General features: G+C 41.8%; 5 protein-coding genes and 1 long non-coding RNA gene across 7 annotated transcripts; 2 read left to right on the top strand and 4 right to left on the bottom strand.

The window, feature by feature from the left end:
* Positions 1 to 8,628: 8,628 nt before the first annotated feature.
* Positions 8,629 to 10,985, top strand: LOC117736986 (natterin-3-like). Its single transcript, XM_034542683.1, has 3 exons — positions 8,629 to 8,688; positions 8,768 to 8,858; positions 9,564 to 10,985. The coding sequence occupies exons 1-3, from the start codon at positions 8,680 to 8,682 to the stop codon at positions 10,658 to 10,660; spliced, it is 1,197 nt and encodes a 398-aa protein (XP_034398574.1). The 5' UTR covers positions 8,629 to 8,679; the 3' UTR covers positions 10,661 to 10,985.
* A 5,325-nt stretch (positions 10,986 to 16,310) lies between these two features.
* LOC117736987 (natterin-3-like) lies at positions 16,311 to 17,728 on the bottom strand. Its single transcript, XM_034542685.1, has one exon. It carries the CDS (start codon positions 17,669 to 17,671, stop codon positions 16,643 to 16,645), a length of 1,029 nt encoding a protein of 342 aa, XP_034398576.1. The 5' UTR covers positions 17,672 to 17,728; the 3' UTR covers positions 16,311 to 16,642.
* A 14,238-nt stretch (positions 17,729 to 31,966) lies between these two features.
* On the bottom strand, positions 31,967 to 32,990 carry LOC117735833 (natterin-3-like; the record flags this gene model as incomplete). Its single annotated transcript, XM_034540720.1, has 1 exon — positions 31,967 to 32,990. A coding segment is annotated over one exon (984 nt), but the record flags the coding sequence as incomplete, so codon positions are not given.
* On the bottom strand, positions 32,991 to 35,486 carry LOC117736620. The gene is made up of 3 exons (XR_004609984.1): positions 35,420 to 35,486; positions 35,253 to 35,307; positions 32,991 to 33,112 (listed from the first exon to the last, which is right to left on the bottom strand). It is a non-coding gene; the product is annotated as an uncharacterized LOC117736620 (long non-coding RNA).
* A 14,663-nt stretch (positions 35,487 to 50,149) lies between these two features.
* Positions 50,150 to 51,173, top strand: LOC117735832 (natterin-3-like; the record flags this gene model as incomplete). The annotated part of the gene is made up of 1 exon (XM_034540719.1): positions 50,150 to 51,173. A coding segment is annotated over one exon (984 nt), but the record flags the coding sequence as incomplete, so codon positions are not given.
* A 2,907-nt stretch (positions 51,174 to 54,080) lies between these two features.
* On the bottom strand, positions 54,081 to 57,447 carry LOC117736445 (natterin-3-like). Of its 2 annotated transcripts, XM_034541794.1 has the most exons (4): positions 57,182 to 57,447; positions 56,792 to 56,945; positions 56,609 to 56,690; positions 54,081 to 55,903 (listed from the first exon to the last, which is right to left on the bottom strand). In XM_034541794.1, the coding sequence occupies exons 3-4, from the start codon at positions 56,688 to 56,690 to the stop codon at positions 54,795 to 54,797; spliced, it is 1,191 nt and encodes a 396-aa protein (XP_034397685.1). In that variant the 5' UTR covers positions 56,792 to 56,945; positions 57,182 to 57,447; the 3' UTR covers positions 54,081 to 54,794. The 2 variants fall into 2 exon arrangements, with proteins under 2 accessions (XP_034397685.1, XP_034397684.1); XM_034541793.1 differs by lacking the exon at positions 56,792 to 56,945.
* Positions 57,448 to 72,089: the final 14,642 nt, after the last annotated feature.

Below are 72,089 nucleotides of genomic sequence, written 5' to 3'. Positions count from 1 at the left end.
GGCATTATCCTTTTTATTATTATCTAAACATTGGATAAAGCCAGCTTCAAAATTATTCTTTCAATTTGTTGAACAGCTACACAAATACACAACAATTCTCCATGTTTTGAGTCATAAAATGTTCATAATATACTGTGAGAACAAACCTGTAAAAACCTTCAGAAAAAAGATATGAATGAACACCTAAATGTGTATTTTGGATGTTTTCTTTCCTCTTGCCTGAAAAGTAGACCAAAATAATTATGATTTTGCCTTTTAGCGTCTTGCTTTAACAAGATAAAGTTGATGAAAATAAAATTTGAAGAAGTCTATCTATTATTTACAGCCATTTCAATTCAATTCAGTTTAGTTTGTATAGCCCAATATCACAAATTACAAATTATCCTCAGAGGGCTTTACAATCTGTACACATACGACATCCCTGACCTTTGACCTCACATCGGATCAGGAAAAACTCCCCAAAAATAACCTTTGACAGGGAAAAAAGGGAAGAAACCTTCAGGAGAGCAACAGAGGAGGATCCCTCTCCCCGGATGGACAGATGCAATAGATGTAATGTGTACAGAATGAACAGCGTTACAAAGTTACATACACACATTACATGAATATGACAATGTATGAATGGAACTCCAATCCATGAAACAGAAGGAGGTAGAGAGGAGGGGGGGCGGGGCATCAGCAGGGCCAATGCGGGAGGCCGGCTCACCAGGCATCAGACACCTCCAGGTCCAATGGACCCTATAAGATGTGAAGTCACAAAGACTCCAGGGAGGAAGCAGAGTTAATAAGGTGCAATGGAGAGATGTAAATTCATTCCATTTGGTTTACACTTAAGCTTTGTTCCTATCTGCCTGTTTCCTTTCTTTTACACAGTCCTGTTGCTGGACCCGCGTCTGGAGGACAGGGTTCCTAATATCACTGACAACGGAACGCCAACTCAGGCTCTTCCAACTCATCTATCGGTTGGACAAAGTTTGGACTGTGATTCCTCGTTCAACATTGATCAAACCAACCTGGAATGGCAGACATTTAATGGCTTTCTACCCCACGGATCAATCTCAATCTACAACAGATATGTTGGACGCACCGACTACGTTTGCCAATTCTGGTCCAACGCTGGCTTCTACAACCCTGACATGGATCCAACTCCTTACTGCCACTACGCCTCTAGGGGATATTCGTATATTGGATCACCATTTCAAATCCTGGTGAACAAAGATGACTGAGTTTATGGAATGGAAGGAAGGCTCATATGGTTCAGTACCTCAGGATTCAGTCAAGACCGTCTCCAACAAAGAAGTGTATGTTGGGAAGAACAAGTTTGTGACGGACGTGATGCGGACTTTCCCGTTGGCGTAGGTGCGTCTGAGGCTCGCCGTGAACGGGACTGCAAATGGATGTCTTCAGGGGCAGTGTGTCATGACACATGAGAAATATGGAGCCGATTACATAATGTATGGCCGAGTTAAAAAAACTTCCATTGTCATGGCGAATGGTGTTTTTGCCGTCGCGCCCTACGCACATAGTTTTATATATTTAAAATCCTTTGATAACTTTTGACTACTAAGGTCTCAAGATCACACTGCCCGACTTAGGAATGAATCGGGTTTAAGCTCTAGGAGGAGTACACTGTTTTACAACTCCCCAAAGCGTGAGGAAAAGTTTAAAAATGTGCCACTAGATGGCGCTATGACGTGAATTCAAAATTATTATATGGATGTCTTCAGGGTCAGTATGTAATGCCATATGAATATTTTGGAGCAGATTAGATTATGTATGGCCGAGTTATAACAACTTACATTTTTATGGCGAATGGCGAAACTTTGAAATATGTCCGGACGCACAAAGTTTTATATTTTTTAAATCCTTTGATAACTTTTCATGGCTAAGGTCTCTAGTACACATAGCCAGATTTTGGAATGAATCTGGTTTAAGCTCTAGGAGGAGTTCGCAGTTTAAGGGACTCAACGTGGACACATGCTAGCAATTTGGAATGGATAGGCCAAGTCATTTGGAAGTTATGTGTCTCTAAATATGAGGCCGCACCCCTTAAAAGCTAATTGGACCATATCTTCTGAACGCAATGAGATATCAACAATCTTTTTACAACATTTGATGACATTGAACCAATAATGACCCATATCAATTTTAGTATCAATCGGACCCAGCGTTTAGGAGAAAATTGAAAAAACGTGTTTTTCACAAAATTCAAAATGGCGGAAAATCTAAGTTGGCGCATTTCTTAACGACCAATTAGTGTTTTGTAGAGGAGGTCCAAGTGGACATGTGTACCAAATTTCAAGTCAATCGGACATTGTTAGCAAAAACGTGGGCTTTTTGACACAAGGGGGCGCTACAGAGAAAATTATTCATACTAAAATGCGAGACCTCCAAATTATCAAATTTTTCGCCAGGCCTGATATGCATGTGAAATTTAAGTACGTTTGGGATATGATAAAGGCCCCAAAAACGACTTTGTTGCTAGAGAATAATAATCATTCGAAAAACAATAGGTTCCTCTACGACGAAGTCGTCACAAGGACCCTAATAATTTCATGTTTGAGCATTACTGCACTCCTGTGTGGTGAGCAATTAGTGATCCTTCACTGCCACCTGCTGGATATCTGAGATATTTCCCAGAATTGGTTCTTCAGCCGTGTCAAAATGATTTTAATTAAGAGATTTGAAGAATTTTAATAATAACCCTAACCCAACTTTTTAGCTTTGAGGCCGAATTACCTCCTGTGCCTAAAGACAATGGTGCTCCATTATAAATATATGTTGAGTGTAGTAGTAGATAATAATAATCCATCCATTTCTTTTGTCCTTGTTGAGTAACTGCAGGCTTTTCTTGCCTCAGATCAAACTTCTCTGGAAATTACAGCTGCTGCCATCACTGTATTTGTGACAAGTGATTTTAAAATCATATAAATGGAAGCATTTAGTTTTTCACTCTTCATTGACCAGGTTGTGTTTTGCCCTATAAAGAATTATTCAAAAGTTATCTTTAAAAATGATTATTTCCATTTACTACTGATGTAATTTGGTTTACACTTAAGCTTTGTTCCTATCTGCCTGTTTCCTTTCTTTTACACAGTCCTGTTGCTGGACCCGAGTCTGGAGGACAGGGTTCCTAATATCACTGACAACGGAACGCCAACTCAGGCAAAGTTTGGACTGTGATTCCTCGTTCAACATTGGTCAAACCAACCTGGAATGGCAGACATTTAATGGCTTTCTACCCCACGGATCAATCTCAATCTACAACGGATATGTTGGACGCACCGACTACGTTTGCCAATTCTGGTCCAACGCTGGCTTCTACAACCCTGACATGGATCCAACTCCTTACTGACTACGCCTCTAGGGGATATTCGTATATTGGATCACCATTTCAAATCCTGGTGAACAAAGATGACTGAGTTTATGGAATGGAAGGAAGGCTCATATGGTTCAGTACCTCAGGATTCAGTCAAGACCGTCTCCAACAAAGAAGTGTATGTTGGGAAGAACAAGTTTGGTCTTGGAAAGGTGGATGTTAAAGATAAGGTCTTCTACCTTCCCTGGAAAGGTTCTGAGTATTGGTACAATTACTACCAGGTCCTGATCTTTAGCAAAGATTGAATTCAATTCAGTTTATTTTGTACAGCCCATCAGCAGGGCCAAGGCAGGAGGCCGGGCCACCAGGCCGAAGTCTCAAATCTACTCTTAAATGCGGTGGTTCAACTCTTGGTCCACTTATTTTTTCCATTTTTATTTATGACCTCACCTCCATTTGTACCGAGTGTTGTGTTCAGCTTTATGCGGACGATACAGTATTATATACATACACAAAATAATTATAACAGATTCAATTAGCTCTGCAGATGGATTTCAAAACTCTACGACACCAATGAATTACTAATTTCTATGAAATCTCTTTCTATGATATTTGGTACTTGCCAAAGCATTACATCCAAATCTAAACCATATTTCTTGCTATTGCCTGTGTTGATGGTACACCACTTCAGAGAGTTGAACATAACAAATACCTCAGAACTTTCATTTAAATGCCATATTAACTGTATCGGGAATAAAATGCATGCTCTGTTTGAGTGACTTTCTGATGTCGAGACAATATTTTGTCTAATTGCGCTTGTATTGTGTAATTGTTGAGGACCCCCTTGAAAATGGGATGGTACATCTCAATGGGTTATTACTAATAAAGCCTTTCCATATCTCTTTTTTTATGAGCGCTTGCTGTGTCCTTTAAAACAAATAAACTTTGAACGTGATGTTTATCAGTCTTCTTCTTTGAAATGTGTGATTCTGTAAATGAGTGGCATCACAACTAATAATCAGTTGGAGTTATTGGGAATTCATTTCTTACAATGTGTTTTGTGTTTAAACATTTTGTAAAGCATTAAAAAAAACAGATCTAGGATCTTTTAGAGGTATTAAAATCAATTATAGCCAAGCTGGTAATATCACTGTAAAACATAATGACAGAGTTAACAAAGTTATTGCCAAAGCCAAAAGCTTTCAGAGACTACAACACAACAAACATGTTTATGACTTCCTAAAGCACTGATAGCAACCAAAGATGTGTCCCAGTCAACGCTGCCAGACGGGAAAAGTTAAACTATGGCACCAGAGCCTTAAAATGATGCTATTTTAAGGAAGATTAACAGAAAAACAAGTCTTACCACAAGAACAAATTGTTTAAAAATCACTTTCTTTTGCTACTTTGATAATACATGAATAAGGATTTTCTTGATGAAGGTTTATACCAATGTATAAACTCCTTAATCAACAGAAAGTGATATAATGACTTTTATGGGTATCCTTCTGTCTTCCTTCACCAGTGCATTCTGGGATAGGCTCCGGTCCCTCTAAGTCATCAAGATATGCAGGTGCTGGTTTGATGAACAGTCAAAACAGACTTTTCATAAGTGAACTACTCTTTATATTATTTTCATGCCTTTGGATCGTTGAGTTCTTTAATAACCGAGTTGAAGGTAAAACGCTCAAGTTTCCTCCTTCATTTGTAAGTTGCATTTCCTGCTGAAAATGCTTTGAAATGTTGAAATATTTGAAAGAATAGCTGAAAATACTGAAAGTAGCTAACAATACAAAAAAAGAAAAAACAACCTGCTAAAAAGTGTTTAAGCCCAAAAGCATTGAACTGAACGGCTGAAAATCATTGTAGTTGTAGTATAACTGGAAAGGTTGGAAGCAAAACTGCATCATCTAAATAATCCAAGAGCTGAATTACAATCCAGGAAAAACTGGAAACCAAACAATTTCACAGTAATAGTAGTAAAAGTGACTCTGCCCTATATATAGAAACCTGCATGTGACAGCCTAGAACGTGCAACACGTTCTAGGCTGTCACATGCAGGTTTCTCCACCCCAGCACCAAAGGATGAGCATACAACCGGATATGTTTAGTAATATTCTTCATTATCCAGACTGAGCCTCTGCTCCCCTCTCTCGTGCCTCCACCTGTATGCTCCATATATAGGGCAGTCACTCAGGCCTTGATTCCCTGCAGCTGAGGCCAATTCCCTGAACCACTCCCCCACACCTCTCCGCAGCTGAGCCTAACCACGCCCCAGCCACCACAGGGTACATTATATATATACCAACATTACCAGTTGTAAAATGTGTTATATTGAAATGTCATTTCCACAAATATATGTGTTATTTGAGTTCAGATATAAATGAAAAGATAATTATTCCATTTTCTTTTTCAAATACTGGCCGTTCTATGACCACATTTGGATGAAAAAGAAAAAACTCAGCGAGATGGAACGAGAGGGTTAGATTAAGGAAGTGGAAAGGTGTCCGAGGGATGAGTGGATGTAGGGCAGCAGGAACAAGGGTAGAGGGGGTAATGGAAAGGAGGCGCAATGAGAGACTGCTGGTGGGGGAGACTTGTGAGTGTGAGCCACCTCCCTGAGAGGACGTCTCACACCTCCCTCTACCTCAGTGTCAATGAGCATTGGAGTGAGTAACGCCAGCATTGTCTCACTCAAGCTAAAGGATGCCGAGGGGCCGTACCAAGATGCACCATTTGAGTGACAACCGATTGTTCAGCCATGTCAACATGATTTTAACTAAGCGAGTGGTTGTTCATTATTTTGAACTAATTAACTTCATACTACTTACCGACAAGGAAAAGCACAATAACAAGTGGATAAAAGGTCCTTTAGAGGAGCTCTGTGTTAATGTGTTATCAGATATTAGGTGTTGTGTGTGGGATGATGACGCTGAACCGGGTTAGTTCTTCTCCATACCACCAGTGTTGTATGGAGTTTGGTTTCTTCAGACTTGTTCCCGTCTCCATGCACTCCAGTGAGGTGAAGTCATGTGACAAATAAATACCCTGGAGGGTTTGTTACCTTATTGAATAAAGCAGAGCAAGGAAATAAAGAGAAGCTTCCTCCTATCTAGCAAACCAATGATTGATGTTGAATGAACCGGTTTTCCATAGTTAATGTCTAACTTCATGGTGTTAGAGGAAGTGATGGCAGAATAAAGACTCAAAACAAAAGCCCACTTCATGAGGCCAAAAGCAACCGTAAAAACACAAGTTGTCCTTTATGAGGACAAGACCAGGTAGTCACGTAGTTGATGGTTAACCTATTAAAGAAAGCAGAGACACATGAAGTATCAGACCCTGAGGTACTAATGACTCACTTCATCTCTCCACAGACACACTGACTACCGCCTGTTTCTTCACAAGCATTCAGTTTGGCTCATTCATTGTTAAATATCTCATTTGACACAAGTTGATCTATTGCAGTTATGTTTCACACCTTTTCAATTTAGTTTCTAATAAACATATTTCATCACCACAAAGTAGGCAAACAAATACAAACGGTCCAATCCAGTGCATCCCTGAGGACGGGCAGCAGCACCCTGATTAACAAAGCTGCTCACAGGTGTACTACACAGGTACAACATCAGCATCCCTGATGTTTAATGTCACCAGTGTGGTGCTGGGCTTGGTTACTTGCATTTAAAAAAAGAAAACTCCATTGTTGTGTAACTCTATATTGAAGGGAGATGTTAACGTCTTAAGATGATGCATGTGTGCACTAGAACCTTCATATGTTTGGTCTTCAAAGGTCAAACTACTGGTCACAAGGTTTTTATTATATATAAAACCATTCATTTAGACAGGAATAAAAAGTGGATTACAATAGTTTAGATCAAATTCATGAAGAGACAGATTTCATCAAAGGTTGGAAGTGCAAAGAAAAAAGCCTGAAACATTCAGCTGCGTGATGTCAGACTCTCCGGGATGACCGATGAAACCAATGACAGATTATGTTGGGAGGAAACCGTTGGTGTTAGTTTACAGCTGGAAACATCCAATGCACTCTGATTGTTGAAGTTAGACATCTTCCAACCAATAACCAACGTGTTTGGACTAAAAACTATAAACTGTGTTGGACCTTTTATATTTCAAGGCAAGGCTTGGAGTCCTCTAGACGTTCACATCGGTCCGCCACGGCCCGGACTTCTCCAACTTGAATGCTGTCGTACGTCCCGGTGACGGACGTGATGCGGACCTCCCCGTTGGCGTAGGTGCGTCTGAGGCTCGCCGTGAACGGGATGTCCAGTTTATACTTGTACTCCACCATCTTAACCATGCAGGAGCTGTTTGGCGGAGCGGTGATCTGCACAGAAACAGATCAGTTCTGTCACGACCAAACAAAGTACTAGAACCCATACGCACGACTCAAGGCAAAGTAACAACAAAAAACAAACAAAAATAAATTTAAAAAATAAATCGCAGTTTTAATTAACTGGAACAAACAAACAGAAAATCTACATGAACAAAGTAACAAAATATCATGACCTGGTGACTGGTGAATTTCATAGAAATGGCTGGTTCTCTGGCACAAAAAACATGACGAACTGGCCTAGGACAAAGGGAGACGCAGACAATATATACACAGGGTGAGGGCACAGGTGTAAACAAGCTGGGACGGGGAGCTTGAGTCGGGACACGGGGAGCTTGAGTCGGGACACGGGGAGCTGGGATCGGGACACGGGGAGCTGGGATCGGGACACGGGGAGCTGGGATCGGGACACGGGGAGCTGGGATCGGGACACGGGGAGCTGGGATCGGTCGGGACGCCGACAGGACACGGGGAGCTGGGATCGGTCGGCGGGCCGACAGGACACGGGTAATCAGAACTGGCATGGACTGCGGCACGGAGGCGGCAGCGGGAACAGGCATGAGGTGCTAGAGGGTTTCTGTAAGACTTGTTAAGACCTTTATTTTAGCACATGAAACCTGCTTTGCTTTCATACTGGCCAAAGCATGATGGAAAACCAGCAGGTATACAATCTGGCCTAGAATCAGTTAGGAATTATCAATTTTCTCCATCAGCATATAACAATCCTAATTTTATAATTGATTAAATTGATGAAACCTAAGTGCAAACTTATTAACAGATATCGCTTTTCTTCTTTCTCATTACCAATTTAAAATGACCAAACCATCTCCTCTTGACAGTAGAAGAACTGCTACCTGTAAAGACGAATAAAGGACTATCTTTTCTCTTATCTCAATAAAAAACATGAGATAACAGAAGGGGAAGTATGTCCAGTGTTAGTTCAATGACGCAGCCACCGAGCGGCTGCGTATATAAACCTGAAGGAGGAAGGAAGGTGCAACAAGTGATGGACATGGTGAGGACTTGTGTGTTTTCACCTCCACTGTAACGTATGGACATTAATGTTGGCGTAATGCTCTTTTAAACTTCTCCAGATGAAGCCGTCGGTGTTGTTGCTGCTGCTCCTGTTGGCTCGATCCTCAGCCGGTCCTCTGGACATCGGGACCGACCCGGAGCCGGCGAATGGTAAACCACAACAGGCCTGTTGGGATATGTTTACCGACAGCAGATTTAAAAAGAATGATTATGGAGCCAGTAATATTCTGCCAATATTTGGTATTTGAACAAAACTTCTGAGTTTAGAGTCGTAAATTTAGGAAAGATATTCTTTATGAGGAAAATGGCAAATTTACAACAAAAACACTCAAAAATAGATGTTATTGCAAAGTCATGAATATGAAAAGAAAAAATAATTGATATTTGCAGTTTGAAGTGGAACATTTAGGAGAAACAAGCCACACATTGGCAACATTTTAAAGATTTTAGAAAATAATTGGGTGCAAACCCAACTATAAGATATAAATAGCTTATAGAGCAACAAAGAATATTGAAAAAGATCTCTTTGGTGTATTGGTATTGCAACTCTGCCCTTTTTTGTTTAAGGATCACTTATTTATTGTTGGGTATTTTATTTTATTTTTGTCAGATTTTATTTGTCTCATTGCAATCCTGAAATGTTAAATCCTGGTTGTAAAGCACTTTTGAACTTTGTATTGAAAAGTGCTGTATAATCAAAGTTTATTAAAATTGTTATTGCTTAAGTCACAAACCAAATGGGTTTTCACCGCTTACCTTTGTCCGTACTGTCTAGCTAACGCATATATTTGAGCTTTGGTTTCAGTTTTTGCTCTTTTTCTGGCATTAAAACCATCTTTGTTCTGGTTTTTCCAGTCTCCTCCAGGAACTCGGATGTAAAAGGAGATCCTGAAGCCGCCGCTGACAGATCAATGCCAACAGATGGGCCTCCGGTGCCTGTTGCTAAGCTAAGGCTGAAGAGGCAGGTTCAGTCCTCCTTCATGTCTGGCTCTGAACTGGAGTGGGTGACCTGGAACAACTCTCTCCCAAACGACGCAGTTTCAATTTACAATGATAAATTTGATCGCAATGATTATGTCTGCAAATACAGGTGTGAGGCGGGCTTTTACACCCCCAGCATGGGTTCTTATTGTCAGTATCCAAATGCAAAAAAAAAATTAAGTTCTGGTTCCCCGTTTGAGATCCTGGTGAATAAAAACAACTTTGAGATCCTGGAGTGGAAAGAGGGTTCGTCCGGTTCAGTGCCCCAGAATTCAGTCAGAACCTGCTCAAAGGGGAATATATATGTAGGGAAGAACAAATATGGACTTGGGAAGGTTGCTACTAAAGAGAAGCACTTCTACCTGCCATGGAAGGGTTCTGTTTATTCGTACAGCTCCTACCAGGTCCTGACCACCAACGATGATATAATCAATCAGCAGGTCTACGATGTCAGGTACATCACTGATGAGTCTCAAATCTTCCTCTATCCTCCAGAGACCATGCGGAAAACCTCCGTCAGTAACTATGAATGCCGCTTACTGGTGAAAACGGACTCCCTTTCAAAAACGTATCAGGTGGAGCACAAGTGGGACATCTCCGTTTCGCTCAAAGTTGGTATTGAAATGACCTTCACAGTCAGCCTCCCATTCATCGTCTCCGAAAGTTTTAGGTTCAGCAGCGAGATGACGTTCCAGTACTCCATGGGAAAGATGGTGACTGAGGCCATGACCAGTACAGCTTCTGTGCAGATCACCGCTCCGCCAAACAGCTCCTGCATGGTTAAGATGGTGGAGTACAAGTATAAACTGGACATCCCGTTCACGGCGAGCCTCAGACGCACCTACGCCAACGGGGAGGTCCGCATCACGTCCGTTACCGGGAAGTACGACAGCGTTCAGGTTGGAGAAGTCCGGGCCGTGGCGGACCGATGTGAACGTCTAGAGGACTCCAAGCCTTGCCTTGAAATATAAAAGGTCCAACACAGTTTATAGTTTTTAGTCCAAACACGTTGGTTATTGGTTGGAAGATGTCTAACTTCAACAATCAGAGTGCATTGGATGTTTCCAGCTGTAAACTAACACCAACGGTTTCCTCCCAACATAATCTGTCATTGGTTTCATCGGTCATCCCGGAGAGTCTGACATCACGCAGCTGAATGTTTCAGGCTTTTTTCTTTGCACTTCCAACCTTTGATGAAATCTGTCTCTTCATGAATTTGATCTAAACTATTGTAATCCACTTTTTATTCCTGTCTAAATGAATGGTTTTATATATAATAAAAACCTTGTGACCAGTAGTTTGACCTTTGAAGACCAAACATATGAAGGTTCTAGTGCACACATGCATCATCTTAAGACGTTAACATCTCCCTTCAATATAGAGTTACACAACAATGGAGTTTTCTTTTTTTAAATGCAAGTAACCAAGCCCAGCACCACACTGGTGACATTAAACATCAGGGATGCTGATGTTGTACCTGTGTAGTACACCTGTGAGCAGCTTTGTTAATCAGGGTGCTGCTGCCCGTCCTCAGGGATGCACTGGATTGGACCGTTTGTATTTGTTTGCCTACTTTGTGGTGATGAAATATGTTTATTAGAAACTAAATTGAAAAGGTGTGAAACATAACTGCAATAGATCAACTTGTGTCAAATGAGATATTTAACAATGAATGAGCCAAACTGAATGCTTGTGAAGAAACAGGCGGTAGTCAGTGTGTCTGTGGAGAGATGAAGTGAGTCATTAGTACCTCAGGGTCTGATACTTCATGTGTCTCTGCTTTCTTTAATAGGTTAACCATCAACTACGTGACTACCTGGTCTTGTCCTCATAAAGGACAACTTGTGTTTTTACGGTTGCTTTTGGCCTCATGAAGTGGGCTTTTGTTTTGAGTCTTTATTCTGCCATCACTTCCTCTAACACCATGAAGTTAGACATTAACTATGGAAAACCGGTTCATTCAACATCAATCATTGGTTTGCTAGATAGGAGGAAGCTTCTCTTTATTTCCTTGCTCTGCTTTATTCAATAAGGTAACAAACCCTCCAGGGTATTTATTTGTCACATGACTTCACCTCACTGGAGTGCATGGAGACGGGAACAAGTCTGAAGAAACCAAACTCCATACAACACTGGTGGTATGGAGAAGAACTAACCCGGTTCAGCGTCATCATCCCACACACAACACCTAATATCTGATAACACATTAACACAGAGCTCCTCTAAAGGACCTTTTATCCACTTGTTATTGTGCTTTTTTTTTTTCTGTTTCATCCAAATCTGAGGCCATGGTGCTCTGCCGGAAACCGGCGGATTGCTCCCTCCAGGTGGGGGCAAACTGCCTACCCCAAGCGAAGGAGTTCAAGTATCTCGGGGTCTTGTTCACGAGTGAGGGTAAGGTGGAGCGGGAGATCGATAGGCGGATCGGTGCGGCTGCAGCAGTAAAACAGGCGCTGTACCGGTCCGTCTTAGTGAAGAGGGAGCTGAGCCGGAAGGCAAAGCTCTCCATTTACTGGTCGGTCTACGTTCCAACCCTCACCTATGGTCACGAACTCTGGGTCGTGACCGAAAGAACGAGATCTCGGATACAAGCGGCCGAAATGAGCTTCCTCCGTAGGGTGGCCGGGCTCAGCCTTAGAGATAGGGTAAGGAGCTCGGACATCAGGGGGGAGCTTGGAGTCGAGTCGCTGCTCCTTCGTGTCGAAAGGAGTCAGCTGAGGTGGTTCGGGCATCTAGTTAGGATGCCTCCTGGACGCCTCCCATTAGAGGTTTTCCGGGCACGTCTAACTGGTAGGAGGCCCCGGGGAAGACCGAGGACACGCTGGAGGGATTATATCTCCCGGCTGGCCTTGGAACGCCTCGGGATCCCCCAGAATGAGCTGGAAAGTGCTGCGGGTGAGAGGGAAGCCTGGGTCGGCCTGCTGAACCTGCTGCCACCGCGACCCGACCCCGGATAAGCGGGTGATAATGGATGGATGGATGGATGGTTTCATCGGTCATCCCGGAGAGTCTGACATCACGCAGCTGAATGTTTCAGGCTTTTTTCTTTGCACTTCCAACCTTTGATGAAATCTGTTTCTTCATGAATTTGATCTAAACTATTGTAATCCACATTTTATTCATGTCTAAATAAATGGTTTCATATATATAATAAAAATCACAGCATTTTAAAGTCCCCCATCTCTCCAACGTGCGTCCTCGTTGTTACTTCAACTTCATGTTTCCACAGAGTAGAAACTGGAAAGTTTCCCTGAGCTCAGCTTAAACCTCACCATTGAGGTTTTGTGACCTCACGACTCCTCTGAAAGCCCATCGTGGTGCAGAGACTTTACGTAGAGACATCCTTGCACATCAAACTCATCATGGCATTTGAATTCAACTCACTATCAGGAAACGTCTGCTGAGTGTCATGTGTGAAGGTTACATTTAAATACTCGGTGGGCAGATGATCATTGTTGTTATTTACATTATTTATTGCTTTTCCACAAAAGTAATAACGATAATTGTCTAATTATGCAGTAGTAGAAGAACTAGTTCCATACCTTTCCCTAAAAGCTGATCCTCTTTGTGATTTTTTAATTTTAGTTTCAATGAAGTAGTAGTTGTAGTTTTGTATTATTCCCATGCTATTGTTCATGACTGTAACATCCATGCTGATTGTTTGTATTGATTTACATTTTAAACATAACAATGATATCTTAAATCCAAATTTCTCAGGATTGAAAAACCAAAGAAACAGTTAAATGCAAAGTATTTTTATTGTCTTGTAAAATATATGAAGGCAAATAAAATTAAAGCAGGTTAATTTTCAAGTACCAATGTTTTGAAGCGGATGCGGGCGGGTCGCGGTCTAAGTAGAAATCATTATAGTCTAAAACTTGTCATTTAAGTTTTTTAGTAGGTGTTCCTATGATAATTTTGAATGTTTCTTCTTGTAAATGTGTTCAAGCCTTGACTGGCACCATGCATGATTATTTTTTTTAAAGATTGGAGCAGTTAAAGCATGTTTATGTATGATTCAGACCCAGCGTGTAGGAGAAATGGCCAATTATGTGTTTTTCACAAAATTCAAAATGGCGGAAAATCTAAGTAGGCGGACCTTAGGGGTCTGAGATGCTTTTTTGTAGAGAAGGTGGATATGGACATGTGTGAAAAATTTCAAGTAAATTGGACTTTCTGGGTGAGGGGTAAATCGGACTTTCTGGGTGAGGGGTGTCGCCGGTCAAACTTTGAGGGGGCGCTAGAGAGCAATTTAGAAATAAAAGAATTTGACTCCTTTATTATCATACGTCTATTTTCACTAAGCATGACAAGCGTGCCAAATTTGGTGACTTTTCCAGCCTGATAAGTACCCCCAATATGCGCCCAATGTTCTAAAATAAAAAGCGGAATAATAATACCCCTAGCAATTTCGTCAGTCGCTCGGACCCTATTGAAATACATAATACACTGGTGCTTGATCACAGATTGAGATGAGTGCTACTGCTTTGTACATTTGTAGTGAAATGTGTTTTTTCTGTTTAAAGGTTCTTCACCTCTCTGCTTAATGGAGCTTTGCTTCATTAGATGGGATGATTTAAATGGCTTGGGTGCTAAACCTACCTGAATAAAAGGAGGAAAAAAGGAACAAGTTGTTTGTCATTTGAGTGAAATCCAGTTTAAATCTGTGGTAGATGGATCAATCCCTATCAAGTGGGGAAACTGCAATGGTCACACGCTCAAGTTTCCTCCTTGATTTGTAAGTTTCTAAACCCTGTCGTCAAAAGTCAAGATCAAACTAGAAAAATGCATTTCCTGCTGAAAATGCTGAAATATTTGAAAGAATAGCTGAAAATACTGAAAGTAGCTAAAAATAAAAACAAAAATAAAAAACAACCTGCTGAAAAGTGTTTAAGCCCAAAAGCATTGAACTGAACGGCTGAAAATCATTGTAGTTGAAATGTATAACTGGATAGGTTGGAAGCAAAACTGCATCATCTAAATAATCCAAGAGCTGAATTACAATCCAGGAAAAACTGGAAAATAAACGATTTCACAGCGACCGAACACAGGGAGCCGGAGTCGGCCGGGGCGACAACGGGACACGGAGAACCGAAGACGGCTAGGGCGGCGACGGGACAGGAGGAAACGGAGTCTGCCGGGGCGGTGACGGGACCCGGGATCTGCCGGGGTGCCGACGGGACACGGGGACCCGGGATCGGCCGGGGCACCGACGGGACACGGGGAGCCGGAGTCATCCAGGGCGGCGACGGGACCTGGGAAGCCGGCAACGGCCGGGGCGCGACGGGACACGGGGAGCCGGGATCGGCCGGGGAGCCGACGGGACACAAAACTGCGGCATGGACGGCGGGGCAGCATCAGCAGGAACCGGCGTGGACTACGGCCCCGTTGAAGGGGTCTGGTGCCGAGACCCTATGGGGGCTGTAGTTCCCCTTCTGGAGGCTACGAGGGCTCCCATAGGCCAAGCGGGTCCCTTCGAAGTTGTTGTAGGCTGGGTCCATCCTTGGTCGGTTCGTTCTGTTATGTGTGCAGCTCGAAACACTGGACCCAAACGCCGTCAACGTGGGAAAAGCAACTTTATTGCTCAACAGGATACAAAAACAGGATTCAAAAACAGGATACAAAACAGTCTCACACACAAGATCTTCCACGATCTAGACAAGACGAACCAACCAAGGGGAATGACACAAACAGGACTTAAATACAGAGGGCTGGTGCAGGTGATTGGACACAGGAGGAAACAATCAGGGACAAGGCAGACAATCACAGGGACAGGAAGTGCAGAGAAACAGAGAGACAAGGACTTCAAAATAAAACAGGAAACACGACACAACACTACAGATCCTGACAACGGCAATATTACCATAAGTAAGATGTTTTATTAGGTTACATTATATATACGCCAACATTACCAGTAGTAAGGTGAATTATTGAGGTACATTATACAGTATATATATATATATATATATATATATATATACGCCCACATTACCAGTAGTAAGATGTGTTATTGAGATGATTGAGGTACATTGAGGTGAAAAAGCCCACTTCATGAGGCCAAAAGCAACCGTAACAACACAAGTTAAATATCTCATTTGACACGAGTTGATCTATTGCAGTTATGTTTCACACCTTTTCAATTTAGTTTCTAATAAACATATTTCATCACCACAAAGTAGGCAAACAAATACAAACGGTCCAATCCCGTTCATCCCTGAGGACGGGCAGCAGCACCCTGATTAACAAAGCTGCTCACAGGTGTACTACACAGGTACAACATCAGCATCCCTGATGTTTAATGTCACCAGTGTGGTGCTGGGATTGGTTACTTGCATTTAAAAAAGAAAACTCCATTGTTGTGCAACTCTATATTGAAGGGAGATGTTAACATCTTAAGATGATGCATGTGTGCACTAGAACCTTCATATGTTTAGCCCTCAAAGGTCAAACTACTGGTCACAAGGTGTCTCCAGCTTCACTAAAATGTCTCTACGTAAAGTCTCTGCACCACGATGGGCTTCCAGAGGAGTTGTGAGGTCACAAAAAACCTCAATGGTGAGGTTTACTCTGTGGAAACATGAAGTTGAAGTAACAACGAGGACGCACGTTGGAGAGATGGGGGACTTTAAAATGCTGTGATTTTTATTATATATATGAAACCATTTATTTAGACAAGAATAAAAAGTTGATTACAATAGTTTAGATCAAATTCATGAAGAGACAGATTTCATCAAAGGTTGGAAGTGCAAAGAAAAAAGCCTGAAACATTCAGCTGCGTGATGTCAGACTCTCCGGGATGACCGATGAAACCAATGACAGATTATGTTGGGAGGAAACCGTTGGTGTTAGTTTACAGCTGGAAACATCCAATGCACTCTGATTGTTGAAGTTAGACATCTTCCAACCAATAACCAACGTGTTTGGACTAAAAACTATAAACTGTGTTGGACCTTTTATATTTCAAGGCAAGGCTTGGAGTCCTCTAGACGTTCACATCGGTCCGCCACGGCCCGGACTTCTGCAACTTGAATGCTTTCGTACGTCCCGGTGACGGACCTGGTGCGGATTTCCCCGTTGGCGTAGGTGCGTCTGAGGCTCGCCGTGAACGGGATGTCCAGTTTATACTTGTACTCCACCATCTTAACCATGCAGGAGCTGTTTGGCGGAGCGGTGATCTTCACAGAAGCTGTACTGGTCATGGCCTCAGTCACCATATTTCCCATGGAGTACTTGAACGTCATCTCGCTGCTGAACTTAAAACTTTCGGAGACGATGAATGGGACGCCGACTGTGAAGGTCATTTCAATACCAACTTTGAGCGAAACGGAGATGTCCCACTTGTGCCTCACCCGATACGTTTTTGAAAGGGAGTCCGTTTTCACCAGTAAGCGGCATTCATAGTTACTGACGGAGGTTTTCCGCACAGTCTCTGGAGGATACGGGAAGATTTGAGACTCATCAGTGATGTACCTGACATCGTAGACCTGCTGATTGATTATATCATTGTTGGTGGTCAGGACCTGGTAGGAGCTGTACGAATAAACAGAACCCTTCCATGGCAGGTAGAAGTGCTTCTCTTTAGTAGCAACCTTCCCAAGTCCATATTTGTTCTTCCCTACATATATATTCCCCTTTGAGCAGGTTCTGACTGAATTCTGGGGCACTGAACCGGACGAACCCTCTTTCCACTCCAGGATCTCAAAGTTGTTTTTATTCACCAGGATCTCAAACGGGGAACCAGAACTTTCATTGAGATACTGACAATAAGAACCCATGCTGGGGGTGTAAAAGCCCGCCTCACACTTGTATTTGCAGACATAATCATTGCGATCAAATTTATCATTGTAAATTGAAACTGCGTCGTTTGGGAGAGAGTTGTTCCAGGTCACCCACTCCAGTTCAGAGCCAGACATGAAGGAGGACTGAACCTGCCTCTTCAGCCTTAGCTTAGCAACAGGCACCGGAGGCCCATCTGTTGGCATTGATCTGTCAGCGGCGGCTTCAGGATCTCCTTTTACATCCGAGTTTCTGGAGGAGACTGGAAAAACCAGAACAAAGATGGCTTTAATGCCAGAAAAAGAGCAAAAACTGAAACCAAAGCTCAAATATATGCTAGACAGTACGGACAAAGGTAAGCGGTGAAAACCCATTTGGTTTGTGACTTAAGCAATAACAATTTTAATAAACTTTGATTATACAGCACTTTTCAATACAAAGTTCAAAAGTGCTTTACAACCAGGATTTAACATTTCAGGATTGCAATGAGACAAATAAAATCTGACAAAAATAAAATACCCAACAATAAATAAGTGATCCTTAAACAAAAAAGGGTTGCAATACCAACACACCAAAGAGATCTTTTTCAATATTCTTTGTTGCTCTATAAGCTATTTATATCTTATAGTTGGGTTTGCACCCAATTATTTTCTAAAATCTTTAAAATGTTGCAAATGTGTGGCTTGTTTCTCCTAAATGTTCCACTTCAAACTGCAAATATTAATTATTTTTTCTTTTCATATTCATGGCTTTGCAATAACATGTATTTTTTTGTGTTTTTGTTGTAAATTTGCCATTTTCCTCATAAAGAATATCTTTCTTGAATTTACTAAACTCAGAAGTTTTGTTCAAATAACAAATATTGGCAGAATATTACTGGCTCCATAATCATTCTTTTTTAAATCTGCTGTCGGTAAACATATCCCAACAGGCCTGTTGTCCTTTACCATTCGCCGGCTCCGGGTCGGTCCCGATGTCCAGAGGACCGGCTGAGGATCGAGCCAACAGGAGCAGCAGCAACAACACCGACGGCTTCATCTGGAGAAGTTTAAAAGAGCATAACGCCAACATTAATGTCCATATGTTACTGTGGAGGTGAAAACACACAAGTCCTCACCATGTCCATCACTTGTTGCACCTTCCTTCCTCCTTCAGGTTTATATACGCAGCCGCTCGGTGGCTGCGTCATTGAACTAACACTGGACATACTTCCCCTTCTCTTATCTCATGTTTTTTATTGAGATAAGAGAAAAGATAGTCCTTTATTCGTTCGGAGTGATAACAGTATTTCACATCTACAAAAGAAACGTAATTATTGTGAGAAGTCAGATCAAGAAGTGTTGTTTATCAACACGGCTGTGCAAATAATACTCTGCAAATAAATATAGTATTTGGACCTGTGGAGATGAGAGAAAGTGTACTTTTTCACTAATGATAATTGAGCTACGCTAGCAGTTTCCCTCCGCTTCCAGTCTTTGTGCTAAGCTAAACTAAATGCGGGAGATGGAACTGATCTGTTTCTGTGCAGATCACCGCTCCGCCAAACAGCTCATGCATGGTTAAGATGGTGGAGTACAAGTATAAACTGGACATCCCGTTCACGGCGATCCATCAGACACCTCCAGGTCCATTGGACGTTGGCCCTGCCTTGGCCCCGCCCCCCCTCCTCTCTACCTCCTTCTGTTTCATGGATTGGAGTTCCATTCATACATTGTCATATTCATGTAATGTGTTTATGTAACTTTGTAATGCTGTTCATTCTGTACACATGACATCTATTCTTCTGTCCATCCGGGGAGAGGGATCCTCCTCTGTTGCTCTACAGAAGGTTTCTTCCCTTTTTTCCCTGTCAAAGGTTATTTTTGGGGAGTTTTTCCTGATCTGATGTGAGGTCAAAGGTCAGGGATGTCGTATGTGTACAGATTGTAAAGCCCTCTGAGGATAATTTGTAATTTGTGATATTGGGCTATAGGGTGTATCTCTGCAACCACAATTTCGCCTAGCACTTTCATGATGATTATCTCTTGGAAGGATGCACAGAAACAGCAGAGATCATAACACAATATGGGACCAGTCCCTCTGAAAAGTTTGAATAATAAAAAACCTCCCTCATCGTATTACATTAACATAAACAACCTTGTTCAATTACTTTATTAACGAGGTTGGAATAAAAAAAGTGAAACCAAGGGATTGTTACAGAGAGAACAAAGCTACTAAACTGTCTCATTGTTCAGTTTCTTCTCATATCACTCTTTGTTACGGTTTATATGCAGATTATAATCTGATAAGAATATGCAGACAATAGTTTCTGAAACACTTTATTCACATGATCTTCGTTTATCTTCATGACCGTTTATTCTCGTCACTTCAAATGTTGCCGCCGCAAGGAATTGTGGGGCATTATCTCCTTTCCTTAAGGAAGGTCCAGTGTTTCCTATGCTAAGGGAGCTAAGTAAGGAAGCACTGAAGCTCCTTTCCTTTGCATTTACAGAATTCGACCAGTGCATATAATGGCAGCCACTTCCGGGTCATTTCACTCCGTTAGAACCTTCCTGACCAAAAGGGACTACTGGACCTCAGCCCATGGTGACGGCCAAATGGCCAAAAGCAAGGCTTTAGTCCACAAACCATCGGTTGATGTCACGATGACTACGCCCACTTCTCATATAGTCCATGCATGAAGCACATGACAACCTGTCAGTACCTGGGTTGAAATGTTTGTACTGCACGCCTGATAAAGGAATGAGCTTGAGGTCTGGGGAAATCTAAGGTGAAGCACATATTTACTTTATCAATCGTTCTGTTTCCTCCATTCATGCATCCTGATGTTGGATTAGATTAAGATGTTCCACATTGACTGAGCAGTGCGTGACGGCTGACTCGCTGAACTGGGTTTATCACATGAGTGCCAGCCCTTCTTTCTACATAGCTTTGTCTTTCACAACGGCCAGATTGTATCATTTAATTATATTATATTTCACTTGTATAATACTTATGGTGTTCAATACATCCAAATATAGCAGTCTTTGTTGATTAGAAGAAGAAAAATGATTTCTTTTTTTTTAAAGCCAAAGATAAGCAACATTTGTGACTGTAAGCGCTAAATCGATTCATGTTGCTGTGTTCTTTGGCTCTTTTTGTTTTCACTTTGAAAAGACATTTAGAATCTGTGTGGAGTCCTCTTGCTCTTTACTATCTGTCTTTTTCTGATAGCATCGAGCTACGGGATGCTAGCTCCGGAAACGTGCTGAGTGGGCTAACTCCTGACAAAATGATGATTATGATATTTTCATAATTCTTTCAGTTGGTGTTTGAGTTGTGTGGAAATGGCTGACTGATTCTTGTAGCCCAAGTTCTCTTGTTTAATTTGATGTATAACATCAATATATGTGCTCATGTTTATTGTAAGGTTTTACACAGTCTAACTATAATGTGTAAATGGGCCCCCAATTGGGCGCCATGGGGCTTAAAAGGAAAAGAAAGTGTAATGACCTTTTGAGTTATTACATCATATATTTTGATTTGAATGATTTGGTAAATCTTTTGCAAGCATTTTCGCTAAACATTTATCGGAATTTCTTCACCTGTGAATGACGACTGTGTTGTGACCATCAGCTGGTAACTTCATTGCTAGGCAACAACAGCTCAGCAATTATAACTATGCATGGAGGTCTGTCAGTGTTTTTTCCAGCCTTACCAAAAACCACAATATGTGTGGAATGGATTCAACTGTGTATCTAATTGAAACACTATCAAATTAAATCAATTAAAGTTAAATCATTTCAAAAAATTGTGTTTTCTTACAACATTAAAATTATCGGTTTTTAATCCCTACATTTTATGTGAAAGCAATTTCTCTTCTTCCATTTGAAGTGATGCATAAATGAGGACAAAAGAAAAGGCAACATGGAAGATTCATCCTGTAAAGCAGTGGTTCTTAAACTGTATGACAGGTGGGGCGCAGGAGGAAATGCATATCCTGTTTATTTCAAGAACTTTGAGAACTTCACATATAACAAAAGTACAAAGTACAAAGACCTAGCTGGATGAACAGTGTTCAATGTTTAAATGCAATAAGTGAAACGGCGCCCCCATTTAAAGCTCAGTACTGTGTCAAATATCACTAGACCTGAATCAGAGAGAAACATTTATTATACTATTGTTATCATGGAAGTATGTGATGGACATGCTCTGTTATTCCTTGTGATTGGTTGCAGCAATTTGTGGGCCGATACCACCTCTGGCCAGATCCCCTGTGGACTAATTTAAATGTTTCACTGTACACATTCATATTTACATTTATGTTGATTTACACTTCATATACACTACACATACTTTGCATTTTGCACACTCTGTTTAAACTTAAATTAATGTCCTTAAATACGCACTGCAGTTCTACTGTGTAATATTTTACATATTTTGCACTCTGTTTACATTTAATTTAATTTCCTTAATACACACTGCACAGTTATTTGTATTCTATTGTGAATATATATTTTTTTATTTGTTATATTTTGTATATATCTGTATTATATATTATGTATTATATATATATTATATCTGTATAAATATAAGAATATATATATTCTTATATTTTATTTTGTGTTTAGTTTATTTAGTCTATTCCATTTGGTGTCTGTAAAGTGTTGGGCGCTACTATGACAACAAATTTCCCCTTGAGGATTAATAAAGTATATATCTATCTATCTATTTATTACAAGAATTTGGTGCGAAATTCAAAAAATGTCTTTACCATTCCAGAGTTGGTAAAATACCACGTTAAAACACCAATACATTGAGGGAAACCATAGAAAATTCATGCTGTGAATTGGTATCAAAATCTTTTAACATTTGGAGTTTTCAGTAGGAATTGTTTGAAGAGATTGGCGTGTGCTTCTGTTCTGGTAACTGCTCAGAAACCTCCCTATTGTTAATATACCTTGGAGCCATACGTTCTCTGGATGTCCTCCGTCTCTTGGTTGTGAAGTTTCATGAGGTGGTGAGTTCACACCGTGAGGTCACCATGTGAACTAAGGGACTAACCACAGACTGGACACAAGAAGTGGACGTAGTCGTCATGACGTCACCACTGGTTTGTGGACTGATTTTTGAAGCCTTGAGTTTGGACATTTTGAACAGAAGTGATTATATTTGGAAGGCGGAGGACTGACAGAGGTAGCGACGCTGTTTAAGGAGCGACCTGTCAATCACCTTGTAGCCCCGCCCTAAAGCATACCCTGCTTTATGGTCTGTTTCACTCTAAATGACCATCATTTACTAAATGAACATCATGCTGTATTGAAGACTTTAAAATAAAGATTGAGACCATAAACTCATGTTTAATAAAAAAAACAATGAGAGAAGTCATTTTCTCATACAATCAGATTTATTTTTGCATTGAGACAAATAGACCATGAAGCAGGGTATGCTTTAGGGCGGGCCTACTGTGATTGACAGGTCCCTCCTTTGCATTCTAAATTTGGTAACCTCCGTTAATCGGTTGAAAAAAAGAAAAAAGGCCATGGCTGGGGTCGAATAGTCAAATAATGACCTCCTAACGTCTATTCCTAGCCACTTCTCCTTGACCTCTGTGGAAAACGTCACGGGGTCAAGGAAAGATGGGAAGGAGAATTCATAAGGAGTTAGGAAAAGACAACCACGGGCTGGGGATGAATAGTCAAATTAATTAACATCTATTCCCAACCACTTTTTGTTGCGTCATAAACCTGGTTCATAGTATTACTTTATTAACCACATAAAAAACCTCCCTCATCGTATTACATTAACATAAACAACCTTGTTCAATTACTTTATTAACGAGGTTGGAATAAAAAAAGTGAAACCAAGGGATTGTTACAGAGAGAACAAAGCTACTAAACTGTCTCATTGTTCAGTTTCTTCTCATATCACTCTTTGTTACGGTTTATATGCAGATTATAATCTGATAAGAATATGCAGACAATAGTTTCTGAAACACTTTATTCACATGATCTTCGTTTATCTTCATGACCGTTTATTCTCGTCACTTCAAATGTTGCCGCCGCAAGGAATTGTGGGGCATTATCTCCTTTCCTTAAGGAAGGTCCAGTGTTTCCTATGCTAAGGGAGCTAAGTAAGGAAGCACTGAAGCTCCTTTCCTTTGCATTTACAGAATTCGACCAGTGCATATAATGGCAGCCACTTCCGGGTCATTTCACTCCGTTAGAACCTTCCTGACCAAAAGGGACTACTGGACCTCAGCCCATGGTGACGGCCAAATGGCCAAAAGCAAGGCTTTAGTCCACAAACCATCGGTTGATGTCACGATGACTACGCCCACTTCTCATATAGTCCATGCATGAAGCACATGACAACCTGTCAGTACCTGGGTTGAAATGTTTGTACTGCACGCCTGATAAAGGAATGAGCTTGAGGTCTGGGGAAATCTAAGGTGAAGCACATATTTACTTTATCAATCGTTCTGTTTCCTCCATTCATGCATCCTGATGTTGGATTAGATTAAGATGTTCCACATTGACTGAGCAGTGCGTGACGGCTGACTCGCTGAACTGGGTTTATCACATGAGTGCCAGCCCTTCTTTCTACATAGCTTTGTCTTTCACAACGGCCAGATTGTATCATTTAATTATATTATATTTCACTTGTATAATACTTATGGTGTTCAATACATCCAAATATAGCAGTCTTTGTTGATTAGAAGAAGAAAAATGATTTCTTTTTTTTTAAAGCCAAAGATAAGCAACATTTGTGACTGTAAGCGCTAAATCGATTCATGTTGCTGTGTTCTTTGGCTCTTTTTGTTTTCACTTTGAAAAGACATTTAGAATCTGTGTGGAGTCCTCTTGCTCTTTACTATCTGTCTTTTTCTGATAGCATCGAGCTACGGGATGCTAGCTCCGGAAACGTGCTGAGTGGGCTAACTCCTGACAAAATGATGATTATGATATTTTCATAATTCTTTCAGTTGGTGTTTGAGTTGTGTGGAAATGGCTGACTGATTCTTGTAGCCCAAGTTCTCTTGTTTAATTTGATGTATAACATCAATATATGTGCTCATGTTTATTGTAAGGTTTTACACAGTCTAACTATAATGTGTAAATGGGCCCCCAATTGGGCGCCATGGGGCTTAAAAGGAAAAGAAAGTGTAATGACCTTTTGAGTTATTACATCATATATTTTGATTTGAATGATTTGGTAAATCTTTTGCAAGCATTTTCGCTAAACATTTATCGGAATTTCTTCACCTGTGAATGAGGACTGTGTTGTGACCATCAGCTGGTAACTTCATTGCTAGGCAACAACAGCTCAGCAATTATAACTATGCATGGAGGTCTGTCAGTGTTTTTTCCAGCCTTACCAAAAACCACAATATGTGTGGAATGGATTCAACTGTGTATCTAATTGAAACACTATCAAATTAAATCAATTAAAGTTAAATCATTTCAAAAAATTGTGTTTTCTTACAACATTAAAATTATCGGTTTTTAATCCCTACATTTTATGTGAAAGCAATTTCTCTTCTTCCATTTGAAGTGATGCATAAATGAGGACAAAAGAAAAGGCAACATGGAAGATTCATCCTGTAAAGCAGTGGTTCTTAAACTGTATGACAGGTGGGGCGCAGGAGGAAATGCATATCCTGTTTATTTCAAGAACTTTGAGAACTTCACATATAACAAAAGTACAAAGTACAAAGACCTAGCTGGATGAACAGTGTTCAATGTTTAAATGCAATAAGTGAAACGGCGCCCCCATTTAAAGCTCAGTACTGTGTCAAATATCACTAGACCTGAATCAGAGAGAAACATTTATTATACTATTGTTATCATGGAAGTATGTGATGGACATGCTCTGTTATTCCTTGTGATTGGTTGCAGCAATTTGTGGGCCGATACCACCTCTGGCCAGATCCCCTGTGGACTAATTTAAATGTTTCACTGTACACATTCATATTTACATTTATGTTGATTTACACTTCATATACACTACACATACTTTGCATTTTGCACACTCTGTTTAAACTTAAATTAATGTCCTTAAATACGCACTGCAGTTCTACTGTGTAATATTTTACATATTTTGCACTCTGTTTACATTTAATTTAATTTCCTTAATACACACTGCACAGTTATTTGTATTCTATTGTGAATATATATTTTTTTATTTGTTATATTTTGTATATATCTGTATTATATATTATGTATTATATATATATTATATCTGTATAAATATAAGAATATATATATTCTTATATTTTATTTTGTGTTTAGTTTATTTAGTCTATTCCATTTGGTGTCTGTAAAGTGTTGGGCGCTACTATGACAACAAATTTCCCCTTGAGGATTAATAAAGTATATATCTATCTATCTATTTATTACAAGAATTTGGTGCGAAATTCAAAAAATGTCTTTACCATTCCAGAGTTGGTAAAATACCACGTTAAAACACCAATACATTGAGGGAAACCATAGAAAATTCATGCTGTGAATTGGTATCAAAATCTTTTAACATTTGGAGTTTTCAGTAGGAATTGTTTGAAGAGATTGGCGTGTGCTTCTGTTCTGGTAACTGCTCAGAAACCTCCCTATTGTTAATATACCTTGGAGCCATACGTTCTCTGGATGTCCTCCGTCTCTTGGTTGTGAAGTTTCATGAGGTGGTGAGTTCACACCGTGAGGTCACCATGTGAACTAAGGGACTAACCACAGACTGGACACAAGAAGTGGACGTAGTCGTCATGACGTCACCACTGGTTTGTGGACTGATTTTTGAAGCCTTGAGTTTGGACATTTTGAACAGAAGTGATTATATTTGGAAGGCGGAGGACTGACAGAGGTAGCGACGCTGTTTAAGGAGCGACCTGTCAATCACCTTGTAGCCCCGCCCTAAAGCATACCCTGCTTTATGGTCTGTTTCACTCTAAATGACCATCATTTACTAAATGAACATCATGCTGTATTGAAGACTTTAAAATAAAGATTGAGACCATAAACTCATGTTTAATAAAAAAAACAATGAGAGAAGTCATTTTCTCATACAATCAGATTTATTTTTGCATTGAGACAAATAGACCATGAAGCAGGGTATGCTTTAGGGCGGGCCTACTGTGATTGACAGGTCCCTCCTTTGCATTCTAAATTTGGTAACCTCCGTTAATCGGTTGAAAAAAAGAAAAAAGGCCATGGCTGGGGTCGAATAGTCAAATAATGACCTCCTAACGTCTATTCCTAGCCACTTCTCCTTGACCTCTGTGGAAAACGTCACGGGGTCAAGGAAAGATGGGAAGGAGAATTCATAAGGAGTTAGGAAAAGACAACCACGGGCTGGGGTTGAATAGTCAAATTAATTAACATCTATTCCCAACCACTTTTTGTTGCGTCATAAACCTGGTTCATAGTATTACTTTATTAACCACATAAAAAACCTCCCTCATCGTATTACATTAACATAAACAACCTTGTTCAATTACTTTATTAACGAGGTTGGATTAAAAAAAGTGAAACCAAGGGATTGTTACAGAGAGAACAAAGCTACTAAACTGTCTCATTGTTCAGTTTCTTCTCATATCACTCTTTGTTACGGTTTATGCAGATTATAATCTGATAAGAATATGCAGACAATAGTTTCTGAAACACTTTATTCACATGATCTTCGTTTATCTTCATGACCGTTTATTCTCGTCACTTCAAATGTTGCCGCCGCAAGGAATTGTGGGGCATTATCTCCTTTCCTTAAGGAAGGTCCAGTGTTTCCTATGCTAAGGGAGCTAAGTAAGGAAGCACTGAAGCTCCTTTCCTTTGCATTTACAGAATTCGACCAGTGCATATAATGGCAGCCACTTCCGGGTCATTTCACTCCGTTAGAACCTTCCTGACCAAAAGGGACTACTGGACCTCAGCCCATGGTGACGGCCAAATGGCCAAAAGCAAGGCTTTAGTCCACAAACCATCGGTTGATGTCACGATGACTACGCCCACTTCTCATATAGTCCATGCATGAAGCACATGACAACCTGTCAGTACCTGGGTTGAAATGTTTGTACTGCACGCCTGATAAAGGAATGAGCTTGAGGTCTGGGGAAATCTAAGGTGAAGCACATATTTACTTTATCAATCGTTCTGTTTCCTCCATTCATGCATCCTGATGTTGGATTAGATTAAGATGTTCCACATTGACTGAGCAGTGCGTGACGGCTGACTCGCTGAACTGGGTTTATCACATGAGTGCCAGCCCTTCTTTCTACATAGCTTTGTCTTTCACAACGGCCAGATTGTATCATTTAATTATATTATATTTCACTTGTATAATACTTATGGTGTTCAATACATCCAAATATAGCAGTCTTTGTTGATTAGAAGAAGAAAAATGATTTCTTTTTTTTTAAAGCCAAAGATAAGCAACATTTGTGACTGTAAGCGCTAAATCGATTCATGTTGCTGTGTTCTTTGGCTCTTTTTGTTTTCACTTTGAAAAGACATTTAGAATCTGTGTGGAGTCCTCTTGCTCTTTACTATCTGTCTTTTTCTGATAGCATCGAGCTACGGGATGCTAGCTCCGGAAACGTGCTGAGTGGGCTGACTCCTGACAAAATGATGATGGGGGGGGGGGGGGAGATCAGCACAAACACAATGGATGTAAATAATAGATAGACTTCTTACGATTTTATTTTCATCAACTTTATCTTGTTAAAGCAAGACGCTAAAAGGCAAAATCATAATTATTTTTTCATTTTGGTCTACTTTTCAGTCAAGAGGAAAGAAAACATCCAAAATACACATTTAGGTGTTCATTCATATCTTTTTCCTGAAGGTTTTTACAGGTTTATTCTCACAGTATATTATGAACATTTTATGACTAAAAACATGGAGAATTGTTGTGTATTTGTGTAGCTGTTGATAGTACTTTCTGATTTATAGATGTATGTATCTAAATTTTAAAGACTGTTTGTATGTTCTTCACAAAGAGGGCTTGCAAAGTGTCACCGGAGCCAGACGTTGATGTTGCTGGTGAGAGGCTACAGGTAGTGTCATATTTTAAATATTTAGGTATTTTATTGATTCTAATCTCTCTTTTAAAAAACAGGTAAACCATGTGACAAAGGTCTTGAAATTTAATCTCATGAATTTTAGATATATAAGACACTGTTTAACCATGCGGGCTGCAAAATTGTATTTTAATGCAATGATTGTCCCCCATCTGACCTACTGCTTAACCAGCTGGGCACAAGCCAACAGCACAACATTAAAATCTATTCCCATTCTCCATAAGCAAGCCATCAAAATACTTGATAAAAAACAAAAACACCACCATCACTGCAATATTCTCACAAAACACCACATCCTGAGTTGGGAGAACATCATTAAATTCACTGATGTGTGTCTGGTTTTTAACATTTTAAATGGTATGGCTCCGCCCCCCGCTTAGTGAATTTGTTAAACAAAGCAGTGAAAGCAGCAGACTCACTAGATCTGCTACAAGAGGTGATTGTGTCATTTCATATAGGTCAAGCTCGTCTTAGGTCACTCGATGCTCTGCCACCACACATACGTGCACACAACACGTACAACACGTTCCAGCATAACCTGAAGGAATGGCTTGTTGCCAATCAGGTGTGCAGTCATTGATGTGCTGTCTGTCCTGATGCTTGTTTCTCCTTTATGTGCATTTGTTTTTTATGTGTATGTTGTATTGTAGCTGGGTTTGTTCTGCCTGATTCATGCTGCAGCCCGTTATGTCTCTGGTCTATTGCTGTACCCTTTCTTTTTGCTGTGTATTGGTTTTGTTTATATGTTGTTGTCAGTTTGTCTATGAATTTTATTTCCATTTTTATTTTGAGATTTTGTTATTTTAGGCTGCCATAAAAACATCTGGCCAGGGACAGCAGATGGAAATTAGCCTCTCTGGCTAACTCTGGCTCACTTACAGTCCAACTGTTGATTGGTGTGCATTGTCCCTGCAAAATAAATGAATAAATAAATAAATAAAATAATATGTCAACAAATTGAAAGAATAATTTTGAAGCTGGCTTCATCCAATGTTTAGATAATAATAAAAAGGATAATGCCTAATTTGCATACAGTATATGAACATATTTTTTCAGAAAACCTGTAACTGTAAATAATTAAATTTCATGGTGAGATCTGTGAGTTATATCTTTCCATACCGAACCTCAACCATCTCGCATGAGTTTTGCAACTCGTGGGTCTTCTAAGGATAATTTATCATACGGGTAGATGAAATCAAGCATTCTGATTGGTTGAGAGTGAGTTACGGGGTGTACTGTATTGAGCCAGAATGTCCTGTACACCTGTACATTCATCTGAGCGTTCCATATCAGTGAAACTCAAAATAAAAGGTAGATTTTGCTCGACCGTCATTTCAAGATTTGACAGTTTTGTGTAAACTTTGATATTTTGGGGGGAATGACTTTTGGTGGTTAGCCAAAGAGGATAATTCAGGTCATGCTACCATTACATTACATTACATTACATCACATGTCATTTAGCTGACGCTTTTATCCAAAGCGACTTACAATAAGTGCATTAAACCATGAGTCCAAACTCAGAACAACAAGAATCAAGCAAGTACAATTTCTTCAATAAAGTTAAACTACAAAGTACTATCCGTAAGTGCCATTTAAGTGCTACTAAAGTGCTAAACAACAAAGTGCTATCGGTAAGGGACATTTAAGTGCTACTACGGCGTTTAAGTGCTACCTATTCAAGGTATAGTCGAAAAAGATGTGTTTTTAGTTTGCGACGGAAGATGTAGAGACTTTCTGCTGTCCTGATGTCAATGGGGAGCTCGTTCCACCAATGAGGAGCCAGCACAGCAAACAGTCGTGATTTTGTTGAGTGTTTAGCTCGAAGTGAAGGAGCTACAAGCCGATTGGCAGAAGCCGAGCGAAGTGAACGGGCTGGGGTGTACGGTTTGACCATGTCCTGGATGTAGACCGGACCCGATCTGTTCACAGCGCGGTATGCAAGTACCAATGTTTTGAAGCGGATGCGGGCGGCCACCGGTAACCAGTGAAGGTCGCGGAGGAGCGGAGTAGTGTGGGTAAATTTCGGTAGGTTGAAGACCAGTCGAGCAGCTGCATTCTGGATGAGCTGTAGAGGTCGAATGGCATTAGCAGGTAGACCTGCCAAGAGGGAGTTGCAATAGTCCAGCCGTGAGATGACCAGAGCCTGGACCAGAACCTGTGCCGCCTTCTGAGTGAGAAGAGGTCGTATTCTCCTGATGTTGTACAGCATGTACCTACAGGAGCGTGTTATTGCGGTAATGTTAGCAGTCAGGGAGAGTTGACTGTCGAGCGTCACACCGAGGTTCCTGGCAGTCGGAGTCGGAACCAGCACTGAGTTGTTGAAGTTAATAGTTAGGTTGTGGGTGGGAGAGCCTTTTCCTGGAAGGAGGAGAAGTTCAGTCTTGTCCGGGTTAATTTTCAGGTGGTGAGCGGACATCCACTGAGAGATTTCGGTCAGACAGGCAGAGATTCGTGCTGCTACCTGTGTTTCGGATTGGGGAAACGAGAGGATCAGTTGGGTGTCGTCAGCATAGCTGTGGTAGGTGAAGCCATGCGAGCGAATGACAGAGCCAAGAGAGTTGGTGTACAGAGAGAAGAGAAGAGGACCAAGGACTGAACCCTGAGGGACCCCAGTAGTCAGAGGACAAGGCTCAGACACAGATCCTCTCCAGGTTACCCGGTAAGAGCGGTCGGTGAGGTAGGATGAGAAGAGTGAGAGCGCGGTGCCTGAGATACCCAGGTCCTGGAGGGAGGACATGAGGATCTGGTGGTTCACTGTGTCAAAGGCAGCGGAAAGGTCTAGAAGGATGAGGACAGAGGAGAGAGAGGCTGCTCTAGCAGTGTGAAGCTGCTCAGAGACAGCAAGGAGGGCAGTCTCTGTTGAGTGGCCTGTCTTGAATCCAGACTGGTGGGGGTCTAGAAGGTTGTTACTGTGGAGAAAGGAGGAGACTTGGTTAAAGATAGCTCGCTCTAGAGTTTTGGAAAGGAAGGGGAGGAGAGAGACAGGTCTGTAGTTGTTGACTTCAGATGGGTCGAGAGTGGGTTTCTTCAGGAGAGGGTTGACTCTTGCCTCCTTCAGAGAGTTAGGGAAAGAGCCGGTTGAGAGGGAGGTGTTAATAAGATGGGTGAGAAAGGGAAGAAGGTCCGGAGCAATGGACTGGAGAATGTGAGAAGGGATGGGATCAAGGGGGCAGGTGGTTGGGCGGGCAGAGGTTACCAAGGTAAGAACTTGATTAGGAGACAGGGGGATAAAAGAGGAAAACAAGGGGGAAGAAGGTGAAGTTACTGGAGGTGTAGTTATGGAAATACAAATGTTTCATGAAGTTTCATTTGTTACCTGGTAAATGATTTGTTGAAAAAAAGAAGAAAAAAATCTATGAAAACCAAGTAGTTTTATTGTGATTTAATATATATATCTAGGCATATCAATTATAAAAGAAGGTTTGTTTTTTGCTTAACAATACATCGTTATGGGTTTCCCACATGCAATTGGTCAGGTGTTGTATTTCATCATTATTTCAGGGACAGGGCGTGGGATCAGGTACAGGCTCACAGCGATCCATCACAGCTAGGATTTCTCCCATTTGGACACCTTTGTAGGTCCCGGTGATGGACGTCCATGTGGTCTCCCCGTTGCTGTAGGTGCGGCTGAGGCGTGCGGTGTAAGGGATTTCTGCCCCGTACTGATATCCCACCATACTGACGCCACAGGACTGGTTTGGTGGGACTTTGCACTCAACAGAAACAGTGTGGGTGGTGGACTCAATATAAGTTGTCCCCTTGGTGAACTGGAGGGTCGTCTCCTCGCTAAACCCGATTCCTATGGAGCCAATTATGGGGATTCTAGCAGTGATGCTGGTCTGGACACCCGCTGTGATAGAAAAGCTGGTGTCCCACCTTTGCTCCACTTGGTATGTCTTTGAGAGGGTTGCTGTCCCTGTCACTGTCTGGCACTGGTAGTTGGTGATGGCAGACTTGCGCATGGTCTCTGGAGGATACTCAATGGGTTTAACCCCATCAGTCTTATACTTCACTTCAGACAAGTGCTCACTGTATATTTCTTTGTTTAAGGTCAGGACCTGGTAGTACCTGTACCAATACTCAGAACCTTCCCAGGGAAGGTAGAATACCTTATCGTTAACATCCACCTTTCCAAGACCATACTCGTTCATCCCAACATATACTTCTTTGGAGCAGGTCTTGACGGAATTCGGAGGCACTGAACCGTAAGAGCCATCCTTCCATTCCATAAACTCAAAGTTATCTTTGTTCACAAGAATCTCAAATGGCCATACAAAGCTATTGTACTCTTTCCCTCCATATGAGTAGTGGCAGTAAGGACCTAAGTTTGGGCTGTAGAAGCCGGCGTTGCACCAGAATTGGCAAACGTAGTCGATGCGTCCAACATATTTGTTGTAGATTGAAATTGCTCCATGGGGCACAGAGCGGCTAAAGATCTGCCACTCCAGATTGGTTTGATTGATGTTAAGCGAGGCGTCCCGTTCCAAAACATACCGGTCGAGTGTGTTCTTAATCTTGACAAGAGTTGGAAGAGCTTGACTTGTAGATCTGTTAGCAGTGATATTAGGAACCCTGCCCCCCAGACCTGGGTCCAGCAAGAGGGCTGTGTAAAAGCAGGAAAGAAAGTTTGAGTATAAACTAAATAACATCAGTAAAGTATGTTTTATTCCTACTGCCTTTTGGAATACAGATTTTATAGAGGGGGGGGGGGCACATGTGGCAAACAGTCATCAAATATAACGCAGATCAAATCCAGTGAACCTCCATAGCTCGTAGCAAGCTCAAGTAAAACAGATGCTGAACATGTTTGCTAACCATCTATAGGTGCCAACATCAACTTTCATATTATTAAGTGACTCTCCTATCTAGGTGTATTTTTAGGTGCCTGATGAAGTTTGATGTGGACAACCCAGTACCCTTCATGTTGAAGGTGTTGCATCAAGTGATTCTTTGGTCTGGGCCTTGTGTTATTATAGCCAAAGGTTATGACTAATGGCACAGCAGAATATGCTGGCCATGGTGTTGTTGATGCAGTGGCATGTGCACCAGATGTGTAAGGTTACGCATTATAGTAAAGGGAATAACATTCAGCTCGACAATCATTTTATTCATGTTTTGTACGCCAAACAAATATAGATTATACACAAGTCCCAAGTCTTGTGTCCGAGTCGAGTCTCAAGTCTTTTGAGGACAACTCTCAGGTCAATCGAGTTGCTGTACTGTGCGAATGAGGTGCCAAAAAGGTGAATTTCTTTCGGGGGATCTGGTTCCCTGATTACCATTCATTTAAGGCCGAGTCCCGGTCTCAGTTCTGGTTTAGGGTCCTCTGCTGCTTGTCGTCCCGTCTCTCCCCCGTTTATCCTGTCTATCTCACTCACTATCAAATGCAGAAATGCCCCCCAAATAAGAGTTATTTAAGTTATAGTAAGAAATAAAAAATAGTTTTGCATTGGTTACAAATTAATTTAGCAAAATTAGTCTTCATTTGTTGTCTTTTTGTTTTAAAACTGGAGCATTTATGGCATTTTCACAGATTACGTTCATCACCGCCTTAGAGGGAAGCCTAGGGATTGGATTCCTTTGTGGGGACCTTGAGGTCGATCACGGCCAACCGGACCGAACGCCACAGAGCAGTTGAGTCGAGCTTAAAGAACCCAGCTGTGATCTAAAGCTACGATGTAGCATCCAATCTGCCCCCGGCTAACGTTTGGTCCGACTCTCATGGGACGGGAGGAGGTGGAACCCAATATTTACATCAATGATGCTTTGCAGTCAAACAGTCAAATGTGATGGACAATGTTCCTTCACGTTTAATTTGTTATATTATAATCGGTAATCATTTTGTTGCTGCTGTTTACGTTCCTCCTGATGCAAATAAAAAAATACTTTGCCGTTTAGTTTGTCATGTTTTTCCTGTGAATCAAATGGGGTAAAACTGCATTTTGTTGCATAACAACAATAAATTGTCCTTGAATCCTTGAACTTCAGTTTAATACCAGCTATCATCTCCATTACTTTTTGACTCAAATGACCATTTTAAGATCTTGTACTTACTCAATTCCCATATTATAGACATTTTACATATTGCACAGCCGTCATACAAGGAGGTCAAATCAAATTTTGAAATCATTTTTTTGCACTCATATTTTCATAATTTTTTGTTTCTCCACATTCTGTGTAAACGCCTGCTCTGTCCTCATCCAGTACACATCAATAGGATGTGAACATACCTCTCTTTTGATCAGATTTAGTTTTTGGGAAATGTTCCCCATAACTCATTAAATGAGACGACGTTCACGGTGCCAACGATGGAGAAACCTTGAGGGCGGTAATTGGCAAGAACATCTGAATATACTGTATAAATAAAAATATGAACGCTTTTCACATGACTGTGTTGCATGTCATATTGCATACAATTAGCTGCTGTAAAAGGTGATCTCAGACCTGTGGTTTACATAAACTATAAAAAGAAAAAGGTAAAAGCTGGTGGAGACAGAGGTGATTTCAGTTCACTGACCTTACACAAAACAAACAGCACAGCGGTCATGAGGAGCTTAAATCAATTTAAAAGTTAGAATTTACAATTATATTTGTGTATTCTCATAATATTTAAGTGAATTCCTCTTATTTCCATATTTTCTTGTCCCTCCACATTCTGTGGTAAAGCATGCTTTATCCTCATCCAACACATACATGAGGCCATGTAGAAAAGAAAGATTCTAACTAATGCTTGTTCAGTTTACCTGATGCAGTGCACAAAGCCGGCAGGGCCAACAGCAGCAACACGGACAGCTTCATCTGCAAATGAAACATAACGGAACATAAAACCCACCTTAATATCCTCAATGGTCAGAACATCATCTGTTTACAGCGAGACAGTTAAAAAGAGACTTTTATAAAGAGAACGCACACAGAAAAACAAGACTTTGATCACGTGAAAGAGGAGCATCTGTATCTTGTTTGTTCATGAATATGAGAACATTTTCATTTCAAGCAGTGTGGAAATTACACTTTTTAAATTAGGTGAGTGCTTGTAAAATGTCTTGCATAAATTCCCCTTCTAAAAAAAAAAGACAACTAGTGAAGAACAAATGTGACAAGTGGTTGAAATGTATGAGAAGCACTCACCATCAGATTTAAGAACCAGTCCAACGGCTCCAGGCTTATGTAACCACTGAGTCAACAATATGCACTTTCACCCGGTCCGGGCTTTGACTTTCACCATTACATGTTGGGGTAGAAGGTTAAAACAGAAGTCTGTCTGGATATCCATCTCTCTTTTATATCTCTTTTTGTCAGATCAGAGTTGATATGTTATGCCTAAAATGTATTGGGGTTGATCAGACATAGCTATATTTATAATATATTTGAAAACTATTCACAGAACAGACTCAGGATTGAGCTTCACATCAATGTTATTGATCACAAGAGTTTACAGAACCCAGCTACAGATACCTTTTACACATCATATTGCTCTGCATACTAAACCCGCGTTCACACCAAACGCAGCGCGAATTGTTCGCGCGACCAGATCCCATGCAAAGTCGACGCACAGACGCGTTTGACGCAAATTCACGTCGGGCGATGGAGGACATCGTAGCGGTTTGCGGACCCCCCAAGCTCTTTAATACAGCTACAGGTTAGCCTGAAGTAGCGCTGGAAGCGGCAGTCATCCCGACGCAGTTCCTGGAGAAGACGGTGAAATTCACCGAGCTGTGGCGACGGGTGATGTTATGAACCCAAATACGAGAGCGTCTGGTGTTCCGACGTTTGTGGGATTTCCAGAACAAGTATAGAGTAGAAATAGTGGTTATTTATTTCATGGCGGAAGTTATAACTGTTTACGGAGACAAGCCACAGAGATAAGCCACGCCCCCTTTTCGCGTCTAAACGCGCCTGTGCATTGACTTTGCATGGGATCTGGCCGCGTTTGGTGTGAACGCAGCATAAGAGTTAAGCTCAGTTGCATGTGATGGACCAGATGAATCAGGTGATTGAATACATTCATGTAAACAATGAAGACAAGTCATAACAACTCATACGAGCAAGGACAGAACCTGTCAAAGAGACAAACGTCATACTGATATGGATCTTATTTCATGGTATATTAATGTATTATGAAATATATTGTATTCATATGTTGGTATTAAATACATTCCAATGTGAGGCTAATTTCAAGATTTTAAACTTTTTACAGCGAGGAAGATGTTATCAGGTGGGTAAGATCACAGGTGGACCAGCAAGACTTTTGAGATTTGTGTATCCAGAGACAACATGGTGGAAAAAGGTCTGAAGCTATGGAGGCGTAAAAAAAAGGATCCCATTCCTGGGAGAACCAGGGATTGATACGGGGCCCTGAACAAAGGAGCTTCTGTCAAGTGAGTAGTTGACCATCATAAGTTTATTTGCCCCAGGAGAAAATTAATTGAGGAACCATTCACCCAAACATGCTAACAACATATGTAGAATAATGCACTTGTCAATGTATCAGCTCAATTACTCTTTTGAAAATGCGGCTTATATGCTTGATTGTTTTGTATTTTAGCAATGGTGGCTGGGATCGAGAACCGGCTTTTTGAAAGAGGAAGTGAAAGGGGGAAGATGCCAAAGTATTCCTTGAATGATTTGGATGATGAGTTATTTAGGTACTCCGCCTAATGATTACAAAATTGCCAGATATTGGTTTAGATGGGGAATAAAGATGTACCCCACACAGAAGAGGTGAACCACATTTGAAAGGTCAATGAAGCCATCTTCCTCTAAGGTGTGAAGAAAGTTGTAGTCCTGAGATGTTGCAGCACTCCAAACATCTCTCCAAAGGCTTTCCACTCGGGAAGCACATTTCATGATGAAGTGGCTACATTTTATAGTCTTTTTTTATTTTTATAATGTAAACATTTATAGTAATACATACAATTTGTACCTTTGGTTGTGGACACTTTTGCCAGCAATAAATCTGCCACAACCTTCCATTAATACCTAAAAAGAAATCACTATTTAGTACCTTCAAATTTTCAGAAGATTTGACAATATCAGTCATAAAAAAATCCTTAATTAAAATAAATAGGTATGGTAATTACATTTAAAACAATACCTGATGACCTTGTGATTGGTGTCAATGTAGACCAAAGACAATGGAGCCGGAACAGAGTATGTCCGTCTGGCAATGCATGTCAATTGGACCAGTCTTGAAATAATGCCAGCGGCATAGACAGCTTCAGTCTACTCCATGTGACACAATATCCCAGAGCCAGTAAAGACCCTTTTACAAGCCGATATCCCGCATCTGGCTTTGATAGATCTTACTTTTTGATCAAGTACAATGTCTGATATATCTGAAAACATCCTAAAACTACATTCCGTGACTCGACAACAGTACTAGTTAGGAAAAGTCAACTTTCAGTTGAGTATTTTCTCCTCCGCCATTGTTCCCCGTTGCTGGTGCGAAATGCATTGTGGGATATTGTCTGTCCAGAGTACAAGCAAGTCATCCCTGGTAAAATGGGCGGAGCAAGTCACATCCGGGCATTTGAACAGTGCTTGGCGAGAAGCGGACTTTGAATTGGAACAGTACTTGAGCCGCGACTGATGACGTTTCACGAGTCCACGAGAACAACAAGTACGGACGAGAACGCTATTGATAAACGGCCTGTGTCTTAGTTCTGTGCCAGTTCGTCTGTCTGTCACCAGTGAGCTGACCAGCGATTCCCAGTGTGTTTTCTGCGCGTCTCGACCAGTTTTTGTGTACCACCGAATTCTGCCTGCCGATTCTGATCCTATGCTTGTGTGACCGACTACCCGTGTACCGAACCTTTCTTCAGTAAAAACATTGCATTGTCCCGTGTGTTGTATTGATTCCTGCTCCTTGCGTTTCCCAGTCCGGAAACAGAACACATTTTTATATATGTAAACAATTGGAATCAAAATAAATCTGAATTTAAAAAAATAGAAGAAATTCTAATTAAACATAAACATCCGAGGTGGCTAATTTCTTGGCAAGAAGACCATTCAATTTCATAATTTTTAGACATCTATATTTCTTCACTTGCTAACCAATGACAGGCTTGTTCTGGTCCTGTGGCTGGCTGCTGACGTTTTGCAACTAGCTCATCCTCTTCTTCAAATTTACTGTCAGACTGTCAGATTTTTCCGAATTGTGATCCTCACATTCTGAAACGTCTTCCACTACATCCTGATCAAAAGATTCTTGCCATCTCGATCAGTTGTGATAAGGAACCACACTGGAAAAGCTATATTTATTGGGTCCACACTGTCTTGTTTTTATTCCTTTCCGATTACCAGTTTACACAGTCAGGTTTAAGTTATTGTCGTAACCACTAACACCTTTGACTGGCAAGGTGCTGTGAATCCATGATATCCATCTGCTATAGCGTGGCAATTTGTGTAAAAGTGTAGGTCGTGTTTTTTAATATCAAGGGTATTTTCTATTTTGTGATTTAAATAAACAAAATGAATAGCCATATAAGTCAACCATAGTCTTATCATTGTGATTCGAGCAATAAAATCCTAATCAATCTATAGGGATGCTATTAGTGAATTTGCTACCAGATGAAACCTAGTATTAAAGCAGGAGTTTAGAGGCCACACTGATCAGTCTCACTGTTGCAGGACCATGCGGTGCAGCACGGAATGAGGCTTTTATGTCCTCTTTGTTTTTGAAGGTGCTGCAAACGGTCTCTGCGGTAACGGCCATTGCTTCTTTAAATAAATCCCCATCTGTAAAAGGCTTCTTGTGCTTAGCCACACAAAATGATGCTTCAGTTGTAGCCTTATTTTGAGAAGTGGGTTGTGTAAAAAGCGACTGCTGAGACTTCAATTCCACTTTCAGCTCTTGAACTTTCTTTGCGCGGATTGCGCTCTGGTGGATAGCCGCCTTTGAATTTCTGATGGTTAGTGTTGTGGAGCCGCTCCACATTCCCTCACTTAGACAGCCTGTGACTGGTGGCACAACATACACACACACACTTGTCTTTTACCAAGGTCAAAATAAATTACTCCTCCCATTCTGGATGGAAATGGTAGATTTTCGCCTTCTTTCGTGGCGCCTCCGCCATGCTCGCTAGTGTCACTCCTTGAAGCAGACTGAAAAGAAATGTAAAAATTAACATTAATGTGTATGTCACGTCAAAAAAAAGAAACACTTGATATAAAATAAGCCGGTCCGTGCTATCCGAGAGACTATATAGCTACTGCTACATCAAGAATGCCATACCTTTCGATGTTTGCAGCTTCTTTGGGGTGTCAGGCTGGCGGTTGGTTTTGGTGGTGGCCACTCCTTCCCTGTAAGGCCCCCCAGGGTTTTAGTGCCCCAGATTGACACTGCTAAGTCTTTGAAAAATAAGGAGTCACGGTGGTTCCTGGTAATTCGGACCCAGGCCTCTTTCCTCATACTAATGTCTCCTTCCAAGGTAATCTGAAAAAAATCCTTGCACGATAGTTATTATATTAACCAGTGAATACAGATGCAGAGGTCTTGTTTACTTCTATACACTATGTGTTTCATTGTCTCAAATGGGTACAAATATTGTACCTTGTCTCCAAAAGGAGATTCAGATGGTTCCTCTCCAGTCTCACATCCAGTTTCTGAAACTACTTAAGAGTTTAAGGTAAACACAGTTGCAGTCCCTACTTTGACCCACTTTCATCGGGAACTATAGTTCTCCAATTTCACTTAAACCAGTTTAGTGAATATGGACCTACTTAGTTATTTTTTTATGACTGAACCTTATTATTAAGTGTTAGATAGATAGATATAAACTTTATTCATCCCCAGGGGGAAATTAGTTGGTACCAATTGGATCAACGGCTGCACTTCTGTTTTTCTGATCCTCTAACCTGTAACAGAAGGAAATATGTCATGACCAACTACATTATTAGAAATATTACGAATATGTAATCAAATATATTAAGTGAAGCTATCTGGCTATTTATAGACAAGACAGGTAGCAGTGCACCTGCACAGAGTTCATCAATATTCGTAAATCATTAAAGACCAAATCTGGGTTGTATGTGGTACTTATGTCATCTAGAATATAGCAAATTAAGTAATGAGAACTCGCAGATAAGTGGATGCATATGTCAACGTGTCTGTTTGAAATCAAAGTTAGGTTAAATAAAAAATGGACAAAGATCAACTCCCACTGTTTTCTTGTTTCCTGCAGTTGCAGGGACACTTCCTTGTATTTGTTTTGGTAGATAGATATGTTGTTTTTCTTTTGCCTCCTTCAAAAGTTTCTCTGGAACAACTCCACCAACATTGTTGTCGTCATCACCATCCTCATCTGAGAAACTGTCAGAGGATGCGCTCCCTGACTTTTTTGAAGGGAGTTGGGCAGATTGGAGACTTTCTTTTCAAAATGTTTCTTTCTTGAAAAAGAAAGATGTATTAGTTAATATTGGGGGAGTGAACCGACATGCATTGCTTTGGCATTACTTTTCTCTGGCGGAGGCCGGCGAAGTCTCCTTCAGCAGTCTCACACTGGACCCGCTTGCCAGCTGACAGTTCCTGCTCGATTTCCTCTCTTGACTCTGGAAATGACGCTGGATATAAGTACCTAAAAGCAGCACCTGCTATATGTTTACATATATATAAGTATTACTAGTAGCTTGTATAGCATTTTAACATTAGCAACCCATTTAGAGGCTACAAACAGAAGATATTGGGAGTTAACAGTTAAATGGGATAGTGGCCGTAACTTAACTAACGGTAGCGTTAAATACAGCTAACGGTATACAGGTTTGCTGTTTCGTTTAATGAACTGTTGAACGTTAGTAATTAATGAAATACATGAGCTGGATAACTTACCCTTCAGAAGCAATATCCGAGCCTTGAAGAATTCCTCCTGCCAGCGCACCCAGTAAATCTTCTTAATATCATATAGGCCTACGTTGCTGTCAAAATCCTTGATATTTGAAGAGGGTACAATCTCCTTACACCCATCGTCTATATATTTTGCATAGGCAAACGTGGACTCCAGAGGGTTAAGAACTTTTAGACACTGCTAGCTACTCCTGTTAATCGCAAGACATGATACACGTACCAAATCCTTGCGAAAATGCATGTTTATTTAAATTTTAATAGAAGCTTAGTGTCACGGCCCGTCGGAAACGTAACAGCGTTAAGTGTCATCTTAAAAGCTGCATTTAAATGACATCATATCGACAATCAGTGGACAGAAATAAATCGTAACGTAACTACTGCAGTCATTACTTACCATTTTATTACCGCCAGTAGCCGTGCCTTCATCTGTGTCGGCCATAAACGGTATCACGTTGGTTCTTCTCAGCCGAGGGACAGAATCTTGGTCCAGTTTGGCGACTTCAGCGTCAGAACTTGGAGTCCTTGTCTAGTGTCCAAAAGAAATGTATATAATTTGCTTTAGGAATTTAAGATGAAAAACAATACATGACAAAGCTCAAAGGAGATCTTTAACGTCAAAACGTTAACTGACGTTATTACAAAACAATAACATTAACATGCACTTCCCGACTCCTAGAAACTAGTGGACGGTACCGTTAGAACCGGCCTGGTCGATTTCATATTCATCAAGTTACAAGTCTCTAGCACGTTCACAGACAAGGTTTATACACATGTATCTCTTTGGTCAATTGACCTCTGACCCCATTTGGCGTGATTGTGGGAAGAATTCAGAACTACACTTTGCTTGCTCCTAATCACATGATATTCGTTTTGGCAACTTATTGACCGTCACAAGTAGCTATGACTTTCACAAGTAGACATTTACCTGTTTTGTTCATAACCACATTATTAATCATACAAACAGTACAGCATTGGCAGCATTTGGAATCAGTTTTTATTTATTATTTTCTTTTAAAAAGGTGACTTTACCCTTCCTGAAACCTGTTGGTGTTTTTGCTGGATCTAATTTGTTAGTTGTTCATTAAAATGCATAAAATTACATTTAACACGCAGCACCTATTTAAACTACTGGAGAGTATAGCAGTACTTTTGAGTTCAAACATTTACTTAAACCTTCCTTTTGAAACTTGTACAAAATTCAATGTTGACATTGTGTAAGGGTTACAGGTACTGGAACTCGAGCACAACTCAGAGGCAGATGGACAAGCAAACTCTTTTACTTCGTTTCAGGCAAACAAATCCCAGAAGGGGCAAAATGCAGGGTCGACAGGACAGACGAAACGGGGTCAGAACAGGTGGCGCAGGCATGGGCCAAAGGTACGCTTTGGCACTAACACACAAGACAATCTGGCAGAGGACAAGTGAGGTAGTGAGGGACTAATGAGGAAACGGGCAACAGGTGAAACGGGCAACAGGTGAAACAGGCGTGAGGACCAGGTGAAGGGACTGAGGGATGATCAGGTGTGACGGGCAGGATCTGAAATGACATGAGGGTGAAAACGACTAATAAGACGTTCGTGGCACATTGCTTATATTATATTTTTGCTTTTACTGTTCTCGACAATCCAGTTCTATTTCATGAGCAATTGGAGATCTGATAGGTTGAGACGTTGGTCAGAAAATGTGGAGATGTTTCCATGATATACAAAGAAAAATTAATAACCAACTTGATGACAGACACAAAACCAACATCTCTGATTGTGGCTATTTAAACCAGCAATTTATTTTTTTATTTTCTACAATAGTGGGCATTAGACACTCTGGCTTCATGTGGCATAAAGGTCAAATGCGGCTTGTTGTTCAATAATTCTCTATAATTAATTCTATAAAAGTTTATTTTTTATTTTTATGAAAACTATGACAATTTTAGTTTCTGCTCTCACCAGAAGATTCCAACACCAACCTGCCATATTATATTGGCTGATCACCAGTTTTTTGGAGGAAGTGATAATGCAATTTAATAAGAACTCCAACTGTCCGTAAAGTGTCCCTCCTTCATCTGGCAGACAGAATAGAGAAATGCTGCCAGCTCACGATTGAAATGTTCTGTGTCTGTGTGTGAAGGGAACCCGTCAGAGTGCATACCTGTCGTTTGTTTTTTGTTTGTGATGCAGTGAACCGACCTGTTCCTTGTACAGGTTGCTATGGAGACCTGAGATTGTGAATCCACTTCAAGTGTCTTTCTCCGTCTACTGTATGTTTGGCTTTGACGGGGCTGAAATATCTTCTGTCGCGTTCTAGTGTGAAACCTAGCCTGCCACATCTGAAATGTCGATCGACGTGATCTCTGGCCGATTCTTCGAAAAGAGAAAGTTCACGGAGTACACAACTCCATGTGTACAGTCAAAGTGCAACACACCACCTGGAAAAGCAAGCAACATTTCAATACATTTGTATTTACTCGTATGCTTTTAAACATGTTCCTTCTTTCCCACCTCCCAAAGAGCTTTGGGTAAATCTCCTTGAAATTCAGCATCTCCTCCAGTCGGTTGATGGAACGCTCTGAAGTGACACCAAGTGCTGCACAGGCATCCTGTAATTCATGTGTCTGAAAATAATCAATGCAGCTTTCCGTATACAGTCTCGTGAAAAATATGCACAACTTCAATTATAATACATTATTAACTTTATAAGTGCATGTATGATGTCTTCAGCCACCTTTTAGTTGGACACCTTGGTCTCTCCTGACCTTTTCTTTAACCCCTTTTTTACTTGGGTCTTTGGGAGTGTGTGCTTGTATATATTTTAAAAGACAATAACACTACTTGTCTACATTTTTTTGTCTAAATTATTTTCCAACCAAAATATGAAATTTAAATTCAAGCGTTTCTATTTTAAAATGAAAGCCATTCAGTGTCTCTCTGCAAACAGAATCCCTTCATTTGTTAGCGCCAGGATTTAAAATATATATTTTGGCAGGACAGTTTTGTTGGCTTGGAAAGCTCCATAAATTAGTAGTTTTAAATGTATATTTACAAATAATAACATGCTTTTGAACCTCTTTCTGTCAATAAAGTCAAAGCCCGGACCGGGTGAAAGTGCATATTGTTGACTCAGTGGTTACATAAGCCTGGAGCCGTTGGACTGGTTCTTAAATCTGATGGTGAGTGCTTCTCATACATTTCAACCACTTGTCACATTTGTTCTTCACTAGTTGTCTTTTTTTTTTAGAAGGGGAATTTATGCAAGACATTTTACTGTCAGGATCTGTAGTGGATCTGTAGTGTTGTGTCGTGTTTCCTGTTTTATTTTGAAGTCCTTGTCTCTCGTGTCCTCTGTTTCTCTGCACTTCCTGTCCCTGTGATTGTCTGCCCTGTCTCTGATTGTTTCCTCCTGTGTCCAATCACCTGCACCAGCCCTCTGTATTTAAGTCCTGTTCGTGTCATTCCCCTTTGTCGGTTCGTCTTGTCTAGATCATTGAAGATCATGTGTGTGAGTCTGTTTTGTTTGTTTTGAATCCTGTGGAGCAATAAAGTTGCCTTTTCCAGTGTTGACGGTGTTTGGGTCCAGTTACCTGCAGCTGCACATAACAGAACGAACCGACCAAGGATGGACCCAGCCTACAACCCCTTCGAAGGGACCCGCTTGGCCTATGGGGGCCCTCGTAGCCTCCAGAAGGGGAATGTAGAGTTGTAATGGTTTTTTATATATACTTGCACATGTAAATAGGAAAGTCCATGTTTTAAATTAATACATAAGAAATATATGACAATCAATAAGGGATATTATGAAGAATATTCTGAAGGAATGTGTTTGGGAAACATGGGAGAAAAGTCACTGTCCCTGTATAAGTATGTTACTGTAAAGGTGTAATCACTGAATAAGTATTATTGTAACTGTATGCTGATTGTTTTATGTTTTATAGTTATCATAACTATAAAGATGACTCAGGTATGAATGGAATGTATTGATCCAAGGAGGCGTAGTCAAAGTAGTGGTCTCCCTAAGAGACTGGAAGAGAGGCATTTATTTTGAAGGAGCCCATCTTACTGTTTAGGGCCGAAAGGGAAGAGATAAGGGAAGTAGCATTGTGTTTTATTGCTTAGAGAAGTCCGCCTCTTTGTACTGCAAATGTCATGCTGTGTAGTTGAGGTATATGCATGCATACCTGATACTAACCAATGGAGAAGCTTTATGCTCAGTGTATGGATTATACTTAACCTTTCGAAACTCTGTAAGGCATTTGTTCTCTCACGTGAAGGCGGTAGACAGTTAACTATTTTAACAGATTTTTATTCATATAAATCGTTATTATAGCCTGTGGACCCAACGACACGTGAGCGCGCCCGGCTGGGACAGAAATCTATGCTTATGATCCTTATTCTTTTATTAAATACTTTATATTTTAAATTACTGGTCTCAGGACGTCTTTCAAAGCGCAGGAAGCTCAGAATTTCGGTTGAACTTAACAGGAACTACAACCCCCATAGGGCCTCGGCACCAAACCCATTTGAACGGACCAGCTTGGCCTATGGGGGCCCTCGTAGCCTCCAGAAGGGGAACTACAACCCCCATAGGGTCTCGGCACCAGACCCCTTCGAAGGGACCCGCTTGGCCTATGGGGGCCCTCGTAGCCTCCAGAAGGGGAACTACAACCCCCATAGGGTCTCGGCACCAGACCCCTTCAACGGGACCCGTTGGGCTTATGGAGGGCCTCGTAGCCCCAGGGGCAGAGGTCACGCAGGCCCAGCCCCGGAGTGGGGGGCGCAAACCTCCGGACCGCGTCGGTAGAGGGTTCCGGCTGCCGCCTCTGTGCCACAGACCACTCCGGTTCCCGCAGTCGCCTCCGTGCTGCAGCCCTCACCTGTTCCTGTTGCCGCCTCTGTGTTCCGGCCAACCCCAACTTCCTGTGACCTCCCAACCCTTGCTTCCTTTGACTTGTCCCAGGACGCTCTCCGGGACATGATGGAGTCCCTCCGAGCGTTAAACATGGTCCTGCTTCGGCCGCAGTCCGCGCCGGTTCCTGCTGACGCTGCACCGCAGTCCACGGCGGTTCCTGCCGACGCTGCGCCGCAGTCCACGGCGGTTCCTGCCGACGCTGCGCCGCAGTTAACGCCGGTTCCTGCCGATGCTGCGCCACAGTCCACGGCGCAGTTTCGTGTCCCGTCGGCGCCCCGGCTGACCCCAGCTCCTCGTGTCCCATCGGCGCCCCGGCCGACCCCAGCTCCCCGTGTCCCGTCGGCGCCCTGGCTGACCCCAGCTCCCCGTGTCCCGTCGGCGCCCCGGCCGACCCCATCTCCCCGTGTCCCGTGGCCGCCCCCGGGTCCCGTCGCCGCCCCGGCCGACTCCGATTACCCGGGTCACGTCGCCGCCCCGGCAGACTCCGTTTCCTCCTGTCCCGTTGCCGCCCCGGCCGACTCAGGCTCCCTGTGTTCGGTCTCCACCCTGGCCGCTTCCGGCTTCTGTTCCCGGGGTTCCTTTGACACGGCCTACGGCTCCAGAGCCCGGTTCCCCTGAGCCCGGTTTTCCAGAGCCCGTCCCCCGGAGCCCGTCTGTCCGCCTGGTGGTCGCCCTTCTGCCCTTCCCCCGGAGCATGTCTGTCCGCTTTTATTTTGAAGTCCTTGTCTCTAGTGTCCTCTGTTTCTCTGCACTTCCTGTCCCTGTGATTGTCTGCCCAGTCTCTGATTGTTTCCTCCTGTGTCCAATCACCTGCACCAGCCCTCTGTATTTAAGTCCTGTTCGTGTCATTCCCCTTTGTCGGTTCGTCTTGTCTAGATCATTGAAGATCATGTGTGTGAGTCTGTTTTGAATCCTGTGGAGCAATAAAGTTGCCTTTTCCAGTGTTGACGGCGTTTGGGTCCAGTTACCTGCAGCTGCACATAACATTTACAAGCATTCACTTAATTTAAAAAGTGTAATTTCCACACTGCTTGAAATGAAAATGTTCTCATATTCATGAACAAACAAGATACAGATGCTCCTCTTTCACGTGATTAAAGTCTTGTTTTTCTGTGTGCGTTCTCTTTATAAAAGTCTCTTTTTAACTGTCTCGCTGTAAACAGATGATGTTCTGACCATTGAGGATATTAAGGTGGGTTTTATGTTCCGTTATGTTTCATTTGCAGATGAAGCTGTCCGTGTTGCTGCTGTTGGCCCTGCCGGCTTTGTGCACTGCATCAGGTAAACTGAACAAGCATTAGTTAGAATCTTTCTTTTCTACATGGCCTCATGTATGTGTTGGATGAGGATAAAGCATGCTTTACCACAGAATGTGGAGGGACAAGAAAATATGGAAATAAGAGGAATTCACTTAAATATTATGAGAATACACAAATATAATTGTAAATTCTAACTTTTAAATTGATTTAAGCTCCTCATGACCGCTGTGCTGTTTGTTTTGTGTAAGGTCAGTGAACTGAAATCACCTCTGTCTCCACCAGCTTTTACCTTTTTCTTTTTATAGTTTATGTAAACCACAGGTCTGAGATCACCTTTTACAGCAGCTAATTGTATGCAATATGACATGCAACACAGTCATGTGAAAAGCGTTCATATTTTTATTTATACAGTATATTCAGATGTTCTTGCCAATTACCGCCCTCAAGGTTTCTCCATCGTTGGCACCGTGAACGTCGTCTCATTTAATGCACAGTGGTGTAGTGGCTAGCACTGTCGCCTCACAGCAAGAGGGCCGAGGGTTCGATTCCCGGTCGGAGCGGTCCTTCTGTGTGGAGTTTGCATGTTCTCCCCGTGGCAGCGTGGGTTCTCTCCGGGCTCTCCGGCTTCCTCCCACAGTCCAAAGACATGCTGCAGGTTAATTGATCTCTAAATGTCCCATAGGTGTGAATGTGAGAGTGAATGGTTGTATGTCCCTACATGTGCCCTCGATGGACTGGCGGCCTGTCCAGGGTGTCCCCTGCCTTCGCCCTATGTCAGCTGGGATAGGCTCCAGCGCCCCGCGACCCTAATGAGGATAAGCGGTATTGAAAATGGATGGATGGATGGATGGATGGAACATTTCCCAAAAACTAAATCTGATCAAAAGAGAGGTATGTTCACATCCTATTGATGTGTACTGGATGAGGACAGAGCAGGCGTTTACACAGAATGTGGAGAAACAAAAAATTATGAAAATATGAGTGCAAAAAAATGATTTCAAAATTTGATTTGACCTCCTTGTATGACGGCTGTGCAATATGTAAAATGTCTATAATATGGGAATTGAGTAAGTACAAGATCTTAAAATGGTCATTTGAGTCAAAAAGTAATGGAGATGATAGCTGGTATTAAACTGAAGTTCAAGGATTCAAGGACAATTTATTGTTGTTATGCAACAAAATGCAGTTTTACCCCATTTGATTCACAGGAAAAACATGACAAACTAAACGGCAAAGTATTTTTTTATTTGCATCAGGAGGAACGTAAACAGCAGCAACAAAATGATTACCGATTATAATATAACAAATTAAACGTGAAGGAACATTGTCCATCACATTTGACTGTTTGACTGCAAAGCATCATTGATGTAAATATTGGGTTCCACCTCCTCCCGTCCCATGAGAGTCGGACCAAACGTTAGCCGGGGGCAGATTGGATGCTACATCGTAGCTTTAGATCACAGCTGGGTTCTTTAAGCTCGACTCAACTGCTCTGTGGCGTTCGGTCCGGTTGGCCGTGATCGACCTCAAGGTCCCCACAAAGGAATCCAATCCCTAGGCTTCCCTCTAAGGCGGTGATGAACGTAATCTGTGAAAATGCCATAAATGCTCCAGTTTTAAAACAAAAAGACAACAAATGAAGACTAATTTTGCTAAATTAATTTGTAACCAATGCAAAACTATTTTTTATTTCTTACTATAACTTAAATAACTCTTATTTGGGGGGGCATTTCTGCATTTGATAGTGAGTGAGATAGACAGGATAAACGGGGGAGAGACGGGACGACAAGCAGCAGAGGACCCTAAACCAGAACTGAGACCGGGACTCGGCCTTAAATGAATGGTAATCAGGGAACCAGATCCCCCGAAAGAAATTCACCTTTTTGGCACCTCATTCGCACAGTACAGCAACTCGATTGACCTGAGAGTTGTCCTCAAAAGACTTGAGACTCGACTCGGACACAAGACTTGGGACTTGTGTATAATCTATATTTGTTTGGCGTACAAAACATGAATAAAATGATTGTCGAGCTGAATGTTATTCCCTTTACTATAATGCGTAACCTTACACATCTGGTGCACATGCCACTGCATCAACAACACCATGGCCAGCATATTCTGCTGTGCCATTAGTCATAACCTTTGGCTATAATAACACAAGGCCCAGACCAAAGAATCACTTGATGCAACACCTTCAACATGAAGGGTACTGGGTTGTCCACATCAAACTTCATCAGGCACCTAAAAATACACCTAGATAGGAGAGTCACTTAATAATATGAAAGTTGATGTTGGCACCTATGGATGGTTAGCAAACATGTTCAGCATCTGTTTTACTTGAGCTTGCTACGAGCTATGGAGGTTCACTGGATTTGATCTGCGTTATATTTGATGACTGTTTGCCACATGTGCCCCCCCCCCCTCTATAAAATCTGTATTCCAAAAGGCAGTAGGAATAAAACATACTTTACTGATGTTATTTAGTTTATACTCAAACTTTCTTTCCTGCTTTTACACAGCCCTCTTGCTGGACCCAGGTCTGGGGGGCAGGGTTCCTAATATCACTGCTAACAGATCTACAAGTCAAGCTCTTCCAACTCTTGTCAAGATTAAGAACACACTCGACCGGTATGTTTTGGAACGGGACGCCTCGCTTAACATCAATCAAACCAATCTGGAGTGGCAGATCTTTAGCCGCTCTGTGCCCCATGGAGCAATTTCAATCTACAACAAATATGTTGGACGCATCGACTACGTTTGCCAATTCTGGTGCAACGCCGGCTTCTACAGCCCAAACTTAGGTCCTTACTGCCACTACTCATATGGAGGGAAAGAGTACAATAGCTTTGTATGGCCATTTGAGATTCTTGTGAACAAAGATAACTTTGAGTTTATGGAATGGAAGGATGGCTCTTACGGTTCAGTGCCTCCGAATTCCGTCAAGACCTGCTCCAAAGAAGTATATGTTGGGATGAACGAGTATGGTCTTGGAAAGGTGGATGTTAACGATAAGGTATTCTACCTTCCCTGGGAAGGTTCTGAGTATTGGTACAGGTACTACCAGGTCCTGACCTTAAACAAAGAAATATACAGTGAGCACTTGTCTGAAGTGAAGTATAAGACTGATGGGGTTAAACCCATTGAGTATCCTCCAGAGACCATGCGCAAGTCTGCCATCACCAACTACCAGTGCCAGACAGTGACAGGGACAGCAACCCTCTCAAAGACATACCAAGTGGAGCAAAGGTGGGACACCAGCTTTTCTATCACAGCGGGTGTCCAGACCAGCATCACTGCTAGAATCCCCATAATTGGCTCCATAGGAATCGGGTTTAGCGAGGAGACGACCCTCCAGTTCACCAAGGGGACAACTTATATTGAGTCCACCACCCACACTGTTTCTGTTGAGTGCAAAGTCCCACCAAACCAGTCCTGTGGCGTCAGTATGGTGGGATATCAGTACGGGGCAGAAATCCCTTACACCGCACGCCTCAGCCGCACCTACAGCAACGGGGAGACCACATGGACGTCCATCACCGGGACCTACAAAGGTGTCCAAATGGGAGAAATCCTAGCTGTGATGGATCGCTGTGAGCCTGTACCTGATCCCACGCCCTGTCCCTGAAATAATGATGAAATACAACACCTGACCAATTGCATGTGGGAAACCCATAACGATGTATTGTTAAGCAAAAAACAAACCTTCTTTTATAATTGATATGCCTAGATATATATATTAAATCACAATAAAACTACTTGGTTTTCATAGATTTTTTTCTTCTTTTTTTCAACAAATCATTTACCAGGTAACAAATGAAACTTCATGAAACATTTGTATTTCCATAACTACACCTCCAGTAACTTCACCTTCTTCCCCCTTGTTTTCCTCTTTTATCCCCCTGTCTCCTAATCAAGTTCTTACCTTGGTAACCTCTGCCCGCCCAACCACCTGCCCCCTTGATCCCATCCCTTCTCACATTCTCCAGTCCATTGCTCCGGACCTTCTTCCCTTTCTCACCCATCTTATTAACACCTCCCTCTCAACCGGCTGTTTCCCTAACTCTCTGAAGGAGGCAAGAGTCAACCCTCTCCTGAAGAAACCCACTCTCGACCCATCTGAAGTCAACAACTACAGACCTGTCTCTCTCCTCCCCTTCCTTTCCAAAACTCTAGAGCGAGCTATCTTTAACCAAGTCTCCTCCTTTCTCCACAGTAACAACCTTCTAGACCCCCACCAGTCTGGATTCAAGACAGGCCACTCAACAGAGACTGCCCTCCTTGCTGTCTCTGAGCAGCTTCACACTGCTAGAGCAGCCTCTCTCTCCTCTGTCCTCATCCTTCTAGACCTTTCCGCTGCCTTTGACACAGTGAACCACCAGATCCTCATGTCCTCCCTCCAGGACCTGGGTATCTCAGGCACCGCGCTCTCACTCTTCTCATCCTACCTCACCGACCGCTCTTACCGGGTAACCTGGAGAGGATCTGTGTCTGAGCCTTGTCCTCTGACTACTGGGGTCCCTCAGGGTTCAGTCCTTGGTCCTCTTCTCTTCTCTCTGTACACCAACTCTCTTGGCTCTGTCATTCGCTCGCATGGCTTCACCTACCACAGCTATGCTGACGACACCCAACTGATCCTCTCGTTTCCCCAATCCGAAACACAGGTAGCAGCACGAATCTCTGCCTGTCTGACCGAAATCTCTCAGTGGATGTCCGCTCACCACCTGAAAATTAACCCGGACAAGACTGAACTTCTCCTCCTTCCAGGAAAAGGCTCTCCCACCCACAACCTAACTATTAACTTCAACAACTCAGTGCTGGTTCCGACTCCGACTGCCAGGAACCTCGGTGTGACGCTCGACAGTCAACTCTCCCTGACTGCTAACATTACCGCAATAACACGCTCCTGTAGGTACATGCTGTACAACATCAGGAGAATACGACCTCTTCTCACTCAGAAGGCGGCACAGGTTCTGGTCCAGGCTCTGGTCATCTCACGGCTGGACTATTGCAACTCCCTCTTGGCAGGTCTACCTGCTAATGCCATTCGACCTCTACAGCTCATCCAGAATGCAGCTGCTCGACTGGTCTTCAACCTACCGAAATTTACCCACACTACTCCGCTCCTCCGCGACCTTCACTGGTTACCGGTGGCCGCCCGCATCCGCTTCAAAACATTGGTACTTGCATACCGCGCTGTGAACAGATCGGGTCCGGTCTACATCCAGGACATGGTCAAACCGTACACCCCAGCCCGTTCACTTCGCTCGGCTTCTGCCAATCGGCTTGTAGCTCCTTCACTTCGAGCTAAACACTCAACAAAATCACGACTGTTTGCTGTGCTGGCTCCTCATTGGTGGAACGAGCTCCCCATTGACATCAGGACAGCAGAAAGTCTCTACATCTTCCGTCGCAAACTAAAAACACATCTTTTTCGACTATACCTTGAATAGGTAGCACTTAAACGCCGTAGTAGCACTTAAATGTCCCTTACCGATAGCACTTTGTTGTTTAGCACTTTAGTAGCACTTAAATGGCACTTACGGATAGTACTTTGTAGTTTAACTTTATTGAAGAAATTGTACTTGCTTGATTCTTGTTGTTCTGAGTTTGGACTCATGGTTTAATGCACTTATTGTAAGTCGCTTTGGATAAAAGCGTCAGCTAAATGACATGTAATGTAATGTATTTAATTGATAATGTAAAATATCACATAACATGCAAACTTAATATCCGATCAAGTAGGAAGTGTCGTCACCTTATCAGAAGATCGTGGTTTGATCCCCGGCTCCTCCGCATGGTGAAGGGTCCTCGGGCAAGACACCAAAGTCTGTGCGAGCTTCCTTGAATGTACAGTAATTTATATCGTGATAGGCAGAGATAAAATATGTTCCAAGTGTCACTTTCAGTGCTGCATAGTTACAGCGTACTCCTGCTGTGGATTCTGTTGCTAGTTTTTCTTCAAAGACAATTTAAACTATATCATTTTATAATCATGCTAGATTTAAAAAACAGGATTAAAGATAAATTGAGCATCGCATGGTCCTGACACTAAATGAAAATGTCCTGTCTGTGAAATTTGTTTTCACAAAGTAAGTAGAATTTTTTTTAAACTTTTGGAAGTTTTAGAGTTATGTTTGTTATCTGTGTTTTTAAGTGGTGAAACTTAAACTTAAACCTTGTCAAATAAATTCCAAATGTCGATGGGATTATCCAGAATAAGGGTTAAGAGATGAATAAACACAAATAAGATTATTTGAAAGTCCTGTAAGTAGCTAACTGTTCTGAAGTGATAAGTGCAGAGGCACTGGACTGGAAGACAAAGTTCCCGGGATTCCCATTATAGTGGAAGTTCAGTCAGGAAGACTCTCTACACTCCTTTTCATTCATTGTCTCTATATTTATTACTCTAAATGGCCAAAGACTTGTTCAAAGGTTATGTATTTGTCATAAATTATAGTTAAACTCTCTCCTGATTGAACTACTGTCAGTGATGATCTAAATAGATGCCTGACTGCATAGCTTTGCAGTCCACACTGTATTTGGTTTCAATAGATGCAGACAGACACTAAACATAAACTTTAATGAACTTTAATGGTTATAGTACATCATGGTTTTAACTCAACATTTTCTCTGACAACCAATCAAAAATGTCTGTGACTGTAAAAATGTACACACAAAAGAAGTTTTCATATTCTTTCAGGCTAATCTCTTTACACTGAGTTTTAGTTGTATACAGTTTCACAACAACTTAACCATTAGACATGAAGAAAACATGATGATACACATGATACATAATGTGATATACGTTCGAAAGCACGCAGGAATTTCCCTCGGGGCAAAAAACTGCTTTCATTTATGCCAGACATGTACTGGGTATGTATGTGTAAGGCATTGTTTAGGCACACTTTATTTAAATACTTTGTGTTAAATATGGTAAATTATACTGTATATACTGTATTTCTCTGGGTCAGGACCCACATGTACGGTACTTCACTCCCTGACATCGAGTCCATCCATCGAGTGCTGCCTGCGGAGGGCTCGCAGCATCGTCAGTTGTCAGCATTTTTTGCAGGAAAAGCATTTTATAGTTGGGTGTCATTAATTAGGTATTTAACAACACATGCATGAAAAAAAGTTGTGATTTTTCAAAGTTATATCTTTTCATAATGGCTGGTTTACCTGTTCAAGATGTATATGGTGATGTGGAAATAAGAGTTAAAATGGTCCAGAATGTGAATTGGGTCCTGATGGTTTGTCATTTTAGAAAAGCTCAACACTGAACCGCCTTATGAACTCCTGACGGGACAAGCCTTGGCATCAGGAACGGGTTGACAGCGCTCCGCCAAAGCTGTAGCATCACGATTGTCGACGCCGTGATAGGTCCCGAGGATGTACGTCGATGAGGTCTTCCCGTTTCTGTATCGGCGACTCAGGCGTGCAGTGAAACAGATATCGGCCTTGTACTTCTGCATCTCCATTCGGACATTGCAGGAATGATTTGGTGGGACTATGACCTGCAAAGGAATAGAGTGGGAGACCTCCTCTATCGTAGTTTGTCCTCCTGAGAATGTGAATGACAGGTCACCGCTGACCTCAATTCCTCCAGAAATGATCTCTGGGATTCCTCCTTTGAAGGTTGTTTTGATTCCCAACCTGAAGGAACCGCTGATGTCCCACCTGCTCACTCTCTGAGATCTCCCTGTGAGAGTGGGTGTTTTCACAACTGGTCTGCACTGGTTGTTGATGACTTTAGTGGTGAACATGGAGTCCGGGCGATGATACTTAAACACTCTCGTACTAGTGTCGTATTTGATGTCAGAGATCTCCTCGCTGATTACATCTTTTCCAAAGGTCAGGACCATGTAGGACTTGTAATAATACTCAGAACCTTTCCAGGGAAGGAAGAAAGCCTTGTGCTTAGTATGTACCTTCCCAAGACCGTACTTATTCTTTCCAACATATATGTTCTCATGGGAACAAGTTTTGACTGCATGTCTGGGCACTGACCCATGGGAGCCATCCTTCCACTCCAGTAACTCAAAGTGGTCTCTGTTCACCAAGATCTCAAACTGGGAGGCACCATACTCTTTGTCGCCGTAGGGGAAGTTGCAGTAACTACCCTTGCTGGGGTTGTAGAAACCAGCATCACACTTGTACTTGCAGATGTAGTCGATGCGTTTTGCATAGTTGTTTTGAAGCGAAATAGCTCCGTCGGGTAGAGAGCCATTCCATGTCACCCATTTCAGGTTTTGGCTACCATCAAACAAGGTGGAAGCTTTATCCTGTCTCGTTCGTCTCGACACACAAGAAGACAGACGAAATCGATGAGTTACCATCGTTGTGTTGGAGGTGATGTAAGGCGTCCTGTCCCTTGGCGCCAGTTCCAGTATGGAGACTGGGTAAAAGAAAGGGAATAGCACATGCACAGTGTGTTAGTGTCATTGGTCAGCTGTATACTCATTTTCACTATTAAATTGTGGATCACAATCAATTATTACAGTTGGAGAATTCATTGTCTTTTGGTTATTGTTTGACTCATTATGACGCTTTCGTGATAAAAAGATGAAAAGTCATGTTTGATTATTGTGACCACTATGAACTGAAATGAAGCTCTGTTAGGTTGGAAAGTCGATACTTTTGGATGCTTAAGCCTGTAGTTACAGCTGCCATTCACTCCTCACACATGTTTACTCCTGCTTTCGTTGTGGTCAGTAGAGAGAAGGCAGCTTTAACACATGGAGCGTAGACTTCTATACAACCAAAGGAGTCGCCCCCTGGTGGTCAGGAGAGAGAATGCAACTTTAACACATGAAGCATAGACTTCTATACAACCAGAGGAGTCGCCCCCTGGTGGTCAGTAGAGACAATGCAGCTTGACTTCACTCTTCAGGACTGGAGGTTGCCGACTCTAGCTAGTCAATAGTGTAATTTGTGTCATTAGTCTGAGGTCATTAGTCTTTTTTATCATCTTCATCTTTTATGAAAATATGTAATCGTAGAGTTAAAAGACTTATTAAGCAGCTTTTCCCAGTCTAGATATATTCAATAAGTAATGCACAAGTATACTTTTGTTCTTGATGAAGAAACTTCAAAGAAATACCATTTTTGTGCTGTGAGCTACCCTGAAGAGTAGCAGCAGACACAGCCGGCAGGACCAGCAGAAACAACACCGACAGCTTCATCTGGAGACAAAATAGAGGCCAAAACTATGAATACATATTTATTACACCATTAAATCCTTTAATAATAACCATGCAGTATATTATCAGCCGTTTCCACACACTTTGTGCAGTTATGTAAAGTTTCCTGTTTGTATAGTTGTGATGCACTTCTTGGTTTTGCTTGTTTGTGAACTGTAATCTGGCTACTGGGATGTTTTGTCTTGGCTGATGAGTCTGGACCATAGACCGTTGTAGTTCCTGCACTCATTTACGCCCCTGAACAGAATAAAGAACAGACTCTTCAGACTGTTTTTGAGTCTCCTATTTCTCAAGTCGAGAAACTTCACATGACAAAATGAAAAACGCATAATATGATATGCACCCAGCTTTTAGCGTTGACCAAATAGTTTAGTGATAACCAGATCTTCAAGCTGATTGAGCTTTGATGGTTTCTCAGGAACCCAAAGTTTCTGTCTGGACAGCCCGACACGTACAAGCTCATGTTTACTTACTTGGTCCAACAACGTCAGGTCGAGGGGCAAAAGGTCGACGGGCAAAGGTCCAACGGGCAGCAGCGGATCGTGTAGGACCCTTCAACCGGGCTGAAGAGTCTTCTGAGAGCTTTTCTCTGTTAAGACTTGCCCACCTTTGATTCCTGTCTCCTGGCCAGGATGGTTCTTGCTTTGGTCTGATACGGGCAGGTTGTTTTAAGTCTTCATGTTGGATCATGTTGGATCGGGGGATCAGAAACAACTGGCTTACTCGGGCGTATGTATGAGCATATTTAGCAATGCTTTTCAAATGTATGATGTTCACGCCCACGTTTTCTAATTATATTCAGACTATAATAATAAGAAAAAAATGACGATAGACTTTATTAACATATTACGTCACGTTAATTAGCAACATCATTAGAAAATGAAAATGGGGCATTTAAACAAACAAAGATAATTACTTGAGTACAAGCGAGGCAATATCTTTCCTCCACATTTCAACAGAAATGAGCGAAACTTTCTGAATAAACGGGCAGAGAGTTGCAAACTGATAAGTAAGGCGAACCGCACAACAGCATCTTATCCTAACGTATCGTATCTCTTTCTAACTGACCCTAAGGCCCTCTGGGACATAGCGCCTGTAACACCCGTTAGTTGTGTGTCTGTCTCCCCTACACCTGTGGTTTCCCCCTTATATACACTCCCATTATTTCCCTTGTCCCTGCCAAATTGTCATGTTTTCATTGTGTGTTTAGTCCATGTTGTAGATTCCATGTGTTTAGTCCATGTTGTACATTCCATGTGTTTAGTCCATGTTGTACATTCCATGTGTTTAGTCCATGTTGTACATTCCATGTGTTTAGTCCATGTTGTAGATTCCATGTGTTTAGTCCATGTTGTAGAGTCTTTTGTTTAGTCCATGTTGTAGATTCCATGTGTTTAGTCCATGTTGTACATTCCATGTGTTTAGTCCATGTTGTACATTCCATGTGTTTAGTCCATGTTGTAGATTCCATGTGTTTAGTCATGTTGTAGATTCCATGTGTTTAGTCCATGTTTCCATGTGTTTAGTCATGTTGTAGATTCCATGTGTTTAGTCCATGTTGTAGATTCCATGTGTTTAGTCCATGTTGTAGATTCCATGTGTTTAGTCCATGTTGTAGATTCCATGTGTTTAGTCCATGTTGTACATTCCATGTGTTTAGTCCATGTTGTACATTCCATGTGTTTAGTCCATGTTTCCATGTGTTTAGTCATGTTGTAGATTCCATGTGTTTAGTCCATGTTGTAGATTCCATGTGTTTAGTCCATGTTGTAGATTCCATGTGTTTAGTCCATGTTGTAGATTCCATGTGTTTAGTCCATGTTGTACATTCCATGTGTTTAGTCCATGTTGTACATTCCATGTGTTTAGTCCATGTTTCCATGTGTTTAGTCATGTTGTAGATTCCATGTGTTTAGTCCATGTTGTAGATTCCATGTGTTTAGTCCATGTTGTAGATTCCATGTGTTTAGTCCATGTTGTAGATTCCATGTGTTTAGTCCATGTTGTACATTCCATGTGTTTAGTCCATGTTGTACATTCCATGTGTTTAGTCATGTTGTAGATTCCATGTGTTTAGTCCATGTTGTACATTCCATGTGTTTAGTCCATGTTGTACATTCCATGTGTTTAGTCCATGTTGTAGATTCCATGTGTTTAGTCCATGTTGTAGATTCCATGTGTTTAGTCCATGTTGTAGATTCCATGTGTTTAGTCATGTTGTAGATTCCATGTGTTTAGTCCATGTTGTACATTCCATGTGTTTAGTCCATGTTGTACATTCCATGTGTTTAGTCCATGTTGTACATTCCATTGTAACAGTTCAGCTCCACACCTTCTTTCTGTTAATAGTTGTTTTCTTTATCTGTTTGTCTATTAACTCTCTTGTCATTTCAGACCGGTCATTCACACCTGATCATCCTTCATTCCCTTCACCTGGTTCTCACGCCCATCTCACCTGCAACCCATTCCCTCGTTAGTCACTCACTACTTAGGTTCCCTCACTTGCACTTGTCCTCTGCCAGATTGTCTTGTGTTTTGAGACCAAGTTCTCCAGTGTGTATTGGTCATGTCTTGTCCTGAAAATATTCTGTTCAGTAAAGGACTATTTCTTACTACCTCCGTTTCGTCCATTGTGCTTGGGTCCCTGGTCTTCGATCCGTGACATCCATGTGTTTAGTCATGTTGTAGATTCCATGTGTTTAGTCCATGTTGTAGATTCCATGTGTTTAGTCCATGTTGTAGATTCCATGTGTTTAGTCATGTTGTACATTCCATGTGTTTAGTTCATGTTGTAGATTCCATGTGTTTAGTCCATGTTGTACATTCCATGTGTTTAGTTCATGTTGTAGATTCCATGTGTTTAGTCCATGTTGTAGATTCCATGTGTTTAGTTCATGTTGTAGATTCCATGTGTTTAGTCCATGTTGTACATTCCATGTGTTTAGTTCATGTTGTAGATTCCATGTGTTTAGTCATGTTGTAGATTCCATGTGTTTAGTCCATGTTGTAGATTCCATGTGTTTAGTCCATGTTGTAGAGTCTTTTGTTTCCCCGTACCTGGACTCCTGCCTACTTCCTCTGCACCTGAGCTGTTGCCTCACCACATTAGTTTTTGTTATTAATTTGCCGTTATGTCTCTTGTCCTTTTTAAGTGTACAACTTGGCCCTCGGAAATGATTTTAAATCTCAATTGGACTTTCCTGGATGAATAAATGTTAGATACAAATGTCTTAAAATATAAATGCACATTAAAAGTAAAACATCCAGTTAGCATTTTTGGGCAAAATCTTGGTCCCTAAATGTTCGTCTTTAATTTCTTACAGTAAAGAATTCTGTAAATGTACTTAATGGCGTGAAGCAGCTTGATACCTGGCCACCATTTGTATTTGTTGGAACGCTGTCCTCAGGTCCATTACACCGGCCGCCAGCAGAGGGCAGCAACACACTGAAAAGCTCCACATCGAGGGTTTGGACCTAAAAGGTTGGATTCAGTCTTTTCACTTAAGAATACATCCTTCATAAATGATTGTACGTGTATATATAAACACATATATAACTTTATATTTTTTTTATTAAATTGTCATAGGGCATATTTTTTTTAATATAAATATCAATGAACGATTTAATCACGGCGGTTTTATATGAAACATTGTTTTTCCCTGATTTAACATTCAAAACGTATTATATATTTTGAAGCTTTTAATTTAAATAAATACATCAAATTAACAAAAAATAATATAAATAGCAGAATTCATGTCAGGTGTTATGTTTTGATTCATTACAGCCATTTTAATGATATTGTGCTGAAGCGTTGTAGTTTCAATGTAACAAAAGCGTGCATGTGTCGGCCATGTTGGAGGTTAACAGGACACTGAAATGGTTTCACTCTGCAGCTCTCAATGGCACTTAACTAGAAATGAATAAAACATACACTCCCATCTTTCTATCTTTCTTTCTATCTATATCTGCCCATCTCTGTGACACACACACAAACTCTCCACCAACCTCTTCCTGCTTCACTAAACGCTTCTTTAGCAGCATGAACTAAACAATAGTGAGAATAAAACAACAATAACTCAAGTACATTTACTCAAGTACTATACACAAGTACAAAGTCAAGATACATGTACTTTACGTACTATTTTCTACTTCTCCATCTCAGAGGTTCATATTTTACTTTCTCACAGGACAAACATGATGATCTTATAACTATTTATGTAGATTTTATTCACAATGCAACACACATTAATGCAACAGGAATATTAATTCAGAAACATGAGATATAGTAAAACAATGTACTGATCAATCAATACTTTTCACAGTACTTATACTGCAGTAAACAATGGGAGTACTTCTATAAATCAGTCACTGATGAACTCAAAAGGTTTTAACGGCATAAAAGATGATCAAATGTCAGATCTCAGATGCAACCGTAAACACTAATAAATTGTGTGGGGGGACAATTAGTCCGAAGGTCGCAGGTCACGCTCTGTGCCGTCTGCAGAGCACATTCTCTAGACGGCGTCCAATAGAAGGTCACAGGGAGAGAGTTTTAGGAGAGCCTGCACTTTGCTGTGTCCTTGAAGGTCCCGCCAGGCTTCATTTGAGTGAGCTGTTCCATTTCAGGGGCGGGCGGATGGATGGACGGGTAGATGGGTTAATGGATGGATGATGGGCGGGCGGATGGACAGGTGGATGGATGGATGATGGGTGGATGGGCGGGCGTATTAATGGATGGATGGATGAGTGGATGGGCAGGTGGATGGATGGATGGATGAGTGGATGGATGGGTAGATTAAAGAATTAAAAAGGCACAAGGCAAGGCAAGGCAAGTTTATTTATATAGCACAATTCAGACACAAGGCCACTCAAAATGCTTTACAGGGGCAAGATTAGAATACATAAAACACATTATAAAACATTTAAAAGCGAATAAAAGAAGCGAATAACAAAAAATGAAAACTCGATTTAAGCAAATAGAATGCAAATTGCAGGTTAAAATGGAAACAAAAAAGTCTTCAGACTCGATTTAAAAGAACTGAGAGTTGTAGCAGACCTCAAGTTCTCTGGGAGTTTGTTCCAGATTGTTGGTGCATAATAACTAAAAGCTGCTTCTCCTTGTTTAGTCCTAACTCTAGGGACTGTAAGTAGACCTGTCCCAGACGACCTAAGGGCTCTGGACGGTTCATAACTTATCAGCATATCAGTAATGTATTTTGGCCCTAAACCATTTAGTGCTTTATAAACCAACATCAGTATTTTGAAATCAATTCTTTGAGTGATTGGAAGCCAAGACATTACAGCTGTGCTGTTCCTCTCACTGTTGTCTGCACATCATTCTGAGATGGCGAGGGAGGAAGCTGTGGATGGAAACGTCAGATCATCTGGACCATGACCTCGCTGTAGATCTCTATAGATCTTTCTCTTCAACACAGTGGATCCTCTTCTGTACGACAAGAGCGTGACGTTTCCAGCAGAACTGAATCGGTTCCAGGAGCAAGGTGCGGATCGCATCGCGCCCGGCTGAGCTCGTTGTCATATCAGGAGCGAAGCTGGCCTGTTCGCCATGAAAGATGCATGCACATTATCTCGGAGCGCATTTGCATCCCGGAGCCTCATCTCACCTGGCATCTCACGGCAGCGTGACGGCATCGGCGTCTCGGTGCAGCCGGGAATGGAGGGTCACGAGCAGGTTCCGCTGCGCAACCAGCGAGTCCATTAGGGGCCACTAATCCTGTCCAAGTGAGGGAAAGATGCATCTTTCCTTTCTTTCTTTTGGTTCTACACACAGCTCTGGGTTGGTTAATCTCACATGGCCTAAAACTCAGTGGTAATTGAATCGTTTAATGAAAAGAAAGCCAATATGGTTCAAGGTATAAATAAATAATGTAATTTTCAAAGTCTAGCTAGCATCCTCTCACTGCTCCTTGAAAGTATGTAACACTGAGTTTACTGTCCACTCACAGACAGAGCTGAAGCCGCCAAGTTAATTTGGTCAATGTGACATCTTTTTGCATTCTCTCTACTGACCACTATGGGGTGACTCCTCTGGTTGTATAGAAGTCTATGCTTCCTGACTTTGGAGTTTTTATACGTTTCAAGCTGTCCTTAAATCCAGACACTCCACCAGCTTCACTGTAATCTCCGCGTCTCCTTGTGTCGTCTCCTTATGTCGTCTCCTTAGCCGCTACCTCTTCCTCGTCTTCTTTCATGGAGGTAATGAATGCTGACCCGCTGTCGCCCTCCGGGCCTCTGCCCACTCATTCCCCGGCGTGCCCTCTGATTCATTCTCCCCCCTCACGCCGATGTGTATGTCACTGTTTATTCTAATAACCTGGACAATATGCTAATAAAGCGCGATGAATATTCATCGACCTATTGGAATACATTCGGGATGACAGTCGGGGAGCTGAGACCCGATGTCATTGGAGGAAACGAGATAGGACAAAACTTTGGATTACTCACCAGGTGGCCCGCATGCAGATTACGAGGTTGCAGGTTTGATTCCCAGAGTGAGTGAGCAGAGAAGATGTGTTCCTGCCTTTGAAAGGTTTCATATTCATAAGCTCTTCAAGCTGGTGATTTGGGATGGATTGCCATCAATGGTCCCAAGAGGATAAATATCAATAGCTTTGATAATCAATGGATGGGTGGCTGGATGGATAGATGAAGGGATGGGTGGATGGGTGGATAGATGAATGGATGGGTGGATAGGTGGATAGATGAATGGATGGGTGGATAGGTGACTGGGTGGATGGGTAGCTGAATGGATGGGTGGATAGGTGACTGGGTGGATGGATGGCTGGATGGATGGTTAGCTGGCTGGATGGATGGATGGGTGGATAGATGAATGGATGGGTGGATAGGTGACTGGATGGATGGGTAGCTGAATGGATGGGTGGATAGGTGACTGGGTGCATAGGTGGATGGATGGCTGGATGGATGGGTAGGTGGATCATCAACATCCGACCGATGGATGAGCACCAAATGTTGCACCCACGTTCATATTCCCCTCAGGATGAACCCGACCCACTTTGTTGACCCCCCCCTGACTTTCCCTCTTGGAGATGTCTCCAATAACTCTCATACGAGTGAAGTAACCATTAATATCCTTTATGTCTTTCCTTCACCTTGACCTGCATATCTTAACAGCCCGACCGGTGACAAAGCTCTTCACCTTCATTTGTTCACAGAAGACTCTTTCCAACTTGGTGGGAGGTGGAGATGGGGAGGGGGGGGGGTAGGGGGGGTGTCAGGTGCTCTTCGCTCCAATAAAAGCCTCTTCGAACAGAGATGCTCTCGGTGTGCTTCACTGGAGACGAGCGAGAAAATTCTTTGAAAAAGCCTTTTTCCTTTTTCTGAAAGTGGGGTCAGAGCGTCGGAGAGGACCAAACCATCAAATAGAGATCTTTGTGATTCATTATTAATAATGCTGTTGGCACTGCGGGGGGGGGGGGGGGGGGGGTATGTATGTTGTTCTGGCCTGGACGATGTCATGTTTCTGTGATACTTCCAGTAAAAAATAAAAATTACTGACATCACCATGAAGCTTCAACCGTGGATCACTGACACTAAGACCTTCTGTAATACAAGTTCTCTAGAAATAAATGTTTAAATATGCAAATGAGGCAGTCTCTCTAAATATATGCTATATATGCTGAATGCTGTGAACAAACCCTCTGCATAAAGCTTCATAAAAGCAACTGATTAAAACTTTATTTGGACTTTAAGAAGAACACTTTATATATTTGTCTGGTTGCGCTTAATAAAATGAAGAAACGATCAATTTTAATGAAGATAATTAGTGATTTTAGTGATCTCTTTTGTAATACTAGAATTTATAAAGATTTTATATTAAATGACTGACAGATGAGCTCAATATTTGACAAGAAGCTCGTTGAATTGCTCCAAAGCCCAAAGAGGACTTCATGCGTCTTCATAAAATCATATTACACCCCATAAACCGCTGGAGACAGAAAGTCAAACAAAGTGAGACCAGAAGCTGGAGTCTGAAGAGGGAAACGGGTCCTTTCCGGTGTTTGGTCTGCAGACCAGGGCCCGTTTGTGCAGCGATGGGGATCAGGATCAGGTTTGAATGGATCCAAACCGCGACCTCTGCGACCCGGCCGATGACGCAAAGAGGCGTCACGGGTCGGTAACACGAGGATACCTCTACGGGTTTTATAAACATCGGGGTTTGAGAGCCGGGGGGAATCTGCGGACTACGCTAACGCAGTAATTCACCTTTAAGGAGATCCAGATCCACCAAGACACCCAGGGCCTTCACGCCGTCCGGGAGTCTGACCTTTCCATGACGACCTGCAGGCGGATGAAAGGATAATAAAGTAATCCTTCGACTAAGAGGTGGAACAGGAGACACCTGAAGTCTGCTCTGACGTCCAGCTTCTCTGGAAACAGAACCATCACGACTAGAAGTAGAGTGAACCAGAATGCGTTTTTTGGGCAGTTAGAATGACGAATCTCTTTGGAATTGGAATACAATGAAGTCTTTATTGTTCATGTTGACATCAAGTCCTTCACGATGTTCCTCCTGGTTTGTGTTCCACAGACCTCCTTGAGACGCATATTCAGAATGTTCACGTCCAAAAGAGTGACCTGAAACCTGAAGAGCATCCAACTTATCACACAGGTTGTCGCGGGAACTCGTTCTTAATACGAGTGCATGGAAGCGTTGTCAATGTGTCAATATCAAATTCATATTCAGTTAGTTATAAAAGGAATACTTCACCCATAAAGAGACCAGATACCACGTTTACTCCCATTTCAGTAAGACCTTTTCACCGTGGAGGAGCGAGAGAAAACTAACTTTACCTTCAAGAATTCAAAAGGTCAGCGTGAAGAATCTTCATGTTGTTTTTTGTGACAAATTTCTGAAAAAAGGCCACGGACACGTTGTCCCTGGCGGTAATTCATATTTAATAAACACGGCTATAACGCCGCGTGGCTCTCCTCCCGGCGAAGTCAAACCTGATGACTGTAGACGTAGATCACGTGGACCCCGGTGGAGGAGCTGAACCGTGCACTTTTATTTGTGGAACACGTCCTGATCAAACCTTCAGAGAACTTTGAGGCTTCTCTTCAGACAGGAAACATCTTTTATTTCCTCCTTCTCTTAGTGACATTCAACTCAATCAGAAACGCGTAGACTTCTTCAATGGCTATAAATGTATTAGGAATAAACTTCCCAGGAATAATAAAGATGATTGTGATTTGCAGGGACAGGAAATGGAGCTGTGATTCAGGAGTGACTGGAGGCCAGAAGCTGCAGTCATCTCTTCTAAAAACAATTTTAATAAGGACTTTATGCTTCATATGTCGCTCTGATTCACCGGACGGCTGCACGTGAGTCTGCTTCAAATGCACATCTGAAAACATTCTCTTCATTTATTACTGAGCCGATTGAGCGGTCGTATAGAAACGGATCTTTTTCTCTGAGTTTATAGTCGCCGTTTAGACGCTTTAGAAACAGGAAGTCTTAATATTATATTTTGCAGCCAAATCAAATAGTTTTCAGGATATTCAACCGTTGTTTCTTCATAATGCATTTAATACTAGTTTCCTCAAAGGGTTTGTGTAAAGGCAATAAAGTAGTTTATGACAATGAGATTACAGATTAATTATAGTGCCTTATAATATTAATGAAAATTATTGTATAATGTTCTCAGTTGATTTAATGGTGTTAAACTACTTATACTAGTAAAGTATACCTGTAAACAAACTGCATTGAGTATTTATACACAGGGTGTGGTATTTATACAGTGTGTTCTGTGTCTAATTTCTAAAAGAGAAATGAGTTTCTTATTCATTAATTATTTGCATCTGTATGTTTTAAAATGAAATTCTGATTGTGACGTTATAAATAACCCACAATATGATTATGGTTTCTCTTCAATACAGGAACTCATTTGTTCGGCTCAATGTTTCAGGTTGAACTTAAATGATGAAACTCATGGAGGCCGACGCAGTACTGGGGAAGAAAGGTGGTGGTCTTCATGTGTTTGAGTCTCTAGGAAGTCTCCTCAAAGGGTTTCATGGCTCCCCAGGGTCCAGGTCTTCAGCCCCACAGCGACACAACTCAACAGACTTTAGTGATCCATCAAAGACGGACGGAGCTGCAGTTTTTATCTTCGGCCATCTCGTCTGATGGATCGAGCCCAAGTGGTTACGGAAGCAGAAGCCCGGTCCCTGCAGCAGAACACACATTTGACTGGCAACAAAATAAAAATAAGTTCTCCTAAAACTAAATGATTACAGAGCACGTCCCGCTGTCCAAGCGTTGATCTTCAAACACAAACTCACAGCAGTTTGTGAATTAGCACCCAAAATACAATCTAGTGGTTTCGTGTGAACGGACACGAGTTTTTCATCTTTCTTATTTTGCTCAGAACAACTCAGCAGGGCCATGTCAGGGGGCAGGGCCACGGAGGCAGGGCCGTGGCAGGGGGCAGGGCCAAGGAGGCAGGGGCAAGGAGGCAGGGGGCAGGGCCACGGAGGCAGGGCGCAGGGCCAAGGAGGCAGGGGCAGGTCCACGGAGGCAGGGTCGTGGCAGAGGGCAGGGCCAAGGAGGCAGGGGACATCGCAAAAGAGGCCGGACCAATGAGGCCCGACCCTTGAGGCAGGAGGCACAACAAAGGAGGCAGGACCATTGGGAAGGAGGCCAGGTCCAGGCCAAGGGCTGGATGCAGGAGCCAGGACCAGCTTCCGACACAGCCAGGGCGTGTCAGAGGGATGGAGCGGATGAGGTGGGTGTGTCTAACATGTGAGAGGGATGGAGCTGATGAGGTGGGTGTGTCTAACATGTGAGAGGGATGGAGCTGATGAGGTGGGCGTGTCTAACAGGTGAGAGGGATGGAGCTGATGAGGTGGGCGTGTCTAACAGGTGAGAGGGATGGAGCTGATGAGGTGGGCGTGTCTAACATGTGAGAGGGATGGAGCTGATTTTTGATGAGCCAGACTGCTCAGTTTCATAAATGTTTCAGTGCTCCTCTGGTGCTGCAGCTGTAAACAGACTCACTGTAGAAGCCCTTTGGGAGGAGGAAACGTCCCTCCGGCCGTGTTCCGGTTGATGTTCTGACCGAGAGAACATCTCGTCAGGATGCGAGCGATACACGAGGAGGAAGGGTGGCATCTGGTGGGTATCATGGCGCCGCGTCACATTAAGGATTCTGCAGCTCCTCGTTGCCAGTCAGGCTTATGAAGCGGATCGGAAACAAATGCTGGAGGACGGAGATCCTCGTCTGCTTGAGGGGGAGGAAAGACGAAGCAAAGCAGAAAGGAAAGGAGACGAAAGAGGAGTAGAAAACCCTGGCGCTGCTGAAACTGACTCCAACGGTTCAGCCGGGCAAATAAATCTGGTTTCTTTCTGCTCCGACAGTTCAGTTTTGAGAATTTAAACCCAAACTTAGACTACAACAAATGTTACCAGAGCAGTATTCCAGCCCAGTTTCATGGTTGTTTGTTATATAAGTCACAAACTGCCATCTATTGGTTTCTATCAGGAACCGGTACCACGGAGGCAGGACCCAATAAGCAGACACAAGGTAGTTTCAAAAGGGCGCGCTTTACTTGTAACGACATCACAAGACAAACCGACACAGGACAGGGAGTTGACTAAATACACTGGGGAACGAGACACAGCTGGAAACAATGAGGGCGGGACTTGCAATCACACAGGAGGGCGGCACACGAGGAGGGAGGAGTCTGGAACGAGAGACAAGGTGAGTGACAGACAACACAACGGAGCAGACAGTGAACACAGAGCTACCCAGAAGGTCTGGGTGTAACAGTCTCGTGTAATGGGTACTTTATAATATCCCAAAAGCCAGGAGTCAGTGTTTTTTCTGCCTAAACATCGCAGTTTGTAGGTATTTTACCTACAAACCGCGATGTTTTTCTGATGGGTGTTGTCTAAACCTAACTGTTGCTGTTGGTACTAAACATTAAGTCTTAGTAGTCATTTTAAGCCTCACCACGATGTGTTTCTTTCACCTAATTAAGTGGTGTTGGTGCCATAACCTAATTTTTTTTGTTTTTAACTTAATTTTGTCTCCCGGAAAAAAAAGTTGAGGGACACGAAAGTAAACTGCACTGAAAAAAATTATTCGGACCCCTTGTAGATATTACTTGATTTAATCAAGGTCATTTCACTGATTTTAATATGTTAGTGAATCCTACTTATCTTTTTTAATTAATCATAACTCGTACTTCCATGGTTTACACATTCAATTTCCACATCTGCGCATGTGCGTCCACAAGCCCCGCCCCCTTTCCCCCCTCTCGGCGCGAATTTCTTCCATTTTGAAAGCTGTAACCAGTATCTCCGTTTTCAGTAAGTACACATTTTAAATTCATTGCTGTGTCGTATTTTTACTTCAACAGGATTTAGTTGCCACCAAGAAAAGTAGTTAGCGAACGTTAAGGCTGTCTGCTCTGTCTTACCTAACGAGGCCTACTGCTGCTAACGTTAGCTCAATGTTGCCTACCATTAAGGCTAGGTTAACATTAGTATAATAATTTAAGTGAAAATAATTATCTAACTGGATGCTGCTATCAAGATAAATGTGTGATGCACCACATGCTTTTCTTGGTTGACTTTCTTGTAAGTTTGTGGCCACCAGAAGTCGAACCCATGCAAATTGACTAGCTAGCTGTTAGCTAACTAATGTTAATGTACTTTAACTAGCTAACGTCAATAGCTTGTAGCTTAACCTTCCCGGCTTCCTCGGCTTGTATAAAGGTTTAACGTTATGGACCGACTTTAAGTATATATTTTTAACTTAAACTTATCAGTGCGGTGATATTAGGGGGAACAAAAACTAAAGTTAAACATTGTTTGCTACTCTCTGTCGCCAAATGGGTTAATGTTACCGCAGCCATTGTTAACCGTACCCCCCTCGTGTCGAAGGTAAACAGAACGGGGTCCTAACGTTACGGTAAGGAGGCCAAGCTGTTGCCTGAGTTGTCATTCTTGAAACAACACGGAGTCCCGCGTCGCTCTGCTCAACTCTTTTCGGTGCGAGTATCTTTTCACTTTGTGGTAGTTTTTACTCGTTTATACACTAATGAGCTAGCGTTAGCTTAAACATGTAAAGGTAGCTCTGAAGGAGGAAATTAAACTTGTAAGCTACAGCTGCTCTGTAGAGGAGGACAAGCATGTTGATATATGACCAGTCTGAAATTAACTAAGGTAGCTTACCCACAGTATTTTGTCTGGTAATAATTCAAAATTGACACTAATTTTCAAAATATATATATTTCATTTTTTTTTTTTTTTTTCAAGACATTTTACAGGGGGTTATACTTCACCTATTTTGTAAATAATGATGATTGATTTAAGAAACCTTTCTGCCTTTTGTTGGTAATTTCTATAGTAATAATGAGGCTTTATTTAAATATAAAATGAGTTTTTTGGGATCTGATTTGAGTCGTCGACAAATTTACAATTCGTGAATTTTTTTTTTTCAGTTTTTTTCTATCTGTTGTTGGTGTGACATGGAACAGGGCCTAACTCCTTGGGGACCTCGTATTGTTTTGGTAAGTACATTTAACAAACACACTTTTCACAGGTATGCTGACCCCAGCAGTACTGCTCAGGATCAATATTCTGTAACGGTGTGGTACCAATGGCCTAACTCTTTGTATTCTGTCGTTTTGTTTTTTTGATAGAAGTTACATGCTGACTTCCAACGCATTACAACCATCCCACTGGAATCTACCTTCATGACACAGTTGGAGAGCCATTTTGCCCAACTGACGTCTATCTTCCAGACGGAGGGTGGAGTTGCTGTCCAGAAGCTAGCTAAACATCTAAAGATCCTGCAAGAGGTAAATATGTATACCAATTGTCATACTGTTGAGCTACTTTATGAAATGTGCCTGTCTACTACCATTAGAGCTCCATTTGCCTCACTACAGCCTGGACTATTTTCAAGGTGCACATTTACTTAAGGAAATCCGATGCCATGGCATACAGGTTAGACAAGCAGGAAAGAGAGCAGCACCTGCCTTGAGCAAGGCCAGCAGGTCAGACTGTGGTTGTATAATTCTCTAACTGTCTTTAGTTAAAGATGGCAGTTCATTTACACACAGTTGTGGCTAAGTTCCTCTGTGTGCATTTCCTTGACGAGACATTGACCCCCACGTTGTTCCAATGGGCGCTTTTCATCTTAAATGAAGAGGTCAAATTTCATGTATATTTGTGATGATTAAAAAAATTAAGTTATATTGTACATTTAGGTTATTAGATCATATAAATATTGTTCAATTTATTGAAATTGTTGTACTTATTTATGTATTTCTAATTATTTAATAATTGTATTGTATGTGTCTTTTACACAGGAGACAAGTGATGTCAACCTTAAATCCTTATGCTGTGTTCACACCAAAAGCGGTGCACATTTTTTGTTCGAGTAGATCTCAAACAAAGTCAATGTACAGATGGGATTTTTCGCCAGAGTTGAAATATTTTAACTTTGCGAATATTCGCAACGCTTTTGGTGTGACCGCAGCATAAAGGCTCTTTGCATCCACCTGGGTGAGGATGAGGGGCGGCTTGTTCGGGAGTATATGGTAAGTCATTTGAATTGATTTGCCAGTTGCATGTTATGTGTTAAGATCACAATGTCACCCACATCAATTTTCAGAAGTTCATGTTATAATTGACAGTAGATTGAGAATATTCATATGAAATTGAACTGGCTGCACAGTATTGTGAATAGGTACCCTTTTCTAAACATTCCCTGACATCCAATACTTGATCAAAAACAGTGGCTTTGACAAGCTTTGTGGTCTGGAAATGAAATCCAGAACTGTAAAACAACATGCTCCATAAAAAGGCTACATCTCTTTACATTTTTGTATCTGTTTTATTCAAATGAACCAAACTGTTTAAAAGAAGAAGATACCCTAACTAACTAATATTAGTCCATCTCTTAATCTTATCTGACCTATGGCACTCAGAACGAAGCTGTCATTCCTATATGTAAATCTTTAATAACACCTCACAGATATATTGTTTTATTAAACACTATATATTTTTAGGGATTATTATGCAATGTTGATACAGTAAAGTATACACATTTCATGAATACTATTTTTTTCTCTCTCCTATTTTCTTTAAACATACAGGATATCGAAGGAGACGACATCCTGAGAGACCTGAACAAGTGGAGCATGAACATATGTCATCAACAAGGAGGGGAAACGGGACATTGATGACGGACTAATCATCCTCCACAACTGGATCTGTGGCCCGAGCTTGTGCAAAGATTCTGGGAGTCATCTACGCTCTGAACATGGCTTACCCCAAAGAGCTAAGATACTATGAATTCATTCACAAAGGGATCTTTCTAATGGTGAACA

This window comes from Cyclopterus lumpus, chromosome 9 (assembly GCF_009769545.1).
Source record: "Cyclopterus lumpus isolate fCycLum1 chromosome 9, fCycLum1.pri, whole genome shotgun sequence".
NCBI lineage: Eukaryota > Metazoa > Chordata > Actinopteri > Perciformes > Cyclopteridae > Cyclopterus > Cyclopterus lumpus.
This window is presented reverse-complemented; position numbering and strand designations above follow the sequence as displayed.

What these genes read in the sequence shown, in the direction of transcription:
- LOC117736986 (XM_034542683.1), top strand. An exon ending in CGACCCGGAGCCGGCGAATG is followed by an intron (nt 8,859 to 9,563) that starts GTAAACCACAAC and finishes TGGTTTTTCCAG; the next exon opens with TCTCCTCCAGGAACTCGGAT.
- LOC117736987 (XM_034542685.1), bottom strand. Translation starts at nt 17,671, where the DNA reads ATGCCAACAGATGGGCCTCCGGTGCCTGTTGCTAAGCTAAGGCTGAAG.
- LOC117736445 (XM_034541794.1), bottom strand. Translation starts at nt 56,690, where the DNA reads ATGAAGCTGTCGGTGTTGTTTCTGCTGGTCCTGCCGGCTGTGTCTGCT. An exon ending in TAGCTCACAGCACAAAAATG is followed by an intron (nt 55,904 to 56,608) that starts GTATTTCTTTGA and finishes TCTTTTACCCAG; the next exon opens with TCTCCATACTGGAACTGGCG.